General features: G+C 33.3%; 3 protein-coding genes across 3 annotated transcripts; all 3 read left to right on the top strand.

Annotated features, from left to right (window-relative positions):
* Positions 1–24,703: 24,703 nt before the first annotated feature.
* LOC143045749 (uncharacterized) lies at positions 24,704–30,334 on the top strand. The gene is made up of 3 exons (XM_076218470.1): positions 24,704–25,013; positions 25,764–25,884; positions 27,925–30,334. The coding sequence occupies exons 1-3, from the start codon at positions 24,957–24,959 to the stop codon at positions 29,190–29,192; spliced, it is 1,446 nt and encodes a 481-aa protein (XP_076074585.1). The 5' UTR covers positions 24,704–24,956; the 3' UTR covers positions 29,193–30,334.
* Positions 30,335–35,523: 5,189 nt separating this feature from the next.
* LOC143045750 (uncharacterized) lies at positions 35,524–41,154 on the top strand. Its single transcript, XM_076218471.1, has 3 exons — positions 35,524–35,833; positions 36,584–36,704; positions 38,745–41,154. The coding sequence occupies exons 1-3, from the start codon at positions 35,777–35,779 to the stop codon at positions 40,010–40,012; spliced, it is 1,446 nt and encodes a 481-aa protein (XP_076074586.1). The 5' UTR covers positions 35,524–35,776; the 3' UTR covers positions 40,013–41,154.
* Positions 41,155–46,530: 5,376 nt separating this feature from the next.
* On the top strand, positions 46,531–51,974 carry LOC143045751 (uncharacterized). Its single transcript, XM_076218472.1, has 3 exons — positions 46,531–46,653; positions 47,404–47,524; positions 49,565–51,974. Exons 1-3 carry the CDS (start codon positions 46,597–46,599, stop codon positions 50,830–50,832), a joined length of 1,446 nt encoding a protein of 481 aa, XP_076074587.1. The 5' UTR covers positions 46,531–46,596; the 3' UTR covers positions 50,833–51,974.
* Positions 51,975–72,089: the final 20,115 nt, after the last annotated feature.

The following is a 72,089-nucleotide window of genomic DNA, read 5'->3' on the forward strand; positions in this document are numbered from 1 at the left end:
ACATGTATACTTATATTTCTCAATGTGATATGTATACTTTCTACGTATTGGTATTTCCTTCTATCATTGATAGACCGAAATTCATATACCGGTTACTTTTTTAAATCGTTCAAGTATTTCATCCGTTTGTTGTTGAACCCAAATTTTCCAGTGGCAGACCAAAAGTTCCCGACCTTCATCCCCGGATGGACCTTTATTACAAGACCAACAGATTTATGATATTGATAATTTGTTCTCGTCCTGAATGCAAATAAAGGTTTTACCATTGAAAGTAAAGCAAGCATTAATAACTCATCATATTATTTTCAAACCACTAAATTAAATGTTAGAGTCAAAAATACTACAAATAGACTAAAGTTGATGGAAATGTGTTTTTCAAAAATTCAACAATAGACAGATCTTTTTGAGATTTGGTTTGCAAGAAAAATAAATATGATCTTCACGTATTTTTCATTACTGGTTTCATCCTTAATAATCATGAATTAAAAGTTACTGGACGTTAAGCAAGCAACAATCTATTACTCATTGTTTAATTTTTTTATTTTTTTTTTATTTTTAAGATATTGTATTAATATCCTATGCTACTCTCTTTTAAGTTCGTAAAATATTCTTTATCTATTTAACCAATAATAGGTCATGATAAATACATGTTTAGTCAAGCATACTTTTTTGTAATTAATAAGTATGTACAACAATAACAATGCACGCTATTTACTTCTAACACATATTGGTAATGTTTAATTCCTTCTTTACATTTTGCTAAGGAGAGTAGTAGAGCTTAAAACATTTTTTACATTCAATTATTAACTTATTGATACTTAACGGTAAACAAAAACAAGCATTGTCGAAACATCACATACATGTGATTGTAAGATCATATACAGGTTACAAAACGAAACAAAAAGTGGGATAACAATTAAAATTGAGAATGGAAATGGGGAATGTATTAAAGAATGAATTCTTATCTGATAGGAACTTCTTCAAATCAAATGTGGTATAAGTGACAACTAGACACCTCTTCGTCCCAGTCACAATTTATAAAAGTAACCAAATATCGATCAGAGTATGGTCTTCATCTCGGAGTAAGGGCTCACACAAAATAGCAAACTATAAAGGGCCTCAAAAATGACTTTTCTAAAAAAAATCAAACGGGAAAAAAACAGACGGTATAATTTAAATTTAAAAAAAAGAGAAACACTTAAAATTTACTGTTTGCAATAGCATGAATTGTTCTATATAATAAGAATGTTCTTATCCCGGGCATAAAAACAATGCCGTATTTTGCGAAACCTTTTCAACTTTTGATCTTCAGTGCTGTACAACTTTGTACTTTTTTCACTTTCGATCTTTTATATCTGGGCGTCACTGGTGAGTCTTGTGTGGGCAAGGCGCGTTTTTGGCGTATTGAATTTTAAACCTGATGCTTTTTGTTATCTATTAATCATGTTTTTCTGTGTCTAATATGTTCTCCTATTTATTTGTATTGTAGTCCTGTAATATTATGTTGTCATTTCAATGTTATATTTAACTTTGCCATTAAAGTGCGAGGTTTGGCATGCCTTAAAACCAGGTTCAACCCACCACTTTTATTCCCCTTTAAAAGTGTCCTGTACCAAGTCAGGAAGATGGTCATTGTTATATATTGTTCGTTTCTCTTTGTGTTGCATTTTAACGTTGAGTCGTTTGTGTTTTCTCTTATTTTTGAGATATTGAGATAAGACGTGGCACGGTACTTGTCTATCCCAAATTCATGTATTTGGTTTTCATGTTACATTTGTTATTCTCGTGGTGTTTTGTCTGATGATTGGTCTGTTTCTGTGTGTGTTGCGTTTCGATGTTGTGTCGTTGTTCTCCTCTTATATTTAATGCGTTTCGCTCGGTTTTGGTTTGTTACCCCGATTTTGTTTTTTGTCCATGGATTTATGAGTTTTGAACAGCGGTATACTACTGTTGCCTTTATTTATGAACCACATCTTCAAGCGACAACTGTTAAATTTCAGATACCAGACTTCGGATAAGTGCAAACAAATGCATCTGGTTTAAACATTTAAAAAAGGTGCGATTAGATAACGGCAAAAGTAGTATACAGCTGTGAAGAATGACTAAGTATTATTGCGGCAGTAGGACAGCTTCACTTTGTAAATCAAGAATATTTTTACTTTTAGTAAGAATTAATAAAATCCATGGAAAAATAGAAAAAAAACCTCTGATTTAAGTATTTTGCAATGAAGTGATAATATCATACCAACTTACCTGATGGGTATTTATACGGGTTATGTTACTAAATTTAAAATATGTTTACATTTAAATCAATCAACTAAAACGAAAAGGACACTGTCCACACTCAAAAACACAGTAATTTTCTGTAAGGAAATTTTAAGAATGTTTACACACATTTTGGCAAACATAGTTTAGATCACAGCGTTTACAGTCAATTTAGCTCTTAAATCATAATGGTATAACCAGTATCTATACATTTAAAAATAGACATTAAATTAATTGAGGCTATGAAGAATAACTCAGTTAGTTATGGCTAAAACATTTGAAGTTGGATCTTCACAGAAAATAGGACATACTTTTATATCTTTATATTATGAAGTATCATCGTAAAACATATATAAAAAAGTGTTTCTTGTGTAGAATATGTTTTGTTTTATTAAGTTTTGAAATAAAATTTCGTCTACTTATGGTTAAAACCTATTTCGATCTCTAGAGCCGATTAACCATATTACCTTATGTTTACATGATTATGTAACTAGAAGAAGACTATATCTCTCTCTGTGTGTACGGGGTGGTGTATTTATCCAATTATTTATTACATTAGCCATTCCTTTTTTAGTCAACTATGTAGTTCAGGAACAAATTAAAAAAAACTAAAACCTGAAACCAAGTATGCCTCATGTTTAAAACAAATTTACAAAAATATATAAAAACAACAAATACTAGAAGTTCTTAAATATTTTATTTTAAAGGTAAGCTTTGAAGAACCAACGGCAGTTGATCTAATGTTTCTGTAACACATTTACCTTATTGTCATTACAAGTGAAATAAATAAGAATGTGTAAGTATTGTTCCAAAACAACTTTGAAAATAGTTTGAAAACTTTATCACTGAAAGAGTTATTTCTCTTTTGTACTTGTTTCACCATTGACGAGATTCTAGATATTTTTTCGTAAGCTTCTTTTACAATCCTGGAACCTTTGATAACTATTTTTACCAGTTCAATTTATTCCAATTAATTGCAATTTAACACACTCATATTAATTTTAAGTTTTCTATTTATCATGTTTATGGTTGATATTTTATTAAGCACTGGTAATATCCACATTTGTTTACAGATATACACTCTTTAAATTTATAGACACAGAAATAATATGAAACCATTATCTTATATTTTATAAAGCAATTTCAAGGGATTTCAGTGGAAGCTTCATCAATGTTGAATAAATGATTATACGTTTGTCCAACAGGGACTATTCATTTTAGAAAATTCAAAAGACAAAGATATGTGTTTTTGTAAACAATAGCTTACATCAACATCACTTCAACTCTGAAGGATAAATGCCTCAATAGAAAGAATGCAACACCTCCTTATTCTTAAAGAGATGGGATTCTCTGACTATAAATATATTGTAAATAGCGGAGTATTCATGCAATCAGTCGTCTAAGTCTGAATGTATTCCTCTGCGATTGGGCTACTACATTATGTAGACAGTGGTATTGCTAATTGACTTAATTTAATAATTGTAAATCAGCTTCAGATTGTGCATCATTCAATATTTGAAAATTAACTATCATTTTTAGTTTTGTAAGCGATTTAGGGCATGACATATCGTGTAGAAATAGGAAACGAGAAACACCTTTGATCCACACCAACAAAAAAACTGAACATCAGGCTCGTGATTAAGGACAGGTACATACAAATGTAGCTGTTTTAAACGTTATGAGAGGTACCAACATTTATTCTTTCCTGAAACAATAGTGTAACATCACAACATGGAAAGACACATTCTAAAATTTCTTAACTCAATCAACAAACATGTTAACAAAACAAGTGAACATACACTGAATACATTTAATCTATGGCACATTGTAATTACACAATTAATGAAATAAGGAGTAGGATGTTAAACCATATCAGAGAGACAACCATATCCTTGGACAAAATGCCGCCAAATAACATAACGTACACAGGTAAATACAAAAATTTGAAGTAAGATATAGGTTGCATTTCTTTCTAACCAAAATTTTGTAAACTTTGTGTGGTGTTTGTTGTTGTTTTCTAAACGCTACGATAAAAGAAACAAATACAACGTTTTATAAGTCTTTACTGACCTGTTTTAACTTTCAATTATGCATGCCATGTCGTTGGTAAACAGATTTTTTACAAACGTAGAAAAAAATATATCGTTTAATCAAGTTCAATTTAGAAACGAATGTAGCGTTTGCACTAAACAACGACGAACGACTAACTGTAAACGCATCTTTAGCGAATGCATAGTTTGTCAAAGTTTGTTACAAAAAACAGATCAAAACATGTGCGTGCATAGCTGTTTGCATCGTTTGTGTTAGAAAGAAATGCACTCAAAGTCATGGAGTACGAAACTAGTTTTTTGTTGTGTTAGTAAGAGATCAGAAATGGAATTTCGTATCAATAGATATCAGACGATGTGGTATTTAAATACTAATTCTTAACATTGGTAGACCTATAAACGATCTAAATAACACATAATTTTAAATACTGGTTTTCAAAAAAACAGTGTCACCTGTATATACAGTTTTTAAACTTCACCTCACTATGTAAATATCTTTCTACATATTTTTTTAAAGCGTTAAACCTTATTATCCCAAGTTGGGAGTGTTCTTATGTATAACGGAGGAAAATACCTGTACAAAACAGAAAAGTGAATATTTATAGTTGTTCCAGTAAATTAACTCATCATAGATACCAGGACTAAATTGAGTATATACGCTAGACGCGCGTTTCGTCTACAAAATACTCATCAGTGACGCTCAAATCCAAAAAATTAAAAAGGCCAAATAAAGTACGAAGTTGAAGAGCATTGAGGACCAAAATTCCCAAATGGTTTTGCCAAATACAGCTAAGGTAATCTATGCCTGAGGAATAAAAGCCTTAGTATTTCAAATAATTCAGACCATATGAGTATTTGGACCGTACTCATACGGTCCAGACCGTTAATGTATTCTCGTACGGTTCGACCATACACGTACGGTCGGACCGTATGAGTATACGCGTATGGCCCAGTACGAGCTGACCATACATGTTATTGGATCATATGGGTTAAATTAAAATAAACATTAATCATCATCTTTATTTTTAATTTTACAAAGTATTACTATTACAATAACTAGTACTAAGATGGATAAAAATGAACAAACGAACAATTGAAATTAAATATTTGTTTAATTGTTTATCTGAATCCTATTTTGGTACTCTCGCTCAAGGTGACACTTGCTACCACAAGTAACGTTATATTTTTTACGTTTACATTTTTGCTGTTTATGCATGTTCCTTTTCATTTGCATTTTTTTGTAAAGTTGCTAAATTTTCTAAAACAATTATCCTTCCACATTATGTTTACTTATGATGTCTTCGATTTCAGTTATCATAATTCAATTAATATATTACTGATCGACATGCTAAATACAAGAGATTTAATTAGCGAGAAATTTTGAAATATTTAAAATATAAATTTTTAATTCAATTACCATTGAACTTTTTATATCAATTTGAGAGTTAAGTTAAGTTGGTCTGTTATATGCATTTGTATCTAATAAACTTGACCGACTTCCTAATTTCAGACAAACCGTACGCGTCCGGTTCGACCGTATGAGTATTTTGAAAAAGTACGCATACGGTCTAAACCGTTCGCGTACGGTACAAATACTCAACTCATACTCATACGGTCTAGAATAAAGTCATACCAAACACTCAGTTAAAAAAAAACCAGAGACGCCTACAAATAAAACATGATAGTCTTGAAGTATAGATTATGGGTGCCGATGTTATTTATCATCTTAATCACGTGTTATAACGTTCATTTTATTTATTTTTTACCTTTACTGTTTAATCTATATATTATATATATAGCTATAAAAATATGTGGTATGAGTGCAAATGATACTATTCTCAATCCAAGTCACAACTTATCAAAGTAAACCATTATAGGTCAATGTATGGTCTTCAACACGGAGCATTTGCTCACACCGAACGGCAAGCTATAAAGTCTCCCAATTACTAGTCTAATCTATATAAAACTAGAGGCTCTAACGAGCCTGTGTCGCTCACCTTGGTCTATGTGAATATTAAACAAAGGAAGCAGATGGATTCATGACAAAATTGTGTATTGGTGATGGTGATGTGTTTGTAAATCTTTCTTTGATAAACAGTCTTGCTGCTTATAATTATCTCTATCTATAATGAACTTGGCCCAGTAGTTTCAGTGGAAAATGTTAATAAAAATTTACAATTTTTATGAAAATTGTTAAAAATTGACTACATTTTCTGTCATGTTGACTTATTTGTAAATCTTACTTTGCTGAACATTATTGCTGTTTACAGTCTATCTTTATCTATAATAATATTCAAGATAATAACCAAAAACAGCAAAATTTCCTTAAAATTACCGATTCAGGGGCAGCAACCCAGCAATGGGTTGTCAGATTCATCTGAAAATTACAGGGCAGATAGATCTTGATTTGATTAACACTTTTACCTACGTCAGATTTGCTCTAAATGCTTTGGTTTTTGAGTTACAAGCCAAATACTGCATTTTACCCCTATGTTCTATTTTTAGCTGTGGCGGCCATCTTGGTTGGTTGACCGGGTCACGCCACACATTTTTTAAACTAGATAACCCAAAAATGATTGTTGCCAAGTTTGTATGAATTTGGCCCAGTAGTTTCAGAGGAGAAGATTTTTGTAAAAGATAACTAAGATTTACGAAAAATGGTTAAAAATTGACTATAAAGGAAAATATCTCCTAAAGGGGTCAACTGACTATTTCGGTCATGTTGACTTATTTGTAAATCTTACTTCGCTGAACATTATTGTTGTTTACAGTTTATCTCTATCTATAATAATATTCAAGATAATAACCAAAAACAGCAAAATGTCCTTAAAATTACCAATGCAGGGGCAGCAACCCAACAAAGGGTTGTCCGATTCGTATGAAAATTTCAGGGCAGATAGATCTTGACCTAAAAACAATAATACGTTGTCAGATTTGCTCTTAATGCTTTGGTATTTGAGTTATAAGCCAAAAACTGCATTTTACCCCTATGTTCTATTTTTAGCTGTGGCAGCCATCTTGGTTGGTTGGCCGGGTCACGCCACACATTTTTTAAACTAGATACCCCAAGAATGATTGTGGCCAAGTTTAGTTTAATTTGGTCCAGTAGTTTCAGAGGAGAAGATTTTTGTAAAAGCTAACGACGACGGACGACGACGACGTACGACGGACGACGGACGACGACGCCGGACGCCAAGTGATGGGAAAAGCTCACTTGGCCCTTCGGGTCAGGTGAGCTGAAAAAGGGAAACGAGAAACACATATCAACAAACGACCGCTACTGAACATCAGTTTCCTGACTCAAGACAGGTGTAAACAATTGCAGCGGAATCATACGTTTTAATGTTATCAAATCTTTTCCTTACCTTTATCCTTGTCCGTTTTCGAGTATATACTTGCACAAGGGATGCATTGCGTATTTGGATAAGTCATTGTACAGCTTTAAAGCTATGATGTTTCCACTGTACTGACTTTTTGTACAAATATTGAAGATGTGCACATGGTCAGGGTTTTTTATTTTTATCAATGTTTGAACATATTTTGTATATAGTTGCATACGAGGTGAATAGAGTTTTCGGATACCTCATCCTACAGTGAATCAAAGACGTATGTGTATCGGTGCTCAACGTTATGTATATCAAAATACCATTTTGCTTCTGCGTGGACATCATGTGTGTCCGCAGACACAATTATATCTCAAAAAAGTGCTTCAATGATTTTGTTATTATGCAGCTACTTCCAAGTAAAGTGTGGGGAATAACATTGTTGTTATCTAGGGTTATTAGTTTTCAACCTCTGACAATGTTGAGTCTGTTCTTACAAGGAATATTTAATTATATTTTTGTATTTTTTTTTATTTTTTTTTGAAATTCCACAAAAAAACTGATTAGATCATAGTTTTGAATAGTTTTAAAGTGACTTAATGCAGGAATATACATAAAATAATGCTTAGTAGCTAGTTGATACATTCGTCTTTTAAAAAAAATTATATAAGTGGCATATAAGGATCGTAGTGAATAAATTTATTAGTTTTCAAAAGCTTTTAATCCTTGGAATTGGTTGTAATGGTCATTTAAATTTGCAGCGCGTCATCCCTATAATTATTTTGAATTTCACTATTGTAAAATTAAGCTATCGTAAATTCGAAGATAATTTTGACGAAGTAAAATCATGACCATTGATGAGGCTCACTGGACAGTTCAAGAAAACGAGTAAACAAGTGATGTATAAGAATAAAAACCTTAGTTAAGTATCACACAATGCAGTGATATGATTAAAAACAACTTACAAACTGGTGATGTCCTCGGGTTGTGGTTCAAACTAAATAAAATTTAACCTAGATTTGATTTTATTTTATGGTACGAATTGAATAGGTTATTTAATAGATACGTGTATTTAAAACACTTACGGCACAGTAAACGAACTTACGCAGACAATAGCACAGTAAATTTAAATTGAACAGTCAATAATATCCACACAGGTAGTTCTCAATTATATATAAGGTCAAATAACAGACCATAACTTGTGTAACATATTTCTGTTAGATTTTGTTTAGAGCTTGAAGATGTTGACCATGTTGACGTCTAGAAGAGCTCTTTTCACATTCGATCTTTCTTTCAAATTAACGAAAGGTATGAACAATCTTTAAGGGAACATGTTTTTTATTCCCACCGAGAGATTTTTTTTCTCAATCGGTATTTTTTAAGCTACGCATTTAACATCTTAAAATAAAAGAAAATACTTCAAAATACACTTATGTTAATCACGAATTCACACATTTGCAATATAATTTATTTAATTATGCCTTTTCAAAATGTTTATATCATTTATATTTAAATGGAATTCTTGCAATTTGATACACTTAATCCGAAACAAAATTCCCCGTTATTTTTTAATTTATCGATTGTATGATATGACATTGTCAAATTGTCATGGTGCATCATCGAAATTTTCGGTTCAAAAACTACAATTAACGGAAAAATATCCGGCAAAATAGAGGCACAAATATCAGGCCATTATAAAAGCCAAAATAAATCTTGGGTATTCAGGTACACAATCAACACACACACAGTTATGTCTAAGTGCATTCAATTATTTTAAATTTTAAGTGCCAGTCTATGTAAGAATCAGGCAATTTAGGTAAAAATCAAAACATTATCAGAAAAAACCCACCGAGCTAAACATGCTATTCAATGCTAACCATCATCCTGAGTTAAAAATAATTGGTCTTTCGTTTGTGTTTGTCTGGTAATATCAAATAACTTAGTTAGAAAATTGGTTAGAATGATAGCAAATTACAGAGTTATCTCCTCTTATTGGTTAATTTCTAGTGCATTTCAACCAAATTGTATATTCTATTACCAGAATAGAAAACGGAAATGAATGTTATTTTTGTGCATAACTACATTTTATGAACTGAAATCAATGTCAAATTGGGTGGGGTTTTTTGGTCATGTTTTCACCACTGCCTGATTCTTAGGCAGACTGGCACTTAAAAATCGCACCAACTTTATTTTAATTATTTTTTTACAATGTAGTGCGCTACTAGTGAGACAAATTACATCAAAATTATTAAAACTTCTACCAGCTCTAACTCAAAATATTGGGGTCCAAAATTCAGTTTTACAGCTTGTGAAGTAATAAAAATTTGACCTTTTTGAAGTGGACCAAACCACTTCTTAACATAAAGATTCAGCACCTAAACTTTTTATCATGTAATTTCACCACCTTCTGACATGCATTAACTATCAAGAAATAAATTGGGAAAGGGTTTCCAAAAAAAATGCAATTGATACACTGTTTACACTAGGGACAATATTCATAAACAACGCAAACCAAAGGCCGATAGCTTTGTCCTTGGACGAAATGTTAGTGGCATAAACAAAAAAATGATTTAAAATCGTGTTTTGGTGTTTAATAAGTAACCTTTTTTTGACATTCTTCGGATCAAGTCTAAATTTTCAGAATCTTTAATCAACATCACCGTTTTAATATGGATTTTTGTTATGATATTCAAAAGGGACAACCAAAATCTAAAACCAAATCTTCGTATCTATGAAAGAATTTAGTAAAAGCTAAAAGTAATGTGTGCTGACTTCGGTGATACACACATTATGTTGATCAGTATCCACAACATCACAGACAAAGCAACTTAAAATATAAGAACCAAACGACCATGCCTAAGAAACATTACCGTCCAAATATGGAAGATAAACAATAGGGAACAAACAATCGTCATAACATTGAGACGATTCATTGCTATATTTTACAATAAATTGTGTTTCATAAAAAGACAGAAACGGATCTCCCTTTCAAAGGGTACAATTCGTCTACAAAAAATAGTGTCGGTCGCCAACAAACAGGTTTATTATAAAGTGATTATACACATGTCTCACAATTTTGAATGACATTTCGTGTAATGTCAATACATTATAATTTTTGTTATAAATAAAGATCTGAAAAATATGCTTATTCTTGAATAAAATAAAACAAAAAAATTATATTCAAAAAGAAAACAAATAAACAAACGACTTGAAAAACACAATGTTGCAATGTAACTTATAAGAAAAATAACTATTTTTGTCCCGAATTTGTAAACCACAGATACGGAATTCTAGAAAACACCTGATATAGTTAATGTTCACAAATGCTGACTGTCAATGTTAACATCAATACAGTGGTAATGATTTTTCCGCGTGGGGCCTTGTTACCGACTGCTTCTGTCGTGTTTATTTGTATTTCTGTCTGCAACATTGCAGGAATTTCTTTTAACCAGAAATTAACACGGTCTTCGTAGAGATACTGACCACTTGTGATTTCAACATCCAAGTTAATGAAATACTCATTCAGTATGTCGTATTCTTTCCACTGCGGTAGTCCTTCTTCGTTCACATCACTGGAAAAAAAATTAAATACGAACTAAAAGATTTGATTATATTTATGTTTGTTTGCGTTATTTACTTGTTGATTATCCAACGCGTAAAAAAATTACAATAAAGATATAATATAATTAGTATCGTTAACGTTAATTCAGCCTAATTTAAATTTCACTTATACATGTAATTGCCACTGAAAAGAAAGCTCAAAAGAAAGTTAATTCCTATCAAAAGCAGAACTATATCGAATGTAAGCATTCTGTTAAATCTGGCGGCTTATTCCTGTATCATTTGATTAATGTTTTCTGGTATTGCTTATGGATTGAAAAAAACTTTGAGCCATATTTAAACGAAACACAATACAATTAGAACAACGAAATCGGAAACGAATTCATCCTTCGAAATATAACCAAGTGCAAGTCTTGACGTGCCTCTAACATGACAGGATGTGTAACAAATTCTTCTGAAGGATCTTAATTGTACACATAGATCACATATATTTACACTTACCCAGTTTTAGCAAAATTTGTCCAATATTTCATAAATCTTGTTTTTAAGTCTTCGTCCTGACCAGTTAAAGGAATTGCTACATTAGGAAATTGATACATTATTTCCGCAGAATGTATAGCGCCATCGAACCATGACGGTAAATGGAATAATAGCTTGAAATACGGATGTAGTCGGGAGAATATATACTGATAATGGCGGAAAATGCAAAGAGAATGGATTTACTTAGTTCGATCTCGTTGGACGGTGTAGTGTACGCGCTCAAGGCACCTTGGAATAAACATACGACTTTATGGTTACATGGTTTAATAATAACTAACTAGCCTCTACAGCAATACACATGATTTTATAACAAGCATTAAAGATCATTAAGGAGAAATACATATCGTGGGAATCTAAGATAAAGTCATAACTCATGTCACTGCATCCGGTGATGCATACAGTTATAGTACCGACAGCTGATTAACGTAAACAAACTTGAACTGATAAATATCAACAATGTAAATACTACATTCCTCTTTTCCTTGGATTGAGAATTATATCATTGAAAGATTAATTTCCAAAATAAACACTAAGCGAAATTAAGAACTTATTTGATCTAAAGAAATTGTCTGTAAAATGTGTGAAAATAATCTAATGAAACCCTACATGATTATACTAAATATTTACAGTCTATAGCGAACATTTACAGTTTTAGTTCATCACAAAATCTTTAAAACGTTCTGGTAATTTTTGATTACGTTTTGGTCGTGACGGTATCAATGAATCCACACGAAGGTTAACTTCTGGATCTGTATGTTCATTTTCATTTGTGTCTTCAATAGAGCATTTGCATTAATCAAGTATTTGTTGGCGTATCCGTATCGGCGTATCGTATAACACGTTTATGAGGAAAGGATAAATTAAGTCAAGTTGGTCCCGATGAAAATATTTTATAATGCATTTAATTTTAATTGAGATCGGGGTTAAGTCATTATTGTAAACAAATCTGTTCGATACGTATACTTCGATCCGTGCACGTATCCTGATACGTGAATAATGCAAATGCTCTAGTATTAGTGTCAATGTTTACGTTCACCAAAGTTTCTTCTTCGTTTATTTGTCCGTTAAACTTTTTAACAAATGAACTGTTTCTTTGGGAAATGGTTCCTTCATTGTTCTTTAAGGTAAGACGAGATCCTTCTCTCTTGACAACATAATACGGATCGTGTTCGAATGTTGTTGACAGTTTGTTGGTTTTAGTCTGTTTTTATAACACTATATCTCCAACGTCAATGTCTGATTCTCGCGTTTTTCTTTTCTGATCGGCATATATTTTTCCCTTTTCTTTCATTTCAAAGTATTTTCTTCGCGTATCTGCGTCATCTTTTTCATTCTCCGCATTAATCTCGGGTAGTTTTGTACGAATTTTCCTATTGAATAGGAGTTCTGCAGGACTTTTCCCAGTAGTACTATGCGGAGTACTGCGGTAGGCTAATAGAAATTTGGAATTTCTTTTCTCCAGTCTCGATTTTCGGCATTAGCTGTTCGAAATGCTTTTAGTAAAGTTCTGTTTTGTCGTTCAACTTCACCATTGGCTTGAGGCCAATATGGTGTGCTTCTGTTATGTTTGACACCGTTTTCGCTCAAATAATTATAGAATTCCTTTGATGTGAATTGGGGTCCATTGTCCGTTTTCAAAGATATTGGAATTCCGTGATGTGAAAACATCATATCAAGCGAACGGATAATTTTATCGGTTGTTACTGACTTAAGTATCGCTACTTCTTGCCACCTGGAGTAATAATCCACTACGACAAACACATATTCACCTGTTGGAAATGGTCCCATAAGATCGGCACACAAGTCTTGCCACGGTTCGTCTGGCAACTGTGTTCTTTTTATAGATTCTTGTTTAGGCACGGGTCCTACGACTTGGCACGCTCGGCACGATTTTACTAGATTTTCAGCATCTTGATCAATTCCTGGCCACCATACTTTTTCACGTAGTCTTAATTTTGTTTTAACAATACCTTGATGACCCTCGTGTGCTAATTGTAACGTTTGTTTTCTAAGTTTATCAGGTATAACGATTCTTGAACCCTTTAGAAGTACACCATTAACAACTGATAACTCTTCTCGGAAACGGAAAAGATCGTTTGACTTTGAAATTTTCCCATTCAAAATCTGTTTGATGTCTTTATCCAAATGTGCTGAATCTTTAATCATTTTAAATGTCATCGCGTTCGGAACTGCGTTTTTCGCTACGAAATATGCATACTCCTCTGCGATATTTCTTCCAGTAGTCTCATCTCGAACCTGCGATAATCTGGAAAGACAGTCTGCTGCATTTTGCGGTCCTGGTTTATACTTGACCTTAAACGTATAAGGCTGTAACCGCATCGCCCATCTTTCAATACGTGCTGGTGGTTTAGATTTCGGGGAATAGATAACCTCTAACGGTTTGTGGTCTGTTACTAAAATAAATTCCTTCCCATACAAGTATAAATGAAACCGTTCACATCCCCATACAACAGCAAGGGCTTCGCGCTCAGTTTGCGAATACCGTTGTTCGACATCGGTCAGTGTTCTACTCGCAAAAGTAACAGGTCTAAAGTTCCCATCACTTTGTTTCTGGCTCAAAATAGCTCCAAGTCCTACAGGGCTTGCATCTACTATTACGTGTGTTTCTGCGTTACTATTATAATATGCTAGCGTTTTTGCACTTGCTAACAACCTTTTCAGTTCATCAAACGCGTCTTGGTGTCTACTTGACCATATCCATTTAGTTTTTGCTCTCGTTAGCTCTCGGAGAGGTGCTGAAACTGTTGAGAAATCTGGTATATAGCGACCACAATAATTAATGAAGTCCTAGGAAACTTCTCACCTCTGATGCGGTTTTCGGATTTCTCGCACTTGTTACGGCTTCGACTTTGGACTTTTCTTGACTGATTCCTTTTGCTGAAAGTACATGTCCCATAAATGTCATTTTGTCCATATTGAACCTACATTTGTCTTTATTAAGTCTTAGTCCCTTTTTGCGCATTCGGTCCAAAACTTTCTTCAAACGCTCGTCATGTTCCTCTTGAGTGCATCCGTATACAATTATATCATCTGATATGTTTCGTTGTCCGACGCAACCTTCTAAAGCCATTTTTATGCATTGTTGGTACATTTCTGGTGCACACGATATTCCGAACATTAATCGCTTATAACGAAATAATCCAACATGAGTAGTGAATGTGGTTATATTTCTGGATTCGGGTTCCAGTTCTACTTGATGAAAAACCATCCTTAAATCTATTTTAGAATACACCTTAGCTCCGTTTAGCTCTTGCAAAATTTCATCCACTGTAGGAATTGGGTGTCTCGAACGTTTTACGGCTTCATTAGCTCGCCTCATATCAACACAAATTCTAATTTCCGAGTTACGTTTCGGAACTACTACTAACGGTGACACCCATTCTGACGGACCTTCAACACGCTCAATTACATCCATTTCTTCTAACTCGCATAATTTCTCTTCCACAGATTTTCGAATATTAAACGGTAATCTCCTAGTTGGTTGTGCAATTGGTTTCACATTTTTATCTATATAAATTTTCAATTGGTAATCCTTCAATTTACCTAATCCACAAAATAAATCAGAATACTGTGACCTTATATCACCTTGTGTATTGATCATATTTACAGATGGACCGATCAATAAAATGCCTAATTCACTTGCTGTACTACGACCCAGCAGGGGTGTATGATTACCTTCAATTACCATGAAATCGGCTTTAACACACTTTCTTGATTCTTCACATGTTATATCAGATCTAATCTTGCTATTGATCATTAACGGATTAATAGCTCCGTATGCATATAACTGCTTCTGAATAGGAATTTTATTGACACCACATTTCTTTAATTTGCTCATTATTTCACTATTTATAATATTACACGTAGCTCCATCATAATCAACGAAGAATGGAATAACAACATCTCCTATTTTCAAAGTAATCCTTTTTTTGGAGGATCGATCAATCGCGAATACATATTCTTCTGAATCGTCGGAACTTTCTTCTTCCATGTATCTTACTTTTTCCTTCTTGTAATACGTTCCTTGTTCCTTTGTTGTCTTCTTGCTTTTGCATTTCTTTGCAAAGTGTCCCTTCTTGCCACATTTGTGACAAGTCTTATCCATGGCAACTGTACATTCTCTAGCTATATGCCCCGTACGGCCACATCGATGACACTCGATATCGTTTCTTTTAGAGTGATTGTTATTGTCATGTCTCTGGTGTCTCGCTGGATTAAAGTCGCGTTTAACTTGAACTCTGTTTATGTGAACTTCCTCGAATTGTGCGGAATGCTGATCTGCTGCTTCACTTGCTCTCGCTATGTCTTGTACCTTTTCAAGTGTCAAATCCTTTTCACGCAAAAGTCGGCGTCTTAATTTTGCAGAATAACACATATCAACAACCTGGTCTCGAATGGCATCGTTAAGCATTATTCCAAAATCACAAGTTTTTGCTAAGTTTTTAAGTCTTGTTACGTAATTGTCAATTGACTCGTTTTCGTTCTGCTTACATTTACGAAATACGTGTCTTTCTACCGGCTGATTTTTCTTCTGAAGAAAATATTGGTCGAACTTTGCCACGGCATCTTCAAATGAATCTCCTGTTTCAGTTAATGTCTCAAAAATGTCTTGTGCATCTTGTCCAATTAAATGTAAAAGTAAGGCTCGTTTCTGTGCTCCCTCGGATACACCAGATGCGGTCATATAATATTCGAAACTTTTCTTCCATTTTGTCCATCTTTGTGAAAGTGAAGATTGTTCTCCGTTACAATCAAAAGATTGCACAGTTGGTAAATCCAGTAATTTTGCCATAATAATTTCGTAATCACGTTCACCGAATAAGATATCTAAACAATAATTCCCGGATTCTAAATCCATTTACAAAAATACATTTTCCTCGTCGCCAAATTGTAGTGTACGCGCTCAAGGCACCTTGGAATAAACATACGACTTTATGGTTACATGGTTTAATAATAACTAACTAGCCTCTACAGCAATACACATGATTTTATAACAAGCATTAAAGATCATTAAGGAGAAATACATATCGTGGGAATCTAAGATAAAGTCATAACTCATGTCACTGCATCCGGTGATGCATACAGTTATAGTACCGACAGCTGATTAACGTAAACAAACTTGAACTGATAAATATCAACAATGTAAATACTACAGACGGTTCACCGTATTTGTCACAAATAGTTTTGGTAACTTTTGAATTGTTTCCATACGTCATAGCTGACATTGCAGGAGCCAACACATTCACATTACAAAGGAAATGTCGGGGTATATGGTCATTTACATCAAAATGGAAGATATCTTGAAATCCAGATTGAAAAGCCTTTAACAGTATGGATTCTTCCCCAGATACAGTACCTATTACAACATCTAATGAACGGTAGAATATGGACGCTTCTGACTCTTGTGTTTGCAAGAAGTTCAATCGGATCTTTGTCAGTAATTCACCGTCGAGGATTGGGGTTAACGGAATTATAAAAGGTAGTTCACCAACTTGTGCTGTTTTTACGGCGCTGTATGCTTCTATCAAAACCTCAGCCGGTAATTTTCCCACACAGTCAATTGACATGTTTGTTTCTGTCGTAGGGTATCTTAAATATTCTAGGATATTCACTGATGTAGATTCTGTATATGGTCCCTGTAGAGAAAATGACATCGATGTACCACTTTGCATTATTGCTTTCTGAAATAGTCCTGTATTCGAAGGGATGAGCGTCAAAAGACCTACACTGAAACTACCTGCATCTTCTCATAAAATTGTGACTGATTGCCTGTCTCCTCCAAATGAATCAATATTTTCGTTGACCCATCGAATAGCCAATATTTGATCCCATAGTCCGTAATTACCTTTTTTATCCCCAGTTGAAAAGAAACCAAAAACATTCAATCTGTATTGAATAGTCACAATAATGACATTTCCAGTAATAGCCAGTTGTGATCCATCAAAAATTGACATCTGACCACTTTGATAAGCTCCAAAAAGGATCCTAGTCATAACAGATTTTGTATGGTTTGTAGAAACATCAAATGGAACATAAATATCAAGAAATAGACAGTCTTCTGAAAGCTGGTAGACATCTTGCAACAAAGGATCTAATATTTGAAAACAAGATGGGGCACTTGCTCTGCCATCTAATGTATTGTCCCAGGTCCATAAGGTTCTGGTTTCACGAACCTCAAATTGCCAAAAGGAGCTTTAGCATACGGAATTTTTCGGAATATGTATACATAATTATTGAGGGCTAGTGTTTTTAATCCAACAATACTACCAAGTTTGGTGTTGATTGTTACATTTTGACCATAGACAACCACTGTTTTTATCGCGAGAAGTGTCAATATGCTTAGGTGAAATGCCATTGTGTTCCTGTAATTAAAATGGAAAGCCTATAAACAAATTTTATTAAACAAATTTTGTAAAATCATCAGACTCGTTTGATAATGAAATGGATTGGGGACCAGATTGGTGTCATTAATTCTTTTAAGAAAAACAAGACCCCACATATAATTTAAGGTCTGTACTACATGGAAGTCTGCTAATGCCATATTGGAAAAAAAATTGAGCATAGTCTGACGGACTGACAGATAGGCAGATTCCATTACACACCCGCACTATCAAATAAACGATATTGTCTATCATACTATAAATACAATTATGCAAAGAGAAAACAAATTCCACATAAATTGTTGGCAGACGATGTGTGGCCACATAAGCTAAAATAATTCAGATAGAAACAACTTATTTAATTAAGTCCTGATACAAAAAAGTCATGTGGATAATTCAAAGTCCTATTTTGTCATGTTTCTAACAAAATTAACGTTTATTCGGTTCGTTCTAAATGTCAAATGTAGATTACTTTATGATTGGAGGGCTGAATATTTCCGCTGTGTTGAATACCATTTTGTAGTCTTATGCTGTTTTTAGCTCTTTGGTCGGGTTGTCGTCTCAGTTCCTAGTTTATTTAACACAAGATTGTTATTTGCAAAAGACAAAAAAAAATACTAGGCGCTTTCATAATAAATACACCTTTGAAAGCAAAGAGAACAGTGGTAGCCATCTTAAAGTCATCCTGGTCCATCACTTTCTTAATAAAAAGTTTGCACTAAGTCAGGAATGTGGCCATTGTTTTCGCTTCGTTCCGTTGGCGTTCATTCGATGTTGCAAGTTTCTATGAACTATTTCCTTTTAGAGTTTGAGTTTTTGTTACTTCGCTTTGACCCATTGACTATATAGCGTTGACCCAGATTAACCTTTAAAAAAATTATTCACAAACTGTACGGACAAATGAGAAGCTTGGCGTAGTATAGGTTAAAGTTTAAGTAGAATTATCTTGAGTATCTGAGCAGAAAGATGATGAACCAGGGTATGTCAAAGAACGTCTTTGAATTATGAAGTGAAAGGAAATCATTCTTATGAAAGTATATTCTGGTTTTCGAATTACATTTTAAACGCATAACTCTTTTATTTTGCAGTAAAATGAAATGTGACTATCAAACAAATCCGATATTATTAAGGACTCTGTCTGCAGGGACCAACATTGTAAATATGTGTTATTTGTCAGTAAAAGTAACTAGACTGTATATGCAAATTTATGTGTAATATTTTCAAATCACTGACTTTTGACTTGATGCCGACTGATTATCATAAGTTAATTAGTCTAATTTCTGAAGTATTGAAATACGTGCATGCTAGTTTTTGATTGCAGTTTAAACCAATGAAAACTTAGCCTCACGATATGTATAATAGACTAAAACATTATAACATTATTATGACGTTAAATATTTAGTGTTTATATGTAACTTTTGCACTTGATTGAACAACATGAACTAGATTGATAAATTATTTGCAAATGCCTGTTCTTCAATTTTTTTTCAATTTATCATTGATACCTAAAAGTCGTTAAGGGAGTTCGCTTCTCAGTTTCAAAGTAATTAACTTTTCAAACCACTAGTTTATATTGATAGGGAAGTGATAAAGGAACCCAAAGAGCAAAAAAAATATATAGGTCACCTTGCTTGTTTTCGAGATATGAGCCATTGAAATTTTGGCGGGGAAAAATTCTCTCTTGACTTTTCATAGCTTTATAATTGACAAGTGGAAGTTCTCAAAAACTGTTAAAAAGTAATTAAAATTTTATAAGACTTTTACAGATGGCTTATCATTATACATGTAAAAGATTTTCAAAAAGAAAAATGGGGGTCACCGGGCAAATTTTTTCAAGGCATTCAAATTGATAAAACCAGAGGATTCCGAAAATCTGACAAAAAATCCAAAACATGACAAGCCAGCTTCCTTAAAAGGGGGGCTGTTCATTATTGATAGTCTCTTATGTATCGTTTGTTTCTTTTTATGCAAAGGCAACAATGAAAACATCAGAGACCGTTAGTCAACCAAACACCACAGTTAAAACGGGTGAACTCATGAGCTCATAAACATTTGTCAGTTTCTACTTCATTAGCGAGACCCCAATAAAATATGTGCATAAATCGAATCGCACATTTTTTCATAATTGTTTTAAATGATACAGATCATTTTTTTTTATTTTTATTTTTATTTTATTTTATGTTAGACCTATATAAAAGTTGGTTTTACTATCTCGAGTACCCCTAACAACGATATTATGATATATTTTTTGTTCATAAAGCTAATTTTGAAATTATATTGATATCAAACTAAAATGTTTGCTTAAAGATGCACTATTGCTTATTGCCAAATCATTATACCATCGCAAAAAGAACAATTTTGACTCGAAACTCTTCATACATTTTGGGCATCTAAAGTAGTATTAATTGTCTCCATTACTCATTTATAATGCAGAGACAGTACATGAAGTATTTTTATTTGTGTTTGAAGTTTGAAGGCAACAGTATTACAATGATGTTCAAATTTCATAAAAATCGATACAAACATGTAACGGAGACAAAAAAAATATTTGGTTTAATTTGGTTTTGAGATTATAATTCAACTATGCAATTTGATTTCAAGTTCACATACTGTTATCTGTAATTCCATAATAGGGCTTTTTTCAATATGTTAACCCTTTCTGATATATACAGTCCATCAAGCCTAAAAACTAATTATTGTCACATTTAATTATTATCTATTCGGAATACTCACCCCATATGTGTTAATACTAGTATAACGGAACTTTAAATGACTCTCATACAAGTTGGAGGTTTGGCTAGTTTTAAAACCAGGTTAAACCTATCATTTCTGTTTGGCTAATGACAGTAACTCAGGGGAGACAAAATCTACCAAAGAGACATTTAAACATTACTTCTAAGTCGGAAATAAACTGATAACGTCGTAGCTAAACCCCAAAGATAAACCGAAAAACAATACACAAAACACAGCATGGAAAAGTAAGATCTGTGTCACACAAATCCAACCAAAACATGTAAGGTAGAATGATCGCAGGTGGTGTAAACAAAGTTGTTTAATAATGAAACAGTAGCATACCGATGTTCAAATGTACCTATAGTTGTTAATTTCTGAGTTATTTTGGTCTCTTGTGGAGAGTTGTCTCATTGGCAATCATACCACATCTGATTTTTTTATATTAGTATAGAATATGACAGTCGTTTTAACCTAATCGTTTGGTGGATAACGTTTGATTTTGTCAACCTTATGGACTCCCCCTTTTTTTTTATTTTACATTTGAGATCGTTTTTTGTTTTTTTTTGGCATCAATTGTATTATAAAATTACAAAATTCTAAACCCCAAGAAAAATTTAAAACGGAAAGTCCCTTATCAAATTATAAAATCAAAAGCTGAAACACATCAAACAAATGGATAGCAACTGTCAATTGACCTATAGTTGTTAATGTCTGTGACATTTTGGTCTCTTGTGGAAAGTTGTCTCCGGCAATCATACCACATCTGATTTGTTTATATTGATACAGGCATTTTCTTTTAAAGAAAAGATAGACTAAACCTGGTTTTATATCTAGCTAAACCTCTCACTTGCATGACGGTCGCATCAAACTCTCTAGTTAGTATCTTGTATATCTAATAATGAATATTTAAAATCTGATTAATTTGAATAGTTTATATCTGTGTTTTTGTTACCTAATAATTGCCGCCAGGTAGTAAATTATGTAGCTATTATATGAAGAGTGTATGTTTTTTTTTTCACGAAGTAAATAGATGGAAATATATCAATAACTTACTTTCACTTTATATAGTTTCTAACCATGTATAGCAAATGATAAGAACAATATTTTTTATATCTTTTTGTTGTGAAAACATTGTTTCTGTAATCTTAACCATTAAAATTATTACGTTCATAGTTATTATATTTTCGCATGTAATGTATATCTATAGTAATGCATCTCAATCATATGACTTCTTTCAGTAATAAAAGAGCGATATTGGTCGAACTCATGTATTATTCAGATAGATAAGTAAGAAAGTGTCTTTTTCATGGTTGGGGAGGGATGCGGGGTTATTTACTAACAAACAGTCTAATACATGCAAAAAACAAAAAAGATAGAACGGTTTACAAAATAATACACAGAAAACTAAAGACAGAGCAACCCCTACAAAAGCAAAGGGTGTGACAGGTATATACATCGGGTGGTTGTCGCTTTGACACATTCCCCATTTCCATTCTCAATTTTAGTAATACAGATAACAACACGCCACTTTTAGCTGTTGTACGATAATTCCAAATTGATGTTTTTTTATATTTAAAACCAGTTATAAAACATTGTATAAAACTGAAAAACGAGTGGATGAATTGATATTTGTTAATGTACATAATACATAATAATACATATTAAGACAATACCATATTAACTTGATAACTTCTTTGCAGTATAACGATAAGTTGTGTAGCATGTTTTACTGTTGCTTGTGTACAATACAAAAGGTAGAGAACATACTTCTTCCTTCTCGAAATAACTGAGTACTAACTTACTAGTATTTGATCTTAACACTTTATTTCCTGTCGTACGCGAGGAAATAGTTAATACTATTATTTTCAAGTCTTTGGTGTTGTCCGGCCGGAAATTGGACCCCACACACTCTTCTGTTACACGCTTTCAAAGGGCACCGAGTTGGTTATTTAATAGATAATTATGTAGAATACTGGGAGCTCGAAATTGTCTGTACACATAAAGACTGTAAACATTCAGCTAAGGTATATTAATATCGAGAAATATTCTAATAATTGATTGTTTTTAAGTATTATGAAAATATATTTCTCATATTTCTATTCAGATCTAGATCGCTTGTTTTCTGGTTTTTTACAATCCAAGATATTGGAAGACATCCGATCTACCTAACAGTTCAAATTCTTTTACGGTATCAAACTCATAGATCGAAATTAAACTGACAACGCCATGGCTAAAAAAGAAAAAAATCAAATCGACAAACAATAGTACACAACACAAAACATAGCAATACTAAATACTCAACAAACTCTCATGTGCTCCGGCAGGGTAAGGGTTAAACTTCATTATTAATCCAATTATTTTTTATCATTGCCAACATGTTATGTATTTTTGGATGACGTGTCAAAAACAATTCGGCATTTCAAATTTTGGAAACCAACACTCTACCTGTCGACTTATTCCTTTATTTGCATGAGGCAGAGTTAATAAATAGCCATTCAAGAAAAAGAACAGAAATAAACCTGTCATTGGTCTTAACCTTCTTGTTCCATTTTATGGATGATGTCTTTTCACTGAATTATATATTGTTGTTTACTTTGTTGACTTCATCTATTCTACTAAACTTCGAATAAAGGGTACCGTACAATTACAGTCTTCATATGTTGACTCCCTTCTATGACAATGAGGGTAGATACATTACTAAACATTAGATTAGTTGACCAGCCATTGTGAAATAGCCATTATTGTGTTAGACTTATCTTTGTCTTAATACTGTCTTCTTGTGCTGTGAAGCCAGGTTTGGTCCACCATTTTCTGTATTTGAAAATGCCTGTACCAAGTCAGGAATATGACAGTTCTTGTCCATTCGTTTTTTATGTGTTTTGTCATATGATTTTGCCATGTGATTATTGACTTTCCGATTAGATTTTCCTCTGAGTTCAGTATTTTTGTGATTTTACTTCTTGTTAACACTTGTGACATAACTGAATTCGACTTTTCATTGTATTTTACTTGCAATATGCTGAAGTTTCTCATTGACAACTTTTTTTTTAATATGGAGATATGTCTTATTTTTTTATATTTTTTTTTATAGTGATTAGGATTATATTACAATGACTGCTGTACCCCAATAGTTGACGGGTTTTTTTTTTGTTTGTTTTCCCTAAGCATTGTTGTCAATATAATGAGATTATAGGAAGCTATAAAAACCGGATTAATTCACAATTTTCCTACATATAGAAATGTTTGTACCAAACCATGTATATGACAGTTGTTTTCCATTCGTTAGATGTGTTTAATCTTTTGATTTTGCCATTTGATTAAGGACTTTCCATTTTAAATGCTTTTCTTGTTGTTAGTCTTTTCGTCCATTTTCCTCCTGGCCATGTTATTAACCGTTCTTTTATACTATTTGAGTGCCCCCATATTTGTACCTTCTCTTATTTCTGTACATTTTCTTTTATACTTTCCGTGTGATATTCTTTGGAAAAGATACGATCATGCAAAATAAAATATATATTGAAATCGACGTACTTGTTTTCACAATGAATAATATCATGGTATTTCAATTGGAATAACAAACAAATGATTTGCTCGCTTAAGGAAACGTGACTTTATTAGTTGGAAAATGAAGTCTCAAAAAGCGAAACATTAGCATGATTAGGTCCAAAAAAATAAATACATGATAAACACAAATAAGAAAATTATTGTCGATAGTGTATAAAAATAGAGATATTAACTGAAAATAATGTCAAACAGGAAAAACCCAAATTTGCTTCCTGGTACGTTATACGTTATACTTACCTCTCCTTTTGAGTGGTAATGCAAATAAGTGATGACAATAAAGTCCGGATTAGAAATATTCTATGACAAAAGCTATTGATAAAGAATAACAATCAAATGCAACCGTATGAAAGTATTTATAACACATATTAAATTCATTGTTCCAATCAAATGTAAAAAAATAAGTGTCAAAATGCATGAAGTTTCTGGAGCGTGAAATTATTGAAAAATCAATGTATTTAGATATCTATTTGTTGGGAAAATTTGGGGAATCCAAATACCTATTTTTAGAAGTCACTTAAAATATGGAAGGTACGCCATCAACAAATATTGCGGATTCACCAATTGCTACTATTTTACAGGTACATTTACATTATTTCATCTGTGATAAACTCAAGTTAAATAGGAAAATGATTTTTTTAACAAAGTTTATTGATATAATAGTTGCCAATCATATATGATCATAATATTGTATGTATAATTTTACAATGTTCTTTATATTTATGTAATAATTCATCCAACCAGAATGGACTCATTCCATTATTTTCCCAGGTTTAATAAAGTCTTTTTTTTTATAGACTTCACCTTTTAGATTTACCTTGGAGTTAGTGATTTTTGTTAACCCTCAGATACGATAATCTACGATTTCGACATAGTCCGAGATCATCATGCACGCTCAGTTACGTTAATCAAACATAAACAAGTGAATTAAAAATCTTTCACACGGCTCAGAATAGATATGTTCGAAAATGCCTATCTTTCTTCAAATCACTAAGTCTGATTCAACAATTTATATATTTCAGATATAGCGGTAACTGTTTTTTTTCCATATAAATCATAATTCTTCCTAGATCAGTGGACTAACGCAAGATACACGAAAGGAGAGAGAGAGAGAGATTAAAATCGGCCGACTGTTACTAAATTCTGAAAGCTAGCTGGAAGCTCTTTCTTATGTGTTTTATTTTTCTAATGTTTTTAGAAGACTTTGCTTTTCAGGAAAAAAAAATAGGTATAAAACTCACAAGGACGTTTAATCATGACTGTGTGGGGTTGTTATCTTGTTGACGTCTTTGATTTATATAATCCTCTATTATTTTTAACTTTTTTTTTAGAAAATAGGAAAACTGCAAACTGAAAATGAAGATCAATTTTTGCATTTAAAATATAGCATTGACGTTTTACATCAACAAATAGCAAGAATGAAAACAGCTTCATCAATGGAGCAAAGACGACGTAAGTTAATTGAAACACTAAGATATCCAGATAGGGACGCATCGTATAGTTAATCATGTTATCAATTAAAAAATATTGATTTTTACAGAGGATGACCTTGAGGTCACTCCGATGTATTGTTATCGCTTAAATTTCCGTCATGCATAAATTAGTCAAATTAGTTTTGGGTTTTCAACACCAGTGAAAAAAGTGCATTTTCATACCTGCGATTTCTGTTCTCCGGTTGTACGATGTTTCAACAAAATATGGAATCATTTCAGTTGTTGATTTAGTGGTGAAAATTTGACTGAATTTTACCTTAATAAATACGGTTTTACATGTTTAATTGGTGTTTAAGAAAGAGGTCAATTGCTCTTGTTCATTCATAAAATTATCGTTCATTCATAAATTTATCGTAAAATAAAAATCACTACACAGATTATACGTGTAATGACTACCTGTAATCTAAAAATAGCGGTCTCACTAATGACAAGAAGAATTTTAGCGACAAGAAGCGTCAAGAACGGACAATAAGAATAAATTTAGCGACAAGAAGACTATTTAGCGACATGAAAACTTCTCGTATCCCATAAGGATGACACATCAAATGAACAATTATGTGTGGGACTTAGTTTTAAGAAATGATGTCAAAGTAACACTATGAAAATATTTTTAGTAAGCTGAAATATATATTTATTTTTTATATGTTTATGTCTTGTAAGATATTTCAACATTAGCGTCTCGAACGGTGAAATGTTTTAACTGAATGGTTAATTTAAATTAATTATGAAAATTGTTAAAATTAAATCAATAAAAGTAATTATTGCCCAGTTACAAACACTACCAGGGGATAATCCATAAAAAAAACTTTAAAAAAAACTTTAGCCTGGTAAACTTGTTGTCTCCTTGTGAAATCTAAAACATATCAAAAATGATTTCCTGCTTAAGTCTTTTATTGATATAAAGTCAAACCCTTCTTGCTTTTCACTAGACAACCATGTCCTGTCAGGTTTAATTCTTATATATGTAGATGAAAAATAAATGTCCCCAAATCATTAACATGGCAGCAATTGCTTTTACAGCCTTTAAGGTTTCGATTTCTTTTACAGAAGAGTGTCCACCATGTACTTGCACTGCACTATAATAATAGTAGTATAGAATGAACATATACAAATAGATGAAAATTATATATACATGCAATCGTAATATTATCAATATATATAACAACAAACCAGTGTATTCTCTATGACTATTATTATATAAGTATAATAGTCCAAGGTATACTGATTTCTTGCACTACAATATAATAGTTATTACGGTGAGGTTGAATTTCCTGTCATTTATTCATCATCCAAGCACGAACTTGTATCAGAAAAAAATATCTTTGTAAATTAACCCCAGTTTCATGTATAGAGATTTGATCTGTTTCTGTTACATGAGCTTTTGACCATCCACAAGAACCTGTGGTCATCCGATGTTCAGTACTTAAGTACTTTGATTAATAGTCTGTGTTATTACTGCTGCTGTCGAATACCAATGCAACCCTCCTTGTTGTCAATATTGGAAACTTGCATGATGAATATTGGTTCCCAATGGTTCTCAATTACTAACTTTATTTGGCTTTTTAAAAACAAATATTCGAGCGTCACTAATGAGTCTTTTGATGACGAAAAACGAGGGTCTGGCGCAAATATAAAATTGTAATCCTGATATCTATGAAAAGTGTATTTACACATTTTTATGTAAATCCAATCATTGTTCTAAAACTAAGCTAAACACTCCCAAATTTGACCGTAGGTATTTTCCATATGTATTTCCATTTTATAATGAGTTATGCAAATTTGTTATTTTCGTTATCTATGTTTGAAAACAACTCACCAAAGATATAAATAAACATCAAAAGTCGTTAATTTCTCTATCTCTAGCACTTGCGTGTGTTTTATGAAAAAACATTTCTGCGGTATTTAAACCCCTTTGTGATACAATGTTTCCACTGTAGTTATATACTGAATGATTGTAGCTCGCCTTTAACAATTACCATATTGTGTCTTCATATTTTAGATTTTCAAGAAACATATAAAGGCAATCGCCATTCCAACCATGATAATTTTGCAATGCATAAAGAAGTTCTGCAGGATTGCCTGGAACAAATGGTTAAAGATATCGACCTTGAAAATACGGATCTTTTAGATGATCTGCAAGCAGCAGAATGTCTAACGAGTGACGAAGCTGTCGAAATCATACGCAAACCATCTAGACGAGATCAAGTCCGCAAACTTGTAATACATTTAGGAAGGAAAAGTAGTGAAAGATTTTCCGTATTTTTAGAAAATATTCAGAAAACATCGAACTATCCACATCTAGCAGAAAATTTAATGCAGTCATACAACAGAAGGAAGAATCGGGTGACTAATTTATCTTCTGTTCCAAAATGTCTTGTCTGCGTTTTGAAGCAAGACGTGTTTGTAAAGGATGTTATTGACAAACTATACAGTAATGGTTTAGTATCTATGGAAACATTTGAACTTGTTATAGATCAAGTTGAGCTTGATAATAAGATGAATTGGGAAATAATATTAACTCAGCTTAAGCGATCACGTGATCCTCGAAAGGCTAGACAGGTTTTGCAAGAAGCATTGTCAAAGAAATATGAACATATATCAGCACGAATAAATAAAACCCACTTTCCTGAAATTATGTGTCAATGCAGAAATATCAACAAGAAATTATTGTTTATTCCAGCAAGTCTAAATTCGGACACCACTGGAAGTCTTGGTGACGTGAGCACAACATCTGACTGTAAAATGTTTCCAAGTAGTACTCATCAAAACCAAACACGGGAGTCATTAAGTTCTGCAAAAAGTGATAACTCTACACAGATCGACTTTAGTAATATTCCAAGCACTGTAGCATGGCTTGAATCAATCCCTAATGATCAATTTACGGAGGTTAACAATGACATTTCAGATGTTGTGGATGAAATTGTAAATGAAAACCGGTCAATTTTCTCGATTGACATGGATTCCGTTAGTAAAACGGGAAATATAGAAATTGATTATGACTTGGAAAGTAAAAGTTCATCTGCCTTGGAAAATCATGAAAGGATAGATAAATGTACTGTCTATGGGAAAGATGATATATCTTCAACGGTTACACCTTTATCGTATGCAAGTGTGGTGTCGAAAAAGTCGTGCACATCAGAAACTGCATTTACAAAAAAGTCTTCTTGTGGTATATTCGATACTGCGACGAAAAAAGGTCAACCAAAACCTAATGTCACACCAAGAAGAAACAAAAACACATCAATAGGCAGACCAGCAGAAAGCTGAAGTGAGATAGGTACAATTTATTTGTCAAAGACCGACAAACCAAAGTCTGCTATTGTAACAACCAATCATCGTTCCAAAAAATCTATGTTCAGTAACAAAGATCCAGTCAAAGACCACGATTCTAATACAAAAATAAAGAGCACACGCATGTCAGGTTCGAATCAGTCAGATCATTGTTCAATTCTACAAAACGTGTTTTTCGAAGAACAGAGAAAAATACATGGGCAATGTTCAGTTGGAAATACTGAAAACATTTCAGATAATCGTTCCTGTACAGTCAAACAAAGCAAAAATCAATTGACTAAACCCGAAGATACATCAAAGGAAAATAGCCTCCGGCAGACTACAGTGTGTTCTACAGGGGACAGTAAACGGGGCCAAGGAAATAAGAAAAGAAGAAAAAAACGAAAATGATAATTCTTTTTTAAATCACCTGCAACATTTGAAAGTAGGCTCTCTACCTCCAACAAAAGAGCGTTAGATTATGAACTTCATTAGATCTTACCAACCACCTCATTTAGCTCTTAAGATGTAGAAAAATGTTTGCTGGTTAATATGCATATTTTTCTGTTAAACTCAGGTGGCAAATATTGTATTTATACTAGATAGACATGAATAAAATTAGATTTAGGAAACTGGTCAGCGCAACTGAACAATACAATAAACCAAAAAGAAATATTCGCTCAGTTATCACTATTTTAAAAAGTGCTTTTTTCTGTAAATTTAAAGAATTGTTACTATGTAACTGAAAACACATGCAACAAAAATTAGCTTAAAAGGGTTGGTTTTGTTAAGACTTTTTCACGAATATTTTGTAATATTACTCATAATATTTTACAACCTTTTTACACCCGGTTTTATTTTGTATTCATATTGATCTCGACCTTCTGTTGTCTCATCTTATTGTCATTTACACCACACTCCATCAATTACCATACTCGTCAAAAGTGTCGAGTTTTTGGTATTGTTTATTAAAACATACATATTCAATATCCTCTTTTCTGCAATGAAAAGGGAACTAAAATGGCAAATTAGAATAACTCAGGTGAATTGTATAACCTACTTCTCATGTTATGAATGAATTATATTAATTTAATATATGTTAGATGCATTTGTTAATAATAAAATCTATTTTAAATCAACCGGTTAGAATTAATTGTTAAGCTGGAATTTAGTCGTTCACTGAAAACCCTTATCGGCAATTGCGGGCGACTGATGCTTCGAAATGAATACTGCCTTCTTAACGCTGGTGATATGACATGCACAAGGTCATTAAGCCAATGTTGTACTTGTTTTGCTTCTTTTATACTGCAATCAGCTATTTTACTATACAGATAAAGCTATACGTATAAACGTTAGCTTTATACGTCAATGACCTCAACTCACCTATAAGCCCCGCCTACTTGCAACGTCACGACACAACCATGACAACGTGTAGTAACAATGGTCAAACTTTTATGAATTTAAACCTGTTATGTCTTCAAATTGGTAATTTATATACCATGTTTATCAAATGTTATTAATTAAATTCATTCTCCCTTTCTAATTCCTTAAATTGTCAATGCTTACCGCCTAGACTACGCTCATAGGGAAATACCCTAAAATGGTACCCCAAGGGGGAAATTCCAAACACTTTTTTTTGAATAATATTTGTTTCATATTTTTATTATTTTTTTAATTTTTTTTATCGATTTCAGTATAAAAACAATATACGTATAGTGTCTTGAAATATGAAATTTATTTGTATTCGGCACGAAACGGGAAAATGCTCGGTAGAACCTCGCATTTTCCCGTTTCTAAGCCTCATACAAATAAATTTCATATTTCAAGACACTATACGTATATTGTCTAATTAATGTCATGTATATTCAGTGAAGTAAATGATACATCAAACATTGACCTTTTCTTTTATTACATCCACGACAAAATGTTGGACATATTATTTAACCCCTGTCCGTTCCAAATTTGGAACAGGGGTTGACAGCTTTTTACGGTTTCAAGCTAAAACTTTAATATTCTGTAGGGTGTAAGTATATATACCAACAAATGACCAATGCAGTTGTACGCATATTGTCAAGATTTAGATTGTCTTTAAGCTTACCATTAATTACATGATCAGGTCTTATTTTCTCATTGTTTGATTGAAAACTACATGTACCGGCTCAAGTAGGATATACGGTACTATAGTTCCGGCTTTTTTGCCGTAAATTCCTACGCGTATGTATTCATGGGTAATAAAGGTAAAACTGTTTGAATGTTTCATTCTAGTAAAATTAATGAGTGAAAGACAGGTTGACAAGTCGACAGGTTGACAACTTTGAAAATGTTATCGTTGAAATAAGTGGTTGACAGGTTGACAAGTCGACAGGTTGACAATTTTAAAAATGTTATGGTTGAAATAAGTGGTTGACAGGTTGACAAGTCGACAGGTTGACAGGTTGACAAGTAGACAAGTCGACAGGTTGACATTGTTAAAAATGTTATCGTTCAAATAATTGGCTGACAGGTTGACAAGTCGACAGATTGACAATGTTAAAAATGTAAAAACAAATTATAGTTAACAGGTTGACAGGTCGACAAGTCGACAGGTCAATAGGTCGACAGGTTAATAAGACGTTGACCAATTGATAATAGCGTTATGTATAACTGGTAGGCAAATTGACAAATTGACAATGTACCTATACACTGTATAGGACTGTATCGGACCACAGATGAATTATCACGTTATGATTGGTTAAATTCCGTCACGTGGTGACCCCTTATGAGACCATATGGGGTTAGTAAGTTTCCTATGGGGTTCATTACGCGTTAATGATGGCGACGTCATCTATTAATGTTGTTGTGTTTCATTGTTAATTTTTCAACAAAACGCCGCAGAAAAAGTCCAGCGTCCGATAAATTCGTTATACGGTTAACTACTGACCCCATACGGATCCATAGAGGGTTAGTAAAATTCATAGGGGACTCGGACTCCGGCCTCACCCCCTATGGATTTTACTAACCCTCTATGGATCCGTATGGGGTCAGTAGCGAACCATCTATACTATTAAACGGGAAGACCTCATTTTTGGTGTCGCTTCTCTTCTTCCGAATTCCAAAACCCCAAGAAAAATTTAAAACGGAAAGTCCCTTATCAAATTATAAAATCAAAAGCTGAAACACATCAAACAAATGGATAGCAACTGTCAATTGACCTATAGTTGTTAATGTCTGTGACATTTTGGTCTCTTGTGGAAAGTTGTCTCCGGCAATCATACCACATCTGATTTGTTTATATTGATACAGGCATTTTCTTTTAAAGAAAAGATAGACTAAACCTGGTTTTATATCTAGCTAAACCTCTCACTTGCATGACGGTCGCATCAAACTCTCTAGTTAGTATCTTGTATATCTAATAATGAATATTTAAAATCTGATTAATTTGAATAGTTTATATCTGTGTTTTTGTTACCTAATAATTGCCGCCAGGTAGTAAATTATGTAGCTATTATATGAAGAGTGTATGTTTTTTTTTTCACGAAGTAAATAGATGGAAATATATCAATAACTTACTTTCACTTTATATAGTTTCTAACCATGTATAGCAAATGATAAGAACAATATTTTTTATATCTTTTTGTTGTGAAAACATTGTTTCTGTAATCTTAACCATTAAAATTATTACGTTCATAGTTATTATATTTTCGCATGTAATGTATATCTATAGTAATGCATCTCAATCATATGACTTCTTTCAGTAATAAAAGAGCGATATTGGTCGAACTCATGTATTATTCAGATAGATAAGTAAGAAAGTGTCTTTTTCATGGTTGGGGAGGGATGCGGGGTTATTTACTAACAAACAGTCTAATACATGCAAAAAACAAAAAAGATAGAACGGTTTACAAAATAATACACAGAAAACTAAAGACAGAGCAACCCCTACAAAAGCAAAGGGTGTGACAGGTATATACATCGGGTGGTTGTCGCTTTGACACATTCCCCATTTCCATTCTCAATTTTAGTAATACAGATAACAACACGCCACTTTTAGCTGTTGTACGATAATTCCAAATTGATGTTTTTTTATATTTAAAACCAGTTATAAAACATTGTATAAAACTGAAAAACGAGTGGATGAATTGATATTTGTTAATGTACATAATACATAATAATACATATTAAGACAATACCATATTAACTTGATAACTTCTTTGCAGTATAACGATAAGTTGTGTAGCATGTTTTACTGTTGCTTGTGTACAATACAAAAGGTAGAGAACATACTTCTTCCTTCTCGAAATAACTGAGTACTAACTTACTAGTATTTGATCTTAACACTTTATTTCCTGTCGTACGCGAGGAAATAGTTAATACTATTATTTTCAAGTCTTTGGTGTTGTCCGGCCGGAAATTGGACCCCACACACTCTTCTGTTACACGCTTTCAAAGGGCACCGAGTTGGTTATTTAATAGATAATTATGTAGAATACTGGGAGCTCGAAATTGTCTGTACACATAAAGACTGTAAACATTCAGCTAAGGTATATTAATATCGAGAAATATTCTAATAATTGATTGTTTTTAAGTATTATGAAAATATATTTCTCATATTTCTATTCAGATCTAGATCGCTTGTTTTCTGGTTTTTTACAATCCAAGATATTGGAAGACATCCGATCTACCTAACAGTTCAAATTCTTTTACGGTATCAAACTCATAGATCGAAATTAAACTGACAACGCCATGGCTAAAAAAGAAAAAAATCAAATCGACAAACAATAGTACACAACACAAAACATAGCAATACTAAATACTCAACAAACTCTCATGTGCTCCGGCAGGGTAAGGGTTAAACTTCATTATTAATCCAATTATTTTTTATCATTGCCAACATGTTATGTATTTTTGGATGACGTGTCAAAAACAATTCGGCATTTCAAATTTTGGAAACCAACACTCTACCTGTCGACTTATTCCTTTATTTGCATGAGGCAGAGTTAATAAATAGCCATTCAAGAAAAAGAACAGAAATAAACCTGTCATTGGTCTTAACCTTCTTGTTCCATTTTATGGATGATGTCTTTTCACTGAATTATATATTGTTGTTTACTTTGTTGACTTCATCTATTCTACTAAACTTCGAATAAAGGGTACCGTACAATTACAGTCTTCATATGTTGACTCCCTTCTATGACAATGAGGGTAGATACATTACTAAACATTAGATTAGTTGACCAGCCATTGTGAAATAGCCATTATTGTGTTAGACTTATCTTTGTCTTAATACTGTCTTCTTGTGCTGTGAAGCCAGGTTTGGTCCACCATTTTCTGTATTTGAAAATGCCTGTACCAAGTCAGGAATATGACAGTTCTTGTCCATTCGTTTTTTATGTGTTTTGTCATATGATTTTGCCATGTGATTATTGACTTTCCGATTAGATTTTCCTCTGAGTTCAGTATTTTTGTGATTTTACTTCTTGTTAACACTTGTGACATAACTGAATTCGACTTTTCATTGTATTTTACTTGCAATATGCTGAAGTTTCTCATTGACAACTTTTTTTTTAATATGGAGATATGTCTTATTTTTTTATATTTTTTTTTATAGTGATTAGGATTATATTACAATGACTGCTGTACCCCAATAGTTGACGGGTTTTTTTTTTGTTTGTTTTCCCTAAGCATTGTTGTCAATATAATGAGATTATAGGAAGCTATAAAAACCGGATTAATTCACAATTTTCCTACATATAGAAATGTTTGTACCAAACCATGTATATGACAGTTGTTTTCCATTCGTTAGATGTGTTTAATCTTTTGATTTTGCCATTTGATTAAGGACTTTCCATTTTAAATGCTTTTCTTGTTGTTAGTCTTTTCGTCCATTTTCCTCCTGGCCATGTTATTAACCGTTCTTTTATACTATTTGAGTGCCCCCATATTTGTACCTTCTCTTATTTCTGTACATTTTCTTTTATACTTTCCGTGTGATATTCTTTGGAAAAGATACGATCATGCAAAATAAAATATATATTGAAATCGACGTACTTGTTTTCACAATGAATAATATCATGGTATTTCAATTGGAATAACAAACAAATGATTTGCTCGCTTAAGGAAACGTGACTTTATTAGTTGGAAAATGAAGTCTCAAAAAGCGAAACATTAGCATGATTAGGTCCAAAAAAATAAATACATGATAAACACAAATAAGAAAATTATTGTCGATAGTGTATAAAAATAGAGATATTAACTGAAAATAATGTCAAACAGGAAAAACCCAAATTTGCTTCCTGGTACGTTATACGTTATACTTACCTCTCCTTTTGAGTGGTAATGCAAATAAGTGATGACAATAAAGTCCGGATTAGAAATATTCTATGACAAAAGCTATTGATAAAGAATAACAATCAAATGCAACCGTATGAAAGTATTTATAACACATATTAAATTCATTGTTCCAATCAAATGTAAAAAAATAAGTGTCAAAATGCATGAAGTTTCTGGAGCGTGAAATTATTGAAAAATCAATGTATTTAGATATCTATTTGTTGGGAAAATTTGGGGAATCCAAATACCTATTTTTAGAAGTCACTTAAAATATGGAAGGTACGCCATCAACAAATATTGCGGATTCACCAATTGCTACTATTTTACAGGTACATTTACATTATTTCATCTGTGATAAACTCAAGTTAAATAGGAAAATGATTTTTTTAACAAAGTTTATTGATATAATAGTTGCCAATCATATATGATCATAATATTGTATGTATAATTTTACAATGTTCTTTATATTTATGTAATAATTCATCCAACCAGAATGGACTCATTCCATTATTTTCCCAGGTTTAATAAAGTCTTTTTTTTTATAGACTTCACCTTTTAGATTTACCTTGGAGTTAGTGATTTTTGTTAACCCTCAGATACGATAATCTACGATTTCGACATAGTCCGAGATCATCATGCACGCTCAGTTACGTTAATCAAACATAAACAAGTGAATTAAAAATCTTTCACACGGCTCAGAATAGATATGTTCGAAAATGCCTATCTTTCTTCAAATCACTAAGTCTGATTCAACAATTTATATATTTCAGATATAGCGGTAACTGTTTTTTTTCCATATAAATCATAATTCTTCCTAGATCAGTGGACTAACGCAAGATACACGAAAGGAGAGAGAGAGAGAGATTAAAATCGGCCGACTGTTACTAAATTCTGAAAGCTAGCTGGAAGCTCTTTCTTATGTGTTTTATTTTTCTAATGTTTTTAGAAGACTTTGCTTTTCAGGAAAAAAAAATAGGTATAAAACTCACAAGGACGTTTAATCATGACTGTGTGGGGTTGTTATCTTGTTGACGTCTTTGATTTATATAATCCTCTATTATTTTTAACTTTTTTTTTAGAAAATAGGAAAACTGCAAACTGAAAATGAAGATCAATTTTTGCATTTAAAATATAGCATTGACGTTTTACATCAACAAATAGCAAGAATGAAAACAGCTTCATCAATGGAGCAAAGACGACGTAAGTTAATTGAAACACTAAGATATCCAGATAGGGACGCATCGTATAGTTAATCATGTTATCAATTAAAAAATATTGATTTTTACAGAGGATGACCTTGAGGTCACTCCGATGTATTGTTATCGCTTAAATTTCCGTCATGCATAAATTAGTCAAATTAGTTTTGGGTTTTCAACACCAGTGAAAAAAGTGCATTTTCATACCTGCGATTTCTGTTCTCCGGTTGTACGATGTTTCAACAAAATATGGAATCATTTCAGTTGTTGATTTAGTGGTGAAAATTTGACTGAATTTTACCTTAATAAATACGGTTTTACATGTTTAATTGGTGTTTAAGAAAGAGGTCAATTGCTCTTGTTCATTCATAAAATTATCGTTCATTCATAAATTTATCGTAAAATAAAAATCACTACACAGATTATACGTGTAATGACTACCTGTAATCTAAAAATAGCGGTCTCACTAATGACAAGAAGAATTTTAGCGACAAGAAGCGTCAAGAACGGACAATAAGAATAAATTTAGCGACAAGAAGACTATTTAGCGACATGAAAACTTCTCGTATCCCATAAGGATGACACATCAAATGAACAATTATGTGTGGGACTTAGTTTTAAGAAATGATGTCAAAGTAACACTATGAAAATATTTTTAGTAAGCTGAAATATATATTTATTTTTTATATGTTTATGTCTTGTAAGATATTTCAACATTAGCGTCTCGAACGGTGAAATGTTTTAACTGAATGGTTAATTTAAATTAATTATGAAAATTGTTAAAATTAAATCAATAAAAGTAATTATTGCCCAGTTACAAACACTACCAGGGGATAATCCATAAAAAAAACTTTAAAAAAAACTTTAGCCTGGTAAACTTGTTGTCTCCTTGTGAAATCTAAAACATATCAAAAATGATTTCCTGCTTAAGTCTTTTATTGATATAAAGTCAAACCCTTCTTGCTTTTCACTAGACAACCATGTCCTGTCAGGTTTAATTCTTATATATGTAGATGAAAAATAAATGTCCCCAAATCATTAACATGGCAGCAATTGCTTTTACAGCCTTTAAGGTTTCGATTTCTTTTACAGAAGAGTGTCCACCATGTACTTGCACTGCACTATAATAATAGTAGTATAGAATGAACATATACAAATAGATGAAAATTATATATACATGCAATCGTAATATTATCAATATATATAACAACAAACCAGTGTATTCTCTATGACTATTATTATATAAGTATAATAGTCCAAGGTATACTGATTTCTTGCACTACAATATAATAGTTATTACGGTGAGGTTGAATTTCCTGTCATTTATTCATCATCCAAGCACGAACTTGTATCAGAAAAAAATATCTTTGTAAATTAACCCCAGTTTCATGTATAGAGATTTGATCTGTTTCTGTTACATGAGCTTTTGACCATCCACAAGAACCTGTGGTCATCCGATGTTCAGTACTTAAGTACTTTGATTAATAGTCTGTGTTATTACTGCTGCTGTCGAATACCAATGCAACCCTCCTTGTTGTCAATATTGGAAACTTGCATGATGAATATTGGTTCCCAATGGTTCTCAATTACTAACTTTATTTGGCTTTTTAAAAACAAATATTCGAGCGTCACTAATGAGTCTTTTGATGACGAAAAACGAGGGTCTGGCGCAAATATAAAATTGTAATCCTGATATCTATGAAAAGTGTATTTACACATTTTTATGTAAATCCAATCATTGTTCTAAAACTAAGCTAAACACTCCCAAATTTGACCGTAGGTATTTTCCATATGTATTTCCATTTTATAATGAGTTATGCAAATTTGTTATTTTCGTTATCTATGTTTGCAAACAACTCACCAAAGATATAAATAAACATCAAAAGTCGTTAATTTCTCTATCTCTAGCACTTGCGTGTGTTTTATGAAAAAACATTTCTGCGGTATTTAAACCCCTTTGTGATACAATGTTTCCACTGTAGTTATATACTGAATGATTGTAGCTCGCCTTTAACAATTACCATATTGTGTCTTCATATTTTAGATTTTCAAGAAACATATAAAGGCAATCGCCATTCCAACCATGATAATTTTGCAATGCATAAAGAAGTTCTGCAGGATTGCCTGGAACAAATGGTTAAAGATATCGACCTTGAAAATACGGATCTTTTAGATGATCTGCAAGCAGCAGAATGTCTAACGAGTGACGAAGCTGTCGAAATCATACGCAAACCATCTAGACGAGATCAAGTCCGCAAACTTGTAATACATTTAGGAAGGAAAAGTAGTGAAAGATTTTCCGTATTTTTAGAAAATATTCAGAAAACATCGAACTATCCACATCTAGCAGAAAATTTAATGCAGTCATACAACAGAAGGAAGAATCGGGTGACTAATTTATCTTCTGTTCCAAAATGTCTTGTCTGCGTTTTGAAGCAAGACGTGTTTGTAAAGGATGTTATTGACAAACTATACAGTAATGGTTTAGTATCTATGGAAACATTTGAACTTGTTATAGATCAAGTTGAGCTTGATAATAAGATGAATTGGGAAATAATATTAACTCAGCTTAAGCGATCACGTGATCCTCGAAAGGCTAGACAGGTTTTGCAAGAAGCATTGTCAAAGAAATATGAACATATATCAGCACGAATAAATAAAACCCACTTTCCTGAAATTATGTGTCAATGCAGAAATATCAACAAGAAATTATTGTTTATTCCAGCAAGTCTAAATTCGGACACCACTGGAAGTCTTGGTGACGTGAGCACAACATCTGACTGTAAAATGTTTCCAAGTAGTACTCATCAAAACCAAACACGGGAGTCATTAAGTTCTGCAAAAAGTGATAACTCTACACAGATCGACTTTAGTAATATTCCAAGCACTGTAGCATGGCTTGAATCAATCCCTAATGATCAATTTACGGAGGTTAACAATGACATTTCAGATGTTGTGGATGAAATTGTAAATGAAAACCGGTCAATTTTCTCGATTGACATGGATTCCGTTAGTAAAACGGGAAATATAGAAATTGATTATGACTTGGAAAGTAAAAGTTCATCTGCCTTGGAAAATCATGAAAGGATAGATAAATGTACTGTCTATGGGAAAGATGATATATCTTCAACGGTTACACCTTTATCGTATGCAAGTGTGGTGTCGAAAAAGTCGTGCACATCAGAAACTGCATTTACAAAAAAGTCTTCTTGTGGTATATTCGATACTGCGACGAAAAAAGGTCAACCAAAACCTAATGTCACACCAAGAAGAAACAAAAACACATCAATAGGCAGACCAGCAGAAAGCTGAAGTGAGATAGGTACAATTTATTTGTCAAAGACCGACAAACCAAAGTCTGCTATTGTAACAACCAATCATCGTTCCAAAAAATCTATGTTCAGTAACAAAGATCCAGTCAAAGACCACGATTCTAATACAAAAATAAAGAGCACACGCATGTCAGGTTCGAATCAGTCAGATCATTGTTCAATTCTACAAAACGTGTTTTTCGAAGAACAGAGAAAAATACATGGGCAATGTTCAGTTGGAAATACTGAAAACATTTCAGATAATCGTTCCTGTACAGTCAAACAAAGCAAAAATCAATTGACTAAACCCGAAGATACATCAAAGGAAAATAGCCTCCGGCAGACTACAGTGTGTTCTACAGGGGACAGTAAACGGGGCCAAGGAAATAAGAAAAGAAGAAAAAAACGAAAATGATAATTCTTTTTTAAATCACCTGCAACATTTGAAAGTAGGCTCTCTACCTCCAACAAAAGAGCGTTAGATTATGAACTTCATTAGATCTTACCAACCACCTCATTTAGCTCTTAAGATGTAGAAAAATGTTTGCTGGTTAATATGCATATTTTTCTGTTAAACTCAGGTGGCAAATATTGTATTTATACTAGATAGACATGAATAAAATTAGATTTAGGAAACTGGTCAGCGCAACTGAACAATACAATAAACCAAAAAGAAATATTCGCTCAGTTATCACTATTTTAAAAAGTGCTTTTTTCTGTAAATTTAAAGAATTGTTACTATGTAACTGAAAACACATGCAACAAAAATTAGCTTAAAAGGGTTGGTTTTGTTAAGACTTTTTCACGAATATTTTGTAATATTACTCATAATATTTTACAACCTTTTTACACCCGGTTTTATTTTGTATTCATATTGATCTCGACCTTCTGTTGTCTCATCTTATTGTCATTTACACCACACTCCATCAATTACCATACTCGTCAAAAGTGTCGAGTTTTTGGTATTGTTTATTAAAACATACATATTCAATATCCTCTTTTCTGCAATGAAAAGGGAACTAAAATGGCAAATTAGAATAACTCAGGTGAATTGTATAACCTACTTCTCATGTTATGAATGAATTATATTAATTTAATATATGTTAGATGCATTTGTTAATAATAAAATCTATTTTAAATCAACCGGTTAGAATTAATTGTTAAGCTGGAATTTAGTCGTTCACTGAAAACCCTTATCGGCAATTGCGGGCGACTGATGCTTCGAAATGAATACTGCCTTCTTAACGCTGGTGATATGACATGCACAAGGTCATTAAGCCAATGTTGTACTTGTTTTGCTTCTTTTATACTGCAATCAGCTATTTTACTATACAGATAAAGCTATACGTATAAACGTTAGCTTTATACGTCAATGACCTCAACTCACCTATAAGCCCCGCCTACTTGCAACGTCACGACACAACCATGACAACGTGTAGTAACAATGGTCAAACTTTTATGAATTTAAACCTGTTATGTCTTCAAATTGGTAATTTATATACCATGTTTATCAAATGTTATTAATTAAATTCATTCTCCCTTTCTAATTCCTTAAATTGTCAATGCTTACCGCCTAGACTACGCTCATAGGGAAATACCCTAAAATGGTACCCCAAGGGGGAAATTCCAAACACTTTTTTTTGAATAATATTTGTTTCATATTTTTATTATTTTTTTAATTTTTTTTATCGATTTCAGTATAAAAACAATATACGTATAGTGTCTTGAAATATGAAATTTATTTGTATTCGGCACGAAACGGGAAAATGCTCGGTAGAACCTCGCATTTTCCCGTTTCTAAGCCTCATACAAATAAATTTCATATTTCAAGACACTATACGTATATTGTCTAATTAATGTCATGTATATTCAGTGAAGTAAATGATACATCAAACATTGACCTTTTCTTTTATTACATCCACGACAAAATGTTGGACATATTATTTAACCCCTGTCCGTTCCAAATTTGGAACAGGGGTTGACAGCTTTTTACGGTTTCAAGCTAAAACTTTAATATTCTGTAGGGTGTAAGTATATATACCAACAAATGACCAATGCAGTTGTACGCATATTGTCAAGATTTAGATTGTCTTTAAGCTTACCATTAATTACATGATCAGGTCTTATTTTCTCATTGTTTGATTGAAAACTACATGTACCGGCTCAAGTAGGATATACGGTACTATAGTTCCGGCTTTTTTGCCGTAAATTCCTACGCGTATGTATTCATGGGTAATAAAGGTAAAACTGTTTGAATGTTTCATTCTAGTAAAATTAATGAGTGAAAGACAGGTTGACAAGTCGACAGGTTGACAACTTTGAAAATGTTATCGTTGAAATAAGTGGTTGACAGGTTGACAAGTCGACAGGTTGACAATTTTAAAAATGTTATGGTTGAAATAAGTGGTTGACAGGTTGACAAGTCGACAGGTTGACAGGTTGACAAGTAGACAAGTCGACAGGTTGACATTGTTAAAAATGTTATCGTTCAAATAATTGGCTGACAGGTTGACAAGTCGACAGATTGACAATGTTAAAAATGTAAAAACAAATTATAGTTAACAGGTTGACAGGTCGACAAGTCGACAGGTCAATAGGTCGACAGGTTAATAAGACGTTGACCAATTGATAATAGCGTTATGTATAACTGGTAGGCAAATTGACAAATTGACAATGTACCTATACACTGTATAGGACTGTATCGGACCACAGATGAATTATCACGTTATGATTGGTTAAATTCCGTCACGTGGTGACCCCTTATGAGACCATATGGGGTTAGTAAGTTTCCTATGGGGTTCATTACGCGTTAATGATGGCGACGTCATCTATTAATGTTGTTGTGTTTCATTGTTAATTTTTCAACAAAACGCCGCAGAAAAAGTCCAGCGTCCGATAAATTCGTTATACGGTTAACTACTGACCCCATACGGATCCATAGAGGGTTAGTAAAATTCATAGGGGACTCGGACTCCGGCCTCACCCCCTATGGATTTTACTAACCCTCTATGGATCCGTATGGGGTCAGTAGCGAACCATCTATACTATTAAACGGGAAGACCTCATTTTTGGTGTCGCTTCTCTTCTTCCGAATTCCAAAACCCCAAGAAAAATTTAAAACGGAAAGTCCCTTATCAAATTATAAAATCAAAAGCTGAAACACATCAAACAAATGGATAGCAACTGTCAATTGACCTATAGTTGTTAATGTCTGTGACATTTTGGTCTCTTGTGGAAAGTTGTCTCCGGCAATCATACCACATCTGATTTGTTTATATTGATACAGGCATTTTCTTTTAAAGAAAAGATAGACTAAACCTGGTTTTATATCTAGCTAAACCTCTCACTTGCATGACGGTCGCATCAAACTCTCTAGTTAGTATCTTGTATATCTAATAATGAATATTTAAAATCTGATTAATTTGAATAGTTTATATCTGTGTTTTTGTTACCTAATAATTGCCGCCAGGTAGTAAATTATGTAGCTATTATATGAAGAGTGTATGTTTTTTTTTTCACGAAGTAAATAGATGGAAATATATCAATAACTTACTTTCACTTTATATAGTTTCTAACCATGTATAGCAAATGATAAGAACAATATTTTTTATATCTTTTTGTTGTGAAAACATTGTTTCTGTAATCTTAACCATTAAAATTATTACGTTCATAGTTATTATATTTTCGCATGTAATGTATATCTATAGTAATGCATCTCAATCATATGACTTCTTTCAGTAATAAAAGAGCGATATTGGTCGAACTCATGTATTATTCAGATAGATAAGTAAGAAAGTGTCTTTTTCATGGTTGGGGAGGGATGCGGGGTTATTTACTAACAAACAGTCTAATACATGCAAAAAACAAAAAAGATAGAACGGTTTACAAAATAATACACAGAAAACTAAAGACAGAGCAACCCCTACAAAAGCAAAGGGTGTGACAGGTATATACATCGGGTGGTTGTCGCTTTGACACATTCCCCATTTCCATTCTCAATTTTAGTAATACAGATAACAACACGCCACTTTTAGCTGTTGTACGATAATTCCAAATTGATGTTTTTTTATATTTAAAACCAGTTATAAAACATTGTATAAAACTGAAAAACGAGTGGATGAATTGATATTTGTTAATGTACATAATACATAATAATACATATTAAGACAATACCATATTAACTTGATAACTTCTTTGCAGTATAACGATAAGTTGTGTAGCATGTTTTACTGTTGCTTGTGTACAATACAAAAGGTAGAGAACATACTTCTTCCTTCTCGAAATAACTGAGTACTAACTTACTAGTATTTGATCTTAACACTTTATTTCCTGTCGTACGCGAGGAAATAGTTAATACTATTATTTTCAAGTCTTTGGTGTTGTCCGGCCGGAAATTGGACCCCACACACTCTTCTGTTACACGCTTTCAAAGGGCACCGAGTTGGTTATTTAATAGATAATTATGTAGAATACTGGGAGCTCGAAATTGTCTGTACACATAAAGACTGTAAACATTCAGCTAAGGTATATTAATATCGAGAAATATTCTAATAATTGATTGTTTTTAAGTATTATGAAAATATATTTCTCATATTTCTATTCAGATCTAGATCGCTTGTTTTCTGGTTTTTTACAATCCAAGATATTGGAAGACATCCGATCTACCTAACAGTTCAAATTCTTTTACGGTATCAAACTCATAGATCGAAATTAAACTGACAACGCCATGGCTAAAAAAGAAAAAAATCAAATCGACAAACAATAGTACACAACACAAAACATAGCAATACTAAATACTCAACAAACTCTCATGTGCTCCGGCAGGGTAAGGGTTAAACTTCATTATTAATCCAATTATTTTTTATCATTGCCAACATGTTATGTATTTTTGGATGACGTGTCAAAAACAATTCGGCATTTCAAATTTTGGAAACCAACACTCTACCTGTCGACTTATTCCTTTATTTGCATGAGGCAGAGTTAATAAATAGCCATTCAAGAAAAAGAACAGAAATAAACCTGTCATTGGTCTTAACCTTCTTGTTCCATTTTATGGATGATGTCTTTTCACTGAATTATATATTGTTGTTTACTTTGTTGACTTCATCTATTCTACTAAACTTCGAATAAAGGGTACCGTACAATTACAGTCTTCATATGTTGACTCCCTTCTATGACAATGAGGGTAGATACATTACTAAACATTAGATTAGTTGACCAGCCATTGTGAAATAGCCATTATTGTGTTAGACTTATCTTTGTCTTAATACTGTCTTCTTGTGCTGTGAAGCCAGGTTTGGTCCACCATTTTCTGTATTTGAAAATGCCTGTACCAAGTCAGGAATATGACAGTTCTTGTCCATTCGTTTTTTATGTGTTTTGTCATATGATTTTGCCATGTGATTATTGACTTTCCGATTAGATTTTCCTCTGAGTTCAGTATTTTTGTGATTTTACTTCTTGTTAACACTTGTGACATAACTGAATTCGACTTTTCATTGTATTTTACTTGCAATATGCTGAAGTTTCTCATTGACAACTTTTTTTTTAATATGGAGATATGTCTTATTTTTTTATATTTTTTTTTATAGTGATTAGGATTATATTACAATGACTGCTGTACCCCAATAGTTGACGGGTTTTTTTTTTGTTTGTTTTCCCTAAGCATTGTTGTCAATATAATGAGATTATAGGAAGCTATAAAAACCGGATTAATTCACAATTTTCCTACATATAGAAATGTTTGTACCAAACCATGTATATGACAGTTGTTTTCCATTCGTTAGATGTGTTTAATCTTTTGATTTTGCCATTTGATTAAGGACTTTCCATTTTAAATGCTTTTCTTGTTGTTAGTCTTTTCGTCCATTTTCCTCCTGGCCATGTTATTAACCGTTCTTTTATACTATTTGAGTGCCCCCATATTTGTACCTTCTCTTATTTCTGTACATTTTCTTTTATACTTTCCGTGTGATATTCTTTGGAAAAGATACGATCATGCAAAATAAAATATATATTGAAATCGACGTACTTGTTTTCACAATGAATAATATCATGGTATTTCAATTGGAATAACAAACAAATGATTTGCTCGCTTAAGGAAACGTGACTTTATTAGTTGGAAAATGAAGTCTCAAAAAGCGAAACATTAGCATGATTAGGTCCAAAAAAATAAATACATGATAAACACAAATAAGAAAATTATTGTCGATAGTGTATAAAAATAGAGATATTAACTGAAAATAATGTCAAACAGGAAAAACCCAAATTTGCTTCCTGGTACGTTATACGTTATACTTACCTCTCCTTTTGAGTGGTAATGCAAATAAGTGATGACAATAAAGTCCGGATTAGAAATATTCTATGACAAAAGCTATTGATAAAGAATAACAATCAAATGCAACCGTATGAAAGTATTTATAACACATATTAAATTCATTGTTCCAATCAAATGTAAAAAAATAAGTGTCAAAATGCATGAAGTTTCTGGAGCGTGAAATTATTGAAAAATCAATGTATTTAGATATCTATTTGTTGGGAAAATTTGGGGAATCCAAATACCTATTTTTAGAAGTCACTTAAAATATGGAAGGTACGCCATCAACAAATATTGCGGATTCACCAATTGCTACTATTTTACAGGTACATTTACATTATTTCATCTGTGATAAACTCAAGTTAAATAGGAAAATGATTTTTTTAACAAAGTTTATTGATATAATAGTTGCCAATCATATATGATCATAATATTGTATGTATAATTTTACAATGTTCTTTATATTTATGTAATAATTCATCCAACCAGAATGGACTCATTCCATTATTTTCCCAGGTTTAATAAAGTCTTTTTTTTTATAGACTTCACCTTTTAGATTTACCTTGGAGTTAGTGATTTTTGTTAACCCTCAGATACGATAATCTACGATTTCGACATAGTCCGAGATCATCATGCACGCTCAGTTACGTTAATCAAACATAAACAAGTGAATTAAAAATCTTTCACACGGCTCAGAATAGATATGTTCGAAAATGCCTATCTTTCTTCAAATCACTAAGTCTGATTCAACAATTTATATATTTCAGATATAGCGGTAACTGTTTTTTTTCCATATAAATCATAATTCTTCCTAGATCAGTGGACTAACGCAAGATACACGAAAGGAGAGAGAGAGAGAGATTAAAATCGGCCGACTGTTACTAAATTCTGAAAGCTAGCTGGAAGCTCTTTCTTATGTGTTTTATTTTTCTAATGTTTTTAGAAGACTTTGCTTTTCAGGAAAAAAAAATAGGTATAAAACTCACAAGGACGTTTAATCATGACTGTGTGGGGTTGTTATCTTGTTGACGTCTTTGATTTATATAATCCTCTATTATTTTTAACTTTTTTTTTAGAAAATAGGAAAACTGCAAACTGAAAATGAAGATCAATTTTTGCATTTAAAATATAGCATTGACGTTTTACATCAACAAATAGCAAGAATGAAAACAGCTTCATCAATGGAGCAAAGACGACGTAAGTTAATTGAAACACTAAGATATCCAGATAGGGACGCATCGTATAGTTAATCATGTTATCAATTAAAAAATATTGATTTTTACAGAGGATGACCTTGAGGTCACTCCGATGTATTGTTATCGCTTAAATTTCCGTCATGCATAAATTAGTCAAATTAGTTTTGGGTTTTCAACACCAGTGAAAAAAGTGCATTTTCATACCTGCGATTTCTGTTCTCCGGTTGTACGATGTTTCAACAAAATATGGAATCATTTCAGTTGTTGATTTAGTGGTGAAAATTTGACTGAATTTTACCTTAATAAATACGGTTTTACATGTTTAATTGGTGTTTAAGAAAGAGGTCAATTGCTCTTGTTCATTCATAAAATTATCGTTCATTCATAAATTTATCGTAAAATAAAAATCACTACACAGATTATACGTGTAATGACTACCTGTAATCTAAAAATAGCGGTCTCACTAATGACAAGAAGAATTTTAGCGACAAGAAGCGTCAAGAACGGACAATAAGAATAAATTTAGCGACAAGAAGACTATTTAGCGACATGAAAACTTCTCGTATCCCATAAGGATGACACATCAAATGAACAATTATGTGTGGGACTTAGTTTTAAGAAATGATGTCAAAGTAACACTATGAAAATATTTTTAGTAAGCTGAAATATATATTTATTTTTTATATGTTTATGTCTTGTAAGATATTTCAACATTAGCGTCTCGAACGGTGAAATGTTTTAACTGAATGGTTAATTTAAATTAATTATGAAAATTGTTAAAATTAAATCAATAAAAGTAATTATTGCCCAGTTACAAACACTACCAGGGGATAATCCATAAAAAAAACTTTAAAAAAAACTTTAGCCTGGTAAACTTGTTGTCTCCTTGTGAAATCTAAAACATATCAAAAATGATTTCCTGCTTAAGTCTTTTATTGATATAAAGTCAAACCCTTCTTGCTTTTCACTAGACAACCATGTCCTGTCAGGTTTAATTCTTATATATGTAGATGAAAAATAAATGTCCCCAAATCATTAACATGGCAGCAATTGCTTTTACAGCCTTTAAGGTTTCGATTTCTTTTACAGAAGAGTGTCCACCATGTACTTGCACTGCACTATAATAATAGTAGTATAGAATGAACATATACAAATAGATGAAAATTATATATACATGCAATCGTAATATTATCAATATATATAACAACAAACCAGTGTATTCTCTATGACTATTATTATATAAGTATAATAGTCCAAGGTATACTGATTTCTTGCACTACAATATAATAGTTATTACGGTGAGGTTGAATTTCCTGTCATTTATTCATCATCCAAGCACGAACTTGTATCAGAAAAAAATATCTTTGTAAATTAACCCCAGTTTCATGTATAGAGATTTGATCTGTTTCTGTTACATGAGCTTTTGACCATCCACAAGAACCTGTGGTCATCCGATGTTCAGTACTTAAGTACTTTGATTAATAGTCTGTGTTATTACTGCTGCTGTCGAATACCAATGCAACCCTCCTTGTTGTCAATATTGGAAACTTGCATGATGAATATTGGTTCCCAATGGTTCTCAATTACTAACTTTATTTGGCTTTTTAAAAACAAATATTCGAGCGTCACTAATGAGTCTTTTGATGACGAAAAACGAGGGTCTGGCGCAAATATAAAATTGTAATCCTGATATCTATGAAAAGTGTATTTACACATTTTTATGTAAATCCAATCATTGTTCTAAAACTAAGCTAAACACTCCCAAATTTGACCGTAGGTATTTTCCATATGTATTTCCATTTTATAATGAGTTATGCAAATTTGTTATTTTCGTTATCTATGTTTGCAAACAACTCACCAAAGATATAAATAAACATCAAAAGTCGTTAATTTCTCTATCTCTAGCACTTGCGTGTGTTTTATGAAAAAACATTTCTGCGGTATTTAAACCCCTTTGTGATACAATGTTTCCACTGTAGTTATATACTGAATGATTGTAGCTCGCCTTTAACAATTACCATATTGTGTCTTCATATTTTAGATTTTCAAGAAACATATAAAGGCAATCGCCATTCCAACTATGATAATTTTGCAATGCATAAAGAAGTTCTGCAGGATTGCCTGGAACAAATGGTTAAAGATATCGACCTTGAAAATACGGATCTTTTAGATGATCTGCAAGCAGCAGAATGTCTAACGAGTGACGAAGCTGTCGAAATCATACGCAAACCATCTAGACGAGATCAAGTCCGCAAACTTGTAATACATTTAGGAAGGAAAAGTAGTGAAAGATTTTCCGTATTTTTAGAAAATATTCAGAAAACATCGAACTATCCACATCTAGCAGAAAATTTAATGCAGTCATACAACAGAAGGAAGAATCGGGTGACTAATTTATCTTCTGTTCCAAAATGTCTTGTCTGCGTTTTGAAGCAAGACGTGTTTGTAAAGGATGTTATTGACAAACTATACAGTAATGGTTTAGTATCTATGGAAACATTTGAACTTGTTATAGATCAAGTTGAGCTTGATAATAAGATGAATTGGGAAATAATATTAACTCAGCTTAAGCGATCACGTGATCCTCGAAAGGCTAGACAGGTTTTGCAAGAAGCATTGTCAAAGAAATATGAACATATATCAGCACGAATAAATAAAACCCACTTTCCTGAAATTATGTGTCAATGCAGAAATATCAACAAGAAATTATTGTTTATTCCAGCAAGTCTAAATTCGGACACCACTGGAAGTCTTGGTGACGTGAGCACAACATCTGACTGTAAAATGTTTCCAAGTAGTACTCATCAAAACCAAACACGGGAGTCATTAAGTTCTGCAAAAAGTGATAACTCTACACAGATCGACTTTAGTAATATTCCAAGCACTGTAGCATGGCTTGAATCAATCCCTAATGATCAATTTACGGAGGTTAACAATGACATTTCAGATGTTGTGGATGAAATTGTAAATGAAAACCGGTCAATTTTCTCGATTGACATGGATTCCGTTAGTAAAACGGGAAATATAGAAATTGATTATGACTTGGAAAGTAAAAGTTCATCTGCCTTGGAAAATCATGAAAGGATAGATAAATGTACTGTCTATGGGAAAGATGATATATCTTCAACGGTTACACCTTTATCGTATGCAAGTGTGGTGTCGAAAAAGTCGTGCACATCAGAAACTGCATTTACAAAAAAGTCTTCTTGTGGTATATTCGATACTGCGACGAAAAAAGGTCAACCAAAACCTAATGTCACACCAAGAAGAAACAAAAACACATCAATAGGCAGACCAGCAGAAAGCTGAAGTGAGATAGGTACAATTTATTTGTCAAAGACCGACAAACCAAAGTCTGCTATTGTAACAACCAATCATCGTTCCAAAAAATCTATGTTCAGTAACAAAGATCCAGTCAAAGACCACGATTCTAATACAAAAATAAAGAGCACACGCATGTCAGGTTCGAATCAGTCAGATCATTGTTCAATTCTACAAAACGTGTTTTTCGAAGAACAGAGAAAAATACATGGGCAATGTTCAGTTGGAAATACTGAAAACATTTCAGATAATCGTTCCTGTACAGTCAAACAAAGCAAAAATCAATTGACTAAACCCGAAGATACATCAAAGGAAAATAGCCTCCGGCAGACTACAGTGTGTTCTACAGGGGACAGTAAACGGGGCCAAGGAAATAAGAAAAGAAGAAAAAAACGAAAATGATAATTCTTTTTTAAATCACCTGCAACATTTGAAAGTAGGCTCTCTACCTCCAACAAAAGAGCGTTAGATTATGAACTTCATTAGATCTTACCAACCACCTCATTTAGCTCTTAAGATGTAGAAAAATGTTTGCTGGTTAATATGCATATTTTTCTGTTAAACTCAGGTGGCAAATATTGTATTTATACTAGATAGACATGAATAAAATTAGATTTAGGAAACTGGTCAGCGCAACTGAACAATACAATAAACCAAAAAGAAATATTCGCTCAGTTATCACTATTTTAAAAAGTGCTTTTTTCTGTAAATTTAAAGAATTGTTACTATGTAACTGAAAACACATGCAACAAAAATTAGCTTAAAAGGGTTGGTTTTGTTAAGACTTTTTCACGAATATTTTGTAATATTACTCATAATATTTTACAACCTTTTTACACCCGGTTTTATTTTGTATTCATATTGATCTCGACCTTCTGTTGTCTCATCTTATTGTCATTTACACCACACTCCATCAATTACCATACTCGTCAAAAGTGTCGAGTTTTTGGTATTGTTTATTAAAACATACATATTCAATATCCTCTTTTCTGCAATGAAAAGGGAACTAAAATGGCAAATTAGAATAACTCAGGTGAATTGTATAACCTACTTCTCATGTTATGAATGAATTATATTAATTTAATATATGTTAGATGCATTTGTTAATAATAAAATCTATTTTAAATCAACCGGTTAGAATTAATTGTTAAGCTGGAATTTAGTCGTTCACTGAAAACCCTTATCGGCAATTGCGGGCGACTGATGCTTCGAAATGAATACTGCCTTCTTAACGCTGGTGATATGACATGCACAAGGTCATTAAGCCAATGTTGTACTTGTTTTGCTTCTTTTATACTGCAATCAGCTATTTTACTATACAGATAAAGCTATACGTATAAACGTTAGCTTTATACGTCAATGACCTCAACTCACCTATAAGCCCCGCCTACTTGCAACGTCACGACACAACCATGACAACGTGTAGTAACAATGGTCAAACTTTTATGAATTTAAACCTGTTATGTCTTCAAATTGGTAATTTATATACCATGTTTATCAAATGTTATTAATTAAATTCATTCTCCCTTTCTAATTCCTTAAATTGTCAATGCTTACCGCCTAGACTACGCTCATAGGGAAATACCCTAAAATGGTACCCCAAGGGGGAAATTCCAAACACTTTTTTTTTAATAATATTTGTTTCATATTTTTATTATTTTTTTAATTTTTTTTATCGATTTCAGTATAAAAACAATATACGTATAGTGTCTTGAAATATGAAATTTATTTGTATTCGGCACGAAACGGGAACATGCTCGGTAGAACCTCGCATTTTCCCGTTTCTAAGCCTCATACAAATAAATTTCATATTTCAAGACACTATACGTATATTGTCTAATTAATGTCATGTATATTCAGTGAAGTAAATGATACATCAAACATTGACCTTTTCTTTTATTACATCCACGACAAAATGTTGGACATATTATTTAACCCCTGTCCGTTCCAAATTTGGAACAGGGGTTGACAGCTTTTTACGGTTTCAAGCTAAAACTTTAATATTCTGTAGGGTGTAAGTATATATACCAACAAATGACCAATGCAGTTGTACGCATACTGTCAAGATTTAGATTGTCTTTAAGCTTACCATTAATTACATGATCAGGTCTTATTTTCTCATTGTTTGATTGAAAACTACATTGAGCCGTACCGGCTCAAGTAGGATATACGGTACTATAGTTCCGGCTTTTTTGCCGTAAATTCCTACGCGTATGTATTCATGGGTAATAAAGGTAAAACTGTTTGAATGTTTCATTCTAGTAAAATTAATGAGTGAAAGACAGGTTGACAAGTCGACAGGTTGACAACTTTGAAAATGTTATCGTTGAAATAAGTGGTTGACAGGTTGACAAGTCGACAGGTTGACAATTTTAAAAATGTTATGGTTGAAATAAGTGGTTGACAGGTTGACAAGTCGACAGGTTGACAGGTTGACAAGTAGACAAGTCGACAGGTTGACATTGTTAAAAATGTTATCGTTCAAATAATTGGCTGACAGGTTGACAAGTCGACAGATTGACAATGTTAAAAATGTAAAAACAAATTATAGTTAACAGGTTGACAGGTCGACAAGTCGACAGGTCAATAGGTCGACAGGTTAATAAGACGTTGACCAATTGATAATAGCGTTATGTATAACTGGTAGGCAAATTGACAAATTGACAATGTACCTATACACTGTATAGGACTGTATCGGACCACAGATGAATTATCACGTTATGATTGGTTAAATTCCGTCACGTGGTGACCCCTTATGAGACCATATGGGGTTAGTAAGTTTCCTATGGGGTTCATTACGCGTTAATGATGGCGACGTCATCTATTAATGTTGTTGTGTTTCATTGTTAATTTTTCAACAAAACGCCGCAGAAAAAGTCCAGCGTCCGATAAATTCGTTATACGGTTAACTACTGACCCCATACGGATCCATAGAGGGTTAGTAAAATTCATAGGGGACTCGGACTCCGGCCTCACCCCCTATGGATTTTACTAACCCTCTATGGATCCGTATGGGGTCAGTAGCGAACCATCTATACTATTAAACGGGAAGACCTCATTTTTGGTGTCGCTTCTCTTCTTCCAGAATAAATTAATCAACACGCCTCTGTGTCCTATGTGTACAGTGCATAGTCGCATTTGTCATCCATTCATATGATTATTCAGATTGAGTTATTTTAGGAGAAAAACGAGAAAAAAGGCATCAGGATATTGTCCCGTCATTGTACGGAATTTTAAGTCAGATTAGACTACCGGTTTGCGTTTTTCTGTATACTTTGAACATACATATACTACGAATAAAGTGTATTTTCTGAATTTTATCTGCTATCATTTTCAAGTTTACTATCCACGGCGGTCACAGAGTTTATTAAATAGAGAGGGTCTGTATACTATATCAATGATCACCATGGATCGATTAGTAAACTTAGAATTGAAAGTAAATTCGCTTTATTTATATAGTAATGAATGTTCATAATATACAGATAAGAGCTAGAATTATTCATGTGAAGTTTTGATACTTTTTCTGAAATTCTCCAGTCATTAAATCTTTTACAAAATTTATTGATTACATAAAAAAAAAGAAGATGTGGTATGATTGCCATGTTAAGACAACTCTCCACAAGAGACCATAAAGGACACAGATATTAACAACTATAGGTCACCGTACGGCCTTCAACAAAGAGCAAAGCCCTACAGCATACTCAGCTTCAAAAGGCCCGAAATGACAATGTAAAACAATGCAAACTAGAAAACTAGCGGCCTTTTTTATGTACAAAAAATGAACGAAAAACAAATATGTAACACATAAACAAACGACAACCACTGAATTACAGGCTCCTTACTTATTAAAATAAATGTTCATAACATACTAAATGTATGTTCATATTGGAATTGATAGAAAACCAAAAATTGGGAACTTTGGAAATAAAGGTGGAGGGTAAAAAAACATTTTCCTGTCCCCAATAACCTATGACTTATGATACTTTTTCTGAAATTCTCCAGTCATTCTGTATTTTACAAAATTCTTCCAACAACACTTTAAATACTTTAAACTACGCTCTGAATGCCCGAGATTACGCGGGTGTGTTCTAGTATAACTTATAATAGCAAGTCGACTGGTTAACAGTTGTCAGGTTTGATTAATAATTGGCCGATATGCAGTTATACGTCTTGGCTGAAATAAAGGTTAAAAACATACAGTTCATTTTTATTTTTTGAATTGCAATATTCTGCATTGAATTCAATTGCATAGTTAATGGTTAATAGGTAAAGTACAAAACTAGCTATTAAAGTTAACATTTTACATAATATCCTACGGTCCATAAAATTATACATTGTTTTAGATTGTCTTTAGTAAACAAATGTTAAATGTTAATAAAATTGAAATCTACAAATTTTGATGTGTTTCTTTTTCTTGTCCTCTTCAATCATTAATATACAGGAAACCAATCAATAATTTCGTCATGATGATGATGGCTTGGGAGACAAAACATTAACATGTTTTTATCCACGTTTTCAATATGTTTAAAGTTGTTTCTGTATGTGTGGTTGTCAATCTTCACTTTTTGTAATATGTTTAACTTTTCTACTTCACTTGGGCTTGATTTCATGAACACAATTTTGGAATTTTTTCTCAATTTTAAATTCATTCCAAACCCTTCCTTTTCCAGTTCCTCCAGTTCATCTAAAAAGCAAATGTATTATTTTGTTAACATACCATTGTTTAATTTACATTCAATAAATATATTTTGAAATTAAAACAAACTTTTAATAATAAACAAGAATATGACCATAGTAAACGAGTGACGCACTCGCACTATAAGTTGTAATTAAAATTAATAAAATCACATGATACGGAACACATGTACAAAGTTCAAAGTTAATAAATCTTTGACTTCATCAGAAATTAACTTGAACAACAACTTAAACCTTCAATATCAAGAACTATTTTCTGAAACGAGACAAACGGACGACGGTTAGAGTAATGTACAAAAGAACGACATAAAAACCAGACAAACAGGGCAGAAAATATGAAGTCCCAAAAACACATATTTTTCTTTTATTGTTGGTAAGTAATATGTGAATTAAAGTTAATTCTGAGGATAATGTTTGTTTTGATAAAATTTAATCAGTAACAATACAATTTAATTTGTAAAATTTTAACAAATACCAATTGATGTGTTCCTGCAAATTAATAACATTGCTTTACTGTTTAGCTGCAGAACGCGCAGGAGATAAAGCATGGCTTAAATACCATTATGTTACTAAATATTGTCCTGTACCTTATCTGGAATATGCCCGTTTCAAATCGTTATTTACGTTCCACTTTGTATGTACTTGTGTGTTCGCATTTGTCCTATGTTATAAATCTGAGTTTCTTTAGTTCTTAGTATAGTTACTATGTTACCTTGGTTTTATATTTTTTTTTCTTTTTTTGATTACTTTTTATCTTAAGTAATTATTTATTTAGTATAATATTGTATGTATAATATAATTTACGATTTTCTAAAATATAAACATGTTTTACATGTATATACATACGTTGTATGCTGTCCTTGAGGGCACCCTTTAAATGTCTTTGCAAATCACGCAAGCACACCAATGGCCCTTTACTGTTTGCTACTGCTCGTATAACTCTGTTTTTAAATGTTTGAATTTTATTCAATGTTATGAAATCAGCTAGTTGCATACTGTTCACTGCCTGTTTAAAATAAAAAGAAAATTTATCATAATGTTAATATATATTTTTTTTAATTTAATTCAGGAATGACTGTAAATTTTGTTCTGACTATGCGTAGCGGGTTATTTAACAGTGTTCACCACATTTTTTATGTTATTTCAAATAGACAGAAAAAAATATTAGTCATTTCTTATAACTTAATTCTAAAATCCATTTTAAACGGTATAAAACCATGAAAAAACGTTGATGACGTAACGGTCACATGACTAAATTATGTCTATGGTCTGATAATAAAATAACGTCGGCCAATCAGAAGACGCGTTACAACCAAAATTGAATGATTAAAAAATAGTTGTTATAATATTACTTTAAAGTATTTAGTTTTAACATTATGAGTATATGAATTTCAGAATTTCGCTACTTTAATTCAAAACTATGCAATTAAGTTATACCTTACACTGGTAATGGTGTTTTAAATTTTTTCAAACTAATAAATTAGAATTGTCAAATATTATACCTGAAATAACACAGATTTTTGTTGTGCTAAAATGCTGTATAGTCTTCTTGCTGAATTAAATATATTCAGGTCAATTGTAGTTTCATTACATTCGTTTTCTTCTTCTTTCAACTGCAAAAGAATGTACTTTGACAGTATATGAAGTAGTGCAGCCAGCCGTAGTACATGTATAGTGTCCTTACTACTTGTCATGCATAAATCTATTTGTGTAGGTGGTATATTTTCTTTATCTTCTTCATTGTTTTCTGAAATTGACAATTATAAAAAAAAAATGTATGTAATGTATTTATATTTATTTGTAAAACAAACGAAAGAACGAACGAACGAACGAACGAACGAACGAATGAACGAACGAAATAACGAACGAACGAACGAACAAACGAACGAACGAACGAACGAACGAAATAACGAAAAAAGAACGAACAAACGAACGAACGAACGAACGAACGAAAGAACGAACGAAAGAACGAACGAAAGAACGAACGAAAGAACGAACGAAAGAACGAACGAACGACCAAACGAACGAACGAACGAACGAACAAACGAACGAAAAAAATAACAAATGAAAAAACGAACGAACGAACGAACGAACGAACGAACGAACGAACGAACGTACGAATGAACGAACGAACGAACGAACGAACGAACGAAAGAACGAACGAAAGAACGGACGAAAGAAAGAACGAAAGAAAGAACGAAAGAACGAACGAAAGAACGACAGAACGACAGAACGACAGAACGAACGAACGAACGAACGAACGAACAAACAAACGAACGAACGAACGAACGAACGAACGAACGAACGAACGAACGAACGAACGATCGAACAAACTAACGAACGAACGAACGAACGAACGAACGAACGAACGAACGAATGAACGAACGAACGAAATAACGAACGAACGAACGAACGAAATAACGAAAAAAGAACGAACAAACGAACGAACGAACGAACGAAAGAACGAACGAAAGAACGAACGAAAGATCGAACGAAAGAACGAACGAACGACCGAACGAACGAACGAACGAACGAACGAAAAAAATAACAAATGAAAAAACGAACGAACGAACGAACGAACGAAAGAACGAACGAACGAACGAACGAACGAACGAACGAACGAACGAACGAACGAATGAACGAACGAACAAACGACCGAACGAAAGAACGAACGAAAGAACGAAAGAAAGAAAGAACGAAAGAACGAACGAAAGAACGAACGAACGACAGAACGAACGAACGAACGAACGAACGGACAAACGAACGAATGAACTAACGAACGAACGAACGAACGAATGAACGAACGAACGAACGAAAGAACGAACGAATGAAAGAACGAATGAACGAAAGAACGAACGAACGAACGAACGAACGAACGAACGAACGAACGAACGAACGAACGAACGAAATAACGAACGAACGAACGAACGAAAGAACGAAAGAACGAACTTTTATTTTAAATGTAACCTTTCCCTAAATCTACTATTAACCCTTACCCTAACCCTAACCCTAACCCTCACCCTCACCTTAACCCTAACCCTAACCCTAACCCTAACCCTAACCCTAACCATAACCCCTTACCCTAACTCTAACCCTAACCCTTAACTGACTATATGCATAACTTTTATTCATTTTCTAAGCATTCCCTAACCTTACTATTGACACAGCCTCCTGCGTTATATTGAATAATTTTAAAACTAACACTAACCATAACTGTTATTATAATTTATAGAATTATAAAATTACTTTTATTCTAACTTTAACCTTTCCCTAACCCTACTATAAACACAGCCTATGGCGCTAGATGGCACATTGACACATCCTAACCCTAACTCCAACTCAAACTCTAACTCTAACCCTAACCCTAACCCTAATCCTAACCCTAACCCTAACCCTTACCCTAACCCTATATCTAACACTAACCCTAACCCTATCCCTAACCCTATCCCTAACCCTCACCCTAACCCTAACCCTAACCCTAACCATAACCCCTTACCCTAATTCTAACCCTAACCCTATCCCTAACCATAACCCTAACCCTAACCCTAACCCTATCCCTAACCCTAATTCTAACCCTAACCCTATCCCTAACACTAACCCTAACCCTTACCCTAACCCTATATCTAACACTAACCCTAACCCTATCCCTAACCCTATCCCTAACCCTAACCATAACCCTAACCCTAACCATAACCCCTTACCCTAACTCTAACCCTAACCCTAAACTGACTACATGCATAACTTTTATTTTAAATGTAACTTTTCCCTAACCCTACTATTAAGACAACATACGGCGATAGATCGCACATTGACACAGCCTAAGGCCCATAATGTGTCTAACTCTTACTTTAACCCTTACTTTAACCCTAACCCTAACCCTAATCCTAACCCTAACCCTAACCCTAACCCTAATCCTAACCCTAACCTTAACTCTAACCCTAACCCTAACCCTAACCCTAACCCTAACCCTTACCCTAACCTTAACCCTATCCCTATCCCTAACCTTCACCTTAACCCTAACCCTAACCCCTTTTTTGATACCTTTTATGAACTTCTTCATAATATCCTTTACAAAAAGCATCCTACAACAGTTCACAAGCTGTATATGCCCTTCGATTTCACAGGTGTGTTCTAGTATTAATGATAAACCGTTATTATCAAATCATTATTTTAAAAATAAAATCTGGTAATAACAAAGTACTGCTTATAAAATATTAATAGAACAAAAACTGTTACCATAACCTATAAACTATAAACAGCCTATGGCGCTAGATGGCACATTGACACACCCTAATCCTAACTCTAACTCAAACTCTAACTCTAACTCTAACTCTTACCCTTATCCTAACCCTAACCCTAACCCCAACCCTTATACTAACCCTAACCCTAACCCTAACCCTAACCCTAACCCTTACCCTAACCCTAACCCTAACCCTCACCCTAACCCTAACCCTAATCCTAACCCTTACCCCTACCCTAACCCTATCCTAACCCTAACCCTAACCCTAAACCTAACCCTTACCCTAACCCTTACCCTAACCCTTACCCTAACCCTAACCCTATCCCTATCCCTAACCTTCACAACCCTATGTTGTTACGGTTGGCCCAGCCTACGGCGCTAGTTTGCACATTGATACAGCTTACGGCGTTAGATAGTACCTTTCTATAATTAACTCTAACAATAACTTTTATTCTAATTTTAAACTTTCTCTTACCCTACTATTGACACAGCCTACTGCGCTAGAACATAACCTATAAACTATAAACAGCCTATGGCGCTAGATGGCACATTGACACACCCTAATCCTAACTCTAACTCAAACTCTAACTCTAACTCTAACTCTAACTCTTACCCTTATCCTAACCCTAACCCTAACCCCAACCCTTATACTAACCCTAACCCTAACCCTAACCCTAACCCTAACCCTTACCCGAACCCTAACCCTAACCCTCACCCTAACCCTAACCCTAATCCTAACCCTTACCCTTACCCTAACCCTATCCTAACCCTAACCCTAACCCTAAACCTAACCCTTACCCTAACCCTTACCCTATCCCTAACCCTATCCCTATCCCTAACCTTCACAACCCTAACCCTTAACCTAACCCTTACCCTAACCCTTACCCTAACCCTATCCTAACCCTAACCCTAACCCTAACCCTAAACCTAACCCTTACCCTAACCTTTACCCTATCCCTAACCCTATCCCTATCCCTAACCTTCACCTTAACCCTAACCCTAACCTCTTTTTTGATACCTTTTATGAACTTCGTCATAATATCCTTTACAAAAAGCATCCTACAACAGTTCACAAGCTGTATATGCCCGCTATTTCACAGGTGTGTTCTAGTATTAATGATAAACCTTTATTATCAAATCATTATTTTAAAATTAAAATCTGGTAATAACAAAGTACTGCTTATAAAATATTAATAGAACAAAAACTGTTACCATAACCTATAAACTATAAACAGCCTATGGCGCTAGATGGCACATTGACACACCCTAACCCAAACTCTAACTCAAACTCTAACTCTAACTCTAACTCTAACTCTAACTCTAACTCTAACTCTAACTCTAACTCTAACTCTAACTCTAACTCTAACTCTAACTCTAACTCTAACTCTAACTCTAACTCTAACTCTAACTCTAACTCTAACTCTAACTCTAACTCTAACTCTAACTCTTACCCTAACCCCAACCCTTATACTAATCCTAACCCTAACCCTAACCCTAACCGTAACCCTAACCCTAACCCTAACCTTTACCCTAACCCTAACCCTAACCCTAACCCTTACCCTAACCCTAACCCTAACCCTCACCCTAACCCTCACCCTAACCCTAACCATAACCATAACCCTTTACCCTAACTCTAACCATAACCCTTCACTGACTATATGCATAACTTTTATTCTTTTTATAAGCATTCCCTAACCTTACTATTGACACAGCCTCCTGCGTAACATAGAATAATTTTAAAACTAACACTTAACATAACTGTTATTATAATTTATAGAATTATAGAATAACTTTTATTATAATTTTAACCTTTCCCTAACTCTACTATAAACACAGCCTATGGCGCTAGATGTCACATTGAAACACCCTAACACTAACTCTAACTCAAACTCTAACTCTTACTCTAACTCTAACCCTTACTCTAACTGTAACCCTTAGCTTAACCCTACCCCTAACCGTAATCCTATCCCTAACCCTATCCCTAACACTTAACCTAACCCTAACCCTAACCCTATCCCTAACCCTCACCCTAACCCTAACCCTAACCATAACCATAACCCCTTACCCTAACTTAAACACTAACCCTAAACTGACTATATGCATAACTTTTATTTTAAATCTAACCTTTCCCTAACCCTACTATTAACACAGCATACGGCGCTAGATAGCACATTGACACAGCCTACGGCGCTACATCGCACATTGGCCCAGCCTACGGTGCTAGTTTGCACATTGATTGAGCTGACGGCGTTAGATAGTACTTTCTATAATTAACTCTAACTCTAACTCTAACTCTAACTCTTACCCTAACCCCAACCCTTATACTAATCCTAACCCTAACCCTTACCCTAACCGTAACCCTAACCCTAACCCTAACCTTTACCCTAACCCTAACCCTAACCCTAACCCTTACCCTAACCCTAACCCTAACCCTCACCCTAACCCTCACCCTAACCCTAACCATAACCATAACCCTTTACCCTAACTCTAACCATAACCCTTCACTGACTATATGCATAACTTTTATTCTTTTTATAAGCATTCCCTAACCTTACTATTGACACAGCCTCCTGCGTAACATAGAATAATTTTAAAACTAACACTTAACATAACTGTTATTATAATTTATAGAATTATAGAATAACTTTTATTATAATTTTAACCTTTCCCTAACTCTACTATAAACACAGCCTATGGCGCTAGATGTCACATTGAAACACCCTAACACTAACTCTAACTCAAACTCTAACTCTTACTCTAACTCTAACCCTTACTCTAACTGTAACCCTTAGCTTAACCCTACCCCTAACCGTAATCCTATCCCTAACCCTATCCCTAACACTTAACCTAACCCTAACCCTAACCCTATCCCTAACCCTCACCCTAACCCTAACCCTAACCATAACCATAACCCCTTACCCTAACTTAAACACTAACCCTAAACTGACTATATGCATAACTTTTATTTTAAATCTAACCTTTCCCTAACCCTACTATTAACACAGCATACGGCGCTAGATAGCACATTGACACAGCCTACGGCGCTACATCGCACATTGGCCCAGCCTACGGTGCTAGTTTGCACATTGATTGAGCTGACGGCGTTAGATAGTACTTTCTATAATTAACTCTAACAATAACTTTTATTCTAATTTTAAACATTTCTCTAACACTACTATTGACACAGCCTACTGCGGTAGATAGCACATTGTCACAGCCCACGGCGTTAGATTGCACATTTATTATAAATACTAACTATAATCATAACTTTTATTCTTTTTCTAAGCATTCCCTAACCTTACTATTGACACAGCCTCCTGTGTTATATTGAATAAATTTAAAACTAACACTAACCATAACTGTTATTATAATTTTAATCTTTCCCTAACCCTACTGTTGACACAAACTTCGGCGCTAGATCCCACATTGACACAGTCTACTGCGCTAGATGGCACATTGACACATCCTACTGGGCTAGTGTGAACATTGATAAAGTCTACGGCGTGAAATGGTACATTTATATAATTTACTCTAACAATAACTTTTATTCTAATTTTAACCTTTCCCTAACCCTACTATAAACACAGCCTGTGGCGCTAGATGGTACATTGACACAACCTAGCCCTAACTCTAACTCAAATTCTAACTCTAACTCTAACCCTAACCCTAACCCTAACCCTAACCCTAACCCTAATCCTAACCCTAACCCTTACCTTAACCCTAACCCTATCCCTAACCTTCACCTTAACCCTAACCCTAACCCTAACCCTCACCCTAACCCTAACCCTAAAACTAACCCCTTACTCTAACTCTAACCCTAACCCTAAACTGACTATATACATAACTATTATTGTAAATATAACCTTTCCCTAACCCTACTATTAACACAGCATACGGCGCTAGATCGCACATTAACACAGCCTACGGCGCTATATCGCACATTGGCCCAGCCTACGGCGCTAGTTTGCACATTGATACAGCTTACGGCGTTAGATAGTACCTTTCTATAATTAACTCTAACAATAACTTTTATTCTAATTTTTAACTTTCTCTTACCCTACTATTGACACAGCCTACTGCGCTAGATCGCACATTGTCACAGCCTACGGCGTTAGATCGCACATTCATTATAAATACTAACTATAATCATAACTTTTTATTATTATTCTAAGCAATTCCTAACCTTACTATTGACGCATCCTCCTGCGTTAGAATGCATATTTTTAAAACTAACACTAACCATAACTGTTGTTATAATTTTAATCCTTCCCTAACTCTATTATTGACACAGACTTCGGCGCTAGATCGCACATTGGCACAGCCTACGGCGCTAGATCGCACATTGACACAGCCTACGGCGGTAGTTTGCACATTGATATATATATTTTATTTAGTACATTAATATAATTATATCTAACAATAACTTTTATTCTAATTCTAACCGTCTTTAACCCTACTATTGACACATCATACTGCGCATGATCACACATTGACACAGTCTATGGCGCTAGATTGCACATTAACACAGCCTACAGTTTTAGATCGCACATTCATAATACTAACTCTAACTATAACTTTTATTCTAATTCAAACCCTTCCCTAACCCTACTATTGACACAGCCTACGGCGCTAGATCGCATATTGACACACCGTAAGGCGTTGAATAGCACATTCATAAAACTGACTATAACTATAACTTTTAGTCTAATTCTTCCCTAACCCTACTATTAACACAGCCTAATGAGCTAGATCGCACATTGATACAGCCAACAGCGTGAGATCTCACATTATTAAAACTGACTCTAATAATAACTTTTATTCAAATTCTAACCATTCCCTAACCCTACTATTGACACAGCCTACGGCGTTAGATCACACTTAGACACATCCTACGGGGCTATATCACACATTGACACAAATTCATAAAAGTAACTGTAACCATAACTTTTTCTCTAAGTGTAACCCTTTCCTTACCTTACTTTTGACACAGCCTACGGCGCTGAATCGCACAATGACACTGCATAAGGTGTTATATAGCAAACGAACACAGCCTATTGTTCTAGATTACAAATTGACACAGGCTGCGGTGTTATATCGTGTATTGACACAGAGCACGGGGCTTATTATTTTTTTTTTTCAAAACCATCTTATCACAAATGTAATTGTGTAATTGCGAGAAAACTGTTTATTAATTGTGATAATATGCACATCCTACAGCATTTAAATTTTTAGTTACACATCAAATATTTAAAAATTGTATATGCCGGTCCAAAATTTTTAAACTAGTTAGAGTGGTGTGCTCATTTTCGCCACATCTTTACATGTTTTCTACAGTTTATGCTAGGTCTAAATGTTTTTGAAGTATACTGATATTTCTATATGAAGATAACTTCAAATGCAAAATATACTTAAGCTTGAAAACCGGTTTGTTTTAAGAAAATCATCTGAATTTCCGGATGTTTTGTCAATGGGGGACACATATTCGCCGTTTTTACACATCTATTTAAAACCAAATAACCGCAGCTTTTAACAATTTTTATCAAATAAATTGCATTATAGATGATTAGCAGACATTTCAAAGGTATAAAGAATTCAAAATTAGGGCATTCAGTCAAATATTTACTTAGAAATACTTCTTTGAAATCGTGTTTTTTATTCAGGAAATTGTCCGGAAATCGTTGTCCGTTTTTAGGTCATTTTCGGTAGGAGCCGCAATTTTGTCTCAGTTTAAAAAAATGTTATATTTGTCATAAAAATATAATTTACGGGTACATTTCTTCCATTTCAGCCATCTTTTGAAGTTTTTACACCTCAAAATCCTTAAACGGCGAATTTGTGTCCCCGGCGAAAATGAGCACCCCACTATGTAACCAAAAACCGACATTAAAAAATGAGCAGCCCAATAAGGCGGCTACATTGCTGAAAATAAGCACTGCATACAGCTGAAAAAAGGACACATTGAAAATATATTTAAAATACATTAAATTTAATTCATACCATCATTTTCCTTGTATTTTTCATCCAAAAATTCAGCGAAAGAGTCCGTCATTTTATCATATTCATCTTGTGCTGATGCAGACAAACTGTAATTTACACCGTTGGTATGATTCTCGAACATTTTTAAAAATACAGGAACAAAATTCTGAAGTTTAGATTCTTGTAAAGTTTTGTAATGTTCCTTTACTATGGAGGTGGGGTACAGGGCTGGTCTAGATACTAAGAACAAAAATCTGTCAATAAACCCATCATTTCCAGTAAAGTTGGTAAGTTCACAAATTAGGGGTTGTGGCTGTATGTAAATACAAATGGACATAGATGTCTGTTTGAAGCCACGAGAACCTGATGAAAGTTGTGTATGGTCTCCCTTGCCATTCCACATTTTACAAATGATGGATCTCTCTGATTCTCCTTTCATTTGTTTGCAGTTTATTGACGACAAAAATCTGTGTCCCTCGTCCGAGGTTATAAGACCATAGCCTTCATTGGTAATTTGGTGTTTTTGAATTCCTGGATTTGTGTAATTATCCAATTGCATTTTTTTCCCAAACTTTGTTAAGATTTCATCCATAACCGGTTCTATTACTGTGTCATAAGTCACAGTTTTACCTCCTCCTGGATCACATACAGCTATTAAATACGAGTTTAAAGTTGTACTAAAAGCTTTCCCTTGTCCTTCAACTTTGGATTTTGGTCCACATATGCTTGCTGTCATAGATAGTAGTGCTGGCATGATAAGATTCAGAGATGAATTTGTAGATTTTTCAAAAATTGTCAACCAATTGTAAATATCTGCATCTAAAATGTTGTCCCATGGAATTTTTGCGCTGTATGCTGTTCTATAAGTTACGAATGTATCTGCATCCGAAATTCGGCGGAATGCCATTATTTTACGGAATTTCTGTTTTCCCGAATTTTTGGTACGTATTGTTATATACTGAAAACGTTAGCGCTATGGAGAAACTTAAGAAAACATGAAGACGTCATAAACGTCGAAGGATTATAATTCGCGCCAATTTATGAATATTTTAAAAATTTATCGAAATGGATGAAGACGGCAGCCAAGAAAAAAATATTGTCGAGGAAAACAAGCAAAGAGTGATAGATATTTTTGATATATGTCTTTTTATATCAACTACTGAACTATGTATTGGCTATTTGCGTAGTGTTGGATTACTGGCAGTCAAAAGAATATGTAGTATATGTAACATTGAAATGTCCAAGATAAGAAGAAGAGATATAAGCGATGGGGAATTTTTTAGATGCACAGAATGCTTGACCAAGATTTCAATTAGAAAAGAATCTATTTTTGAGGTAAATATTTCAGTTTACTATAATATTTTTGTAATAGTATTACATTTCGGTGTAAAAATGTAATAATTATATATAGCTGTCCAATGACCATTTCATTGACATTTGGTTTTGTTCAATCATACAGTATATTAATGCATAATAAGGTTTTGTAATATTTAATAATTAGTGATTCGCGATTGCGTTATGTTAAGGGGAAATCACTCTAAGCAGTAACCACGCTCCACTATTCATTAATTATATGTAAAAGTCCTTTAAGTTAAGTCATAGTGATAACTGTAAGTTAATGCCATTTGTTTGTGTTCAATCATTCAGTATATTAATACATAATCAGGTCTTCTAATTATTTATTAATTATTGATTCGCGATTGCGTTTTATTAAAGGGACATCACTCTAAATAGTAATCACGCCCCACTACTCATTATGAAGTAGTAAATAACGAAAGTTTACCTAGTCCGTTTTCTGTTTTTGAAAATCAAAGAAATTTCTAACTAATTAAAAAAAATGCCATGTTGGCCATTGTTACCCAATAACAGAAGGTAATTCTTAAACGATCTGAAATGAACATAAATCATGCCGCAATATTCCTGTTTTGTTTTAATATAATTTTCATTTGTTATTTATGTTCATGTAATCGCAGTTTATTTTACAAAATATGTTTTCATCTTGTTGAAATCCATTGTATACCTGTGACTTTGTATGTGCAATTTTGTAGTTAAAATAGGTTGTTAAAGATTAATATGTAGTCACAAGTCATTTTTATTTCATTTTAACAACAATAAAAGTCATCAATATTAGAAATTTAGAATAATAAAAAACGGAAAACATTCAATGACAGCAAGCATATGTGGACCAAAATCCAAAGTTGAAGGACAAGGGAAAGCTTTTAGTACAACACTTGCAGAGGTCATTTTATTACTTTTAATAGATTTTAATGCTATAATTATTGATTTATTATGGAAAGAATTAACCCTCATTTTTATTTATGTTATACTTTATTTTTTAGAATTCAAGACTCCAGTTGAAGCATTTGATGATGGTTGTGTATTTTTTTGGAATGGACTTGCAAATATATGAATGTGAAAAACTGATCCACTCTTTATCGCATACCACTGTTATCGAATGGTTCAGTATATTAAGAGGAATATGTTCCAAAGTGCTTATTGACATGCCGTGGAAATTAAGAGGAGATATATCTGGTAACGTAATTGAAATTGACGAATCATTATTCGGTAAGAAGAGAAAATATCACCGTGGAAGTGGAAATCAGAATGTTTGGGTATTTGGAGCAACGGAAAGGTCAACTAGAAATGCATTTATGCAAATAGTTGATAAGAGGGACAGGGCAACCTTACTTCCAATCATCAAATCGCATATAGAAACAGGTTCAACAATTTTCTCTGACCAATGGGGCGCTTACTTCACGCTTAATGAAGAAGGTTATACACATGACACAGTTAACCATAGCAAGGAATTCAAGTCTAGAACAGGGTGTTGTACAAATACTATTGAAGGTCTTTGGGGGAATGTTAAATTAAAGATTAAAAAAATGAAAGGAGTTCTACCATCACATATTTCTGAAATATTGGACGATTATATGTATAGATACAGATTCGGAAAATCAAATGGAGATGTGTACGAGAGACTTGTAACTGATATAGTTAAATGTCATGGTTTTAAAAATTAGAAATGTTCATGTAATTGTTATTCTATGTATCTAAATATTATTCCTTTTTATATAAAAAGAAACTTCTTTCAAAATTGTGCTGTTGTTATACATTTTACATAACAGAAGGTTTGACTGTCCCTCAGGTTTCTTTCGTCCCTCTTTTACACAACACATTGCAAATATATTTTATATATTTTGAAACATTAATAAATTAGTTGTATAAAAGAGAATGGAAAAGTGGAATGTGTCAAAAAACGGCAACAAGCAGACAATAGTACTTAAAACAGCAAAATTTCACCAACATGTCTTCAATGCAGCGAGATATTACGGCACCCGGAGGAGTTTTTCAGCTTGCCTCTAAACAAATATATATACTAGTTCATTGATACTAAACTCCAAATTGTACACAAGAAACTGAAATTAAAAATAATACAAGACTAACAAAGGATAGAGGCACCTGATTTGGGACAGGCGCAAAAATGCGATGTTTCAACCTGTTAACTTGTTGACCTGTCGGCCTGTCAACTTGTCGATCTGTCAACTTGTCGACCTGTTATCCGGTCGATCTTAACACTTATAAACTTGTCGTTTGTCAACCTTTTCATTGTCAAGCTGTAGACCTGTCGATTTTAACACTTGTCGACCTTTTCATTGTCAACCTGTCGACCTGTCGACCTTTTCATTGTCAACCTGTCGACCTGTCGACCTGTCGACCTGTTAATATGTCAAAATATATATATATACATGTAAACCGATTTACTTCTAATTTAAACCAATTTACTCCTATTTTCTTCCGATGGAACTACAGTACCGTATATCCTACTTGTCTCAAGTAGGATATACGGTACTATAGTTCCGGCTTTTTTGGCCTGTGGCGCTAGATGGTACATTGACACAACCTAGCCCTAACTCTAACTCAAATTCTAACTCTAACTCTAACCCTAACCCTAACCCTAACCCTAACCCTAACCCTAACCCTAACCCTAATCCTAACCCTAACCCTTACCTTAACCCTAACCCTATCCCTAACCTTCACCTTAACCCTAACCCTAACCCTAACCCTCACCCTAACCCTAACCCTAAAACTAACCCCTTACCCTAACTCTAACCCTAACCCTAAACTGACTATATACATAACTATTATTGTAAATATAACCTTTCCCTAACCCTACTATTAACACAGCATACGGCGCTAGATCGCACATTAACACAGCCTACGGCGCTATATCGCACATTGGCCCAGCCTACGGCGCTAGTTTGCACATTGATACAGCTTACGGCGTTAGATAGTACCTTTCTATAATTAACTCTAACAATAACTTTTATTCTAATTTTTAACTTTCTCTTACCCTACTATTGACACAGCCTACTGCGCTAGATCGCACATTGTCACAGCCTACGGCGTTAGATCGCACATTCATTATAAATACTAACTATAATCATAACTTTTTATTATTATTCTAAGCAATTCCTAACCTTACTATTGACGCATCCTCCTGCGTTAGAATGCATATTTTTAAAACTAACACTAACCATAACTGTTGTTATAATTTTAATCCTTCCCTAACTCTATTATTGACACAGACTTCGGCGCTAGATCGCACATTGGCACAGCCTACGGCGCTAGATCGCACATTGACACAGCCTACGGCGGTAGTTTGCACATTGATATATATATTTTATTTAGTACATTAATATAATTATATCTAACAATAACTTTTATTCTAATTCTAACCGTCTTTAACCCTACTATTGACACATCATACTGCGCATGATCACACATTGACACAGTCTATGGCGCTAGATTGCACATTAACACAGCCTACAGTTTTAGATCGCACATTCATAATACTAACTCTAACTATAACTTTTATTCTAATTCAAACCCTTCCCTAACCCTACTATTGACACAGCCTACGGCGCTAGATCGCATATTGACACACCGTAAGGCGTTGAATAGCACATTCATAAAACTGACTATAACTATAACTTTTAGTCTAATTCTTCCCTAACCCTACTATTAACACAGCCTAATGAGCTAGATCGCACATTGATACAGCCAACAGCGTGAGATCTCACATTATTAAAACTGACTCTAATAATAACTTTTATTCAAATTCTAACCATTCCCTAACCCTACTATTGACACAGCCTACGGCGTTAGATCACACTTAGACACATCCTACGGGGCTATATCACACATTGACACAAATTCATAAAAGTAACTGTAACCATAACTTTTTCTCTAAGTGTAACCCTTTCCTTACCTTACTTTTGACACAGCCTACGGCGCTGAATCGCACAATGACACTGCATAAGGTGTTATATAGCAAACGAACACAGCCTATTGTTCTAGATTACAAATTGACACAGGCTGCGGTGTTATATCGTGTATTGACACAGAGCACGGGGCTTATTATTTTTTTTTTTCAAAACCATCTTATCACAAATGTAATTGTGTAATTGCGAGAAAACTGTTTATTAATTGTGATAATATGCACATCCTACAGCATTTAAATTTTTAGTTACACATCAAATATTTAAAAATTGTATATGCCGGTCCAAAATTTTTAAACTAGTTAGAGTGGTGTGCTCATTTTCGCCACATCTTTACATGTTTTCTACAGTTTATGCTAGGTCTAAATGTTTTTGAAGTATACTGATATTTCTATATGAAGATAACTTCAAATGCAAAATATACTTAAGCTTGAAAACCGGTTTGTTTTAAGAAAATCATCTGAATTTCCGGATGTTTTGTCAATGGGGGACACATATTCGCCGTTTTTACACATCTATTTAAAACCAAATAACCGCAGCTTTTAACAATTTTTATCAAATAAATTGCATTATAGATGATTAGCAGACATTTCAAAGGTATAAAGAATTCAAAATTAGGGCATTCAGTCAAATATTTACTTAGAAATACTTCTTTGAAATCGTGTTTTTTATTCAGGAAATTGTCCGGAAATCGTTGTCCGTTTTTAGGTCATTTTCGGTAGGAGCCGCAATTTTGTCTCAGTTTAAAAAAATGTTATATTTGTCATAAAAATATAATTTACGGGTACATTTCTTCCATTTCAGCCATCTTTTGAAGTTTTTACACCTCAAAATCCTTAAACGGCGAATTTGTGTCCCCGGCGAAAATGAGCACCCCACTATGTAACCAAAAACCGACATTAAAAAATGAGCAGCCCAATAAGGCGGCTACATTGCTGAAAATAAGCACTGCATACAGCTGAAAAAAGGACACATTGAAAATATATTTAAAATACATTAAATTTAATTCATACCATCATTTTCCTTGTATTTTTCATCCAAAAATTCAGCGAAAG

This window comes from Mytilus galloprovincialis, chromosome 9 (assembly GCF_965363235.1).
Source record: "Mytilus galloprovincialis chromosome 9, xbMytGall1.hap1.1, whole genome shotgun sequence".
Classification (NCBI taxonomy): Eukaryota; Metazoa; Mollusca; class Bivalvia; order Mytilida; family Mytilidae; genus Mytilus; species Mytilus galloprovincialis.

Excerpts from the sequence above, each read along its gene's own strand:
- LOC143045750 (XM_076218471.1), top strand. The coding sequence starts at position 35,777 with ATGGAAGGTACGCCATCAACAAATATTGCGGATTCACCAATTGCTACT. Across the intron at positions 35,834-36,583 it reads CAATTGCTACTATTTTACAG|AAAATAGGAAAACTGCAAAC; the intron begins GTACATTTACAT and ends CTTTTTTTTTAG. Across the intron at positions 36,705-38,744 it reads ATCAATGGAGCAAAGACGAC|ATTTTCAAGAAACATATAAA; the intron begins GTAAGTTAATTG and ends TTCATATTTTAG.
- LOC143045749 (XM_076218470.1), top strand. The coding sequence starts at position 24,957 with ATGGAAGGTACGCCATCAACAAATATTGCGGATTCACCAATTGCTACT. Across the intron at positions 25,014-25,763 it reads CAATTGCTACTATTTTACAG|AAAATAGGAAAACTGCAAAC; the intron begins GTACATTTACAT and ends CTTTTTTTTTAG. Across the intron at positions 25,885-27,924 it reads ATCAATGGAGCAAAGACGAC|ATTTTCAAGAAACATATAAA; the intron begins GTAAGTTAATTG and ends TTCATATTTTAG.
- LOC143045751 (XM_076218472.1), top strand. The coding sequence starts at position 46,597 with ATGGAAGGTACGCCATCAACAAATATTGCGGATTCACCAATTGCTACT. Across the intron at positions 46,654-47,403 it reads CAATTGCTACTATTTTACAG|AAAATAGGAAAACTGCAAAC; the intron begins GTACATTTACAT and ends CTTTTTTTTTAG. Across the intron at positions 47,525-49,564 it reads ATCAATGGAGCAAAGACGAC|ATTTTCAAGAAACATATAAA; the intron begins GTAAGTTAATTG and ends TTCATATTTTAG.